The following is a 72,089-nucleotide window of genomic DNA, read 5'->3' as shown; positions in this document are numbered from 1 at the left end:
AAAGAATTAGATTATGTGGGAAGAGACTTACAGCATCTTTAAATGAATTTCCAAACCTCCTCAGAGGAACATTGCTTATTTGTTCCCCACTATATGTGGTCACATCATTAATTCATCTGCCAGCTTGATAAAACTGACTCTCCAAGCTGCTAAGTATATTAGGATTCAGTAACAGAAAAAAACAGGATTAGCATAGCAGCATTTCTGCTCTTACGATTTTATCATGGATCACGTTATATGAAGATTTCCTTCGGAACCTAAAACTTGAAGTCAGGTTATGATAGATGAAGCTCTGGTTTTACTAATACTACTAATGACTGTGAGCAGAACTTGAAAAAAATGTAAGCTTTAATGACCACAATCTTAATTTAAAAATAAATAAATAAATAAATAAATATATTTACACTATTAGGGATGCAGTGCAAGAATTGGAAAACTGGGATTGACAGTAAAGTTAATTCCCATACTAAAGCAAATACTGTACAGTAATACATTTTTGGGAGCACTGTTCATGACTATCTTCCCAGCCACATGAAAACTGCAGTTTTGTCTGCACCTTCTAAATAGGCTAAGTGTGTTAGCTAGAGAGTGCATTCTTAGCAATCCATCTGCTTTGCAGCAGAGTTCAAAGGCAGCAGAGCCCAATCTGTTCAGTGACTTTCTGTCCATGATCAGAAGTCCAGGCAGAATTTTCTGCAGGTCCCTGTGGCACAAAGAACTGCAGATAAGTGTGCAAATTTGCAGGATTGAGCAATGCTGATCTAGTGCTTGATCTAGTGGTTGGCAACCCTGCCTGCTGCAGGGGGGTTGGTAATTGATGATCCTTAAGGTGCCTTCCAACCCAAGCCATTCTCTGATTCTATGAATACAAACAGTACATAAATACAACACTAGTATGGAAAAAAATAATGTGACTGCAGCTGGTCACACCAGGAGAAAATATCTCATTGAAAACATACCCAAAATCAAATGCTTTATTTAAAAATATATATATATCTAGTCACAGCTTTATAAAGGGTAATGTAAAAACTCAGTTCTAGTTAATTATGAACAGTGACTTAAATTCTACAATTAATTACCACAGGAAACTCATTGCTTAGGCTTTTCCAATACAGTCTTTTAAATCAGATACTAATTAATTTCTAATTGATCTTTCCAAGATCTAACTGTTTAGCATGACCATGAAGTTCAATGTCCTGCCTTCAACATTTCTAACTCTTCAAGCAGAAAACAGCAGGACCTTAGCTAATGGCACTGAAGACTGATTTTATTTATTATCAAATTTCTTAAACAAGGAGCTCATCACAACACTCAGCAGTGCTCACTCTCATGAATAAGCTCACCACATTTACTACTCTGTAACTTGGTAACAACACTTGGGTATCTTTGTCAGGCTTGAGTACATTGTTACCAGGGAATTGACTGGCATTCTGACATGGTTCAATTGCGGAGAGTTCTTTGGCTGTCACTCTGGCTACATCCATATACTCAAACTGGATCTGGGCAGTGAAACAATCTGGAACTGAAGATATCTCATCCAACCATACATACCTGGAGGGAAGATGTTATTTTGGACTATCTTTGGTCTGGCCCCTACTACTGAACTTCTATTAGCACCTGGAGCAGGCCAGATGCATTTCCAGAGTGTCTATCACAATTTAGGCACACACAGAAAATGCAGAAGATTGCGAGATTCGTTCTGAAAGCTCAATCCTGATCCCCAGAAAAATATTAAAATAAATGGTGCTTTGTGTTGTAACACTTCAAGTGGAACTCAGCGTTGCCTTTTGAAAATGGTGACTGCCGCTAAAGAGCTGGAAAACTGATTATTTTAAATTAGAGCAAAATACTAAATTAAACAAAGCAGCAAGGCAGAGAGGGGTGCAGCTGACTCTGTTTTACCAAGCCCAGCACTTCCCATCGAGGCAGCAACCTTCAGCTAATGAGATGCATGAAAGAAACACTGACAGCACTGACTGCAGTGAGATTACCGGGCTCCCTGCTGCCTGTTCAGAGCTGATTAATTGAACTGTGTGCTGGGAACTGCCAAGGCATGATGATCCTGTTGTGGGGAGTACTGTCTTGATGGTGCTTTTTAAAGATGAGGCTCTTAGAGATCCTCTCTCTAGAAATTCCCTACATGCACTCCAACATTGCTACAACTTAGCATACATGATAGCAGTATATTCCTAAGGACATTTTGAATTCAAGTCATCTACTAGTATTTTCTTTCATTAACAGTCTCAAAGCCTAAAACTTTTGTCTTAGATGTGATGGAGAAGTCAGAATTTCAAATGAGTATTTCAGTCTTTCTGACAATCATTATGAATTGATAGACTACATTAAAAGGCTGATTCGATGTAGGTGCAACATTAAACAAAAGAATAACATGAATGACACCTAGCGGAAAGACGAGCAATAGCTGAGAGTTACACAGTAAGCATGCAGTTTGGCTCAGTGAAAACAAGGAGAGATTTTTTTTTATGAGAATGGGCAGAGAAAGGAAAGAATTATTTGATAAAATTGGTGGAGTATAATTTAGGAGAAGAATTTCCTAAGTAATCAGAGCTTACCTGCCTGTAGTAAATTGGGCATTTAGTTTGACACTGGCAAAATTAAATTAAGCTAACTGCAGTTTGAAAGAACGCAATAAGTAGAATATGCACTGGATGAAATTTAGAGCAAAAATATAAGCAAACTCCTATTTCCCTTTAAAAAAGAAAAAAAAATCACTTTAATCTGGTCTCTTGCTATCTGAATGCATTGCCACCACAATTGACACCTGTCATCTGAAAATTCTAATCTCTGCTGAAGGTGCTTCAACTTCATAAAGACTGACAAATCAGAAACTGGTTATCCCACATATATCCATCCTTTTATGAAACGACCCCTACGACAGAAGGATTTTCCCATTATCAGCAGTTCACTCATGGGTCCAACTGCTGGACATCTGAGAGGCAGGAGGACTGTTCATTTCTCAGTGGAGGAATTACTTCCCCCATCTTATAGAAAAATAAAATTCAAAACAGGTTTGAAGTAGTTTTGCCTCTTCTCTTCACATCTGTATTAAAATACCTTTTGAAGTACTTTTTAAAAGTACCCTTTAAAGTACCTTTACAGTATCATCTAAAGAAGAGCAGAAATACACAGAAATACATTTTCTTATGGAAGCTCGTAACAAACTTCAGGCTATGGTAACTGATTTGGACTCAAAGAAGACAAGTATTTCAAAATAAACAAGAATTAAACAATAGTAATCACTATCCAAATAATCTTACATGTAAGACATTTTCCTACCTGCAAGAAGAGCATGTTACAAAGAAACAAGAGTTTAGAAGCAGGTCTGTGCAGCACATCTGCAAGACAGGAAACTCACCTGAGTTTCATTCCAAAACACAGAACAAGCTCAAAGCCTTTCTCCAAAACAACACACTATCCAAGGACTGGGCAACTTTTTCACCCCTATGTCAACATAATGCCATTAATGCTTCCCTATCCCCTAACGATCTCATCTGACTAAAACACATTATCTTGGTGTTATGGCGTTTCTTTAATCCTACAAATTTTGCTTTTCAGTGAAATGCTTGCATGTACCAAGGTGAAGCTGAAGCTAGCTTATATACTTGCATACAGATTACTACAGCAAGGCAGAAATTTATCAGATGAGTTATTTTAAATTTGTATGAAATTAAAATGTTCAGGTTTACTGCAAAAAATAGATATATATTGGCAATAAAAGTAACTGAGAAGTATTTCCTCTTGTCTGTAACAGACAAAACATGTCTCAAGCACTATATGCCATGACAGATGTCAACCGTTTGACAAGACAATTTCCACTGAGAGTGGTTTCCTATTTGTGCTCAGAAAAAAGCTCATCAACTTTATCCTGTTTCCTTACTGACTCTTTAAAAAGCCAGTTCTGGTTGCTATATGCACTCCAGCTCTTAGCCAAGCAGAGGAAAGGAAGCAAGAGGTGAAAAATAAAGGTAAGTGTCAGCGTCTGCCTTCTCATCAGCCCTTCCTTTCTGCATTTTTGCCAGTTCTTAATTTTACTGATGTGAAGTATCTCATGCTTAAATACTAAACCTGGAGAGATTCTTATTTTTATAAGATACTACTTTTCAGTTATATCTGAGGACATTAATCTGTCCTTTTAAAATGACTACTTTGAAAAAAAGTCTAATAGAATTTCAAAAAATATTGGATAAGGATGTAGGTTCAGACCAAAAATATCCAGGCCAACTACATGCTAACAGAGGCACATAAGGTCAAGATTAATATTTCAGCTACTCTGTTATTGAAGTTTGTACTTTCATGTAGCATTAATTCCATTTAAAATATAGAAATGTAGCATTTAGAACAGGAATCTAAAGTTGTCTAACTTTGAGAAGCTAACTACATAAACAAAATTAATTTAAAACAAAATCAATCCTTTTCCCCCACATACAATTTTAGCCTTTATTAAATGAAACTTCCTTGACAAACAAAAAATCAGTGACAAGCTATTGTAAACCTGAGAAAAAAAATCATTTTTAGTTCTAAAATTTTCTACACTTTATAACACTGAATTGAAAACTTTTTTTTAAAATCCCATTCTGCATAAGTAAAATGTAAGCTCTGTATCACCTTAGGTAAGTAAAAAACTCTTTCACTCTGTGTTTGTTGCTGTTTATAGGACAGTCACATCTGCCTGATGTTTTTAAGGCTTGATCAGTCTAACTGTAAATCACATCCAGAGTTCTTCTAAGGTGTGCCTGCAAACAAAATGATTCGCCTGTTTTCACCATCTTCATTGAAGAAGGAGGTTTTCTAAGTGTGTAGTGATACGAAAAACATCATTTTTACATCACCTGTTACTCTCCTAGTAGCAACCAAGGCAATGCACAGTCAGATACTTGTATCTCAATACTTACTTATTCCAAGTGAATTGGAAAGAAAAAAAAAGTGCATTCACTAGATCAGGTATTAAATTCAAAGAAATGTGGTTCCAAGATCAAAACTTATCCAAGTAAGGGGGTTTGTATTTACATCAAAATAATAGTAATAATAACAAAGGCAGAATAGCAAACATGTTAGGAGGCTTTAAATTGGGAAAAAAAAAAAAAAAAAAAAAAAGGCACTACGGTGGATGTCTCTTGGGAGCCCCTCTATATAACTCAATCCCTAAAAGATAAGCAGTAATAAATATGCAAAATTTCCATTTATCCAGATCTTATTGTCCTTTGTCAGACATGATGAAATGAAGCTACAGGACAGGGGAAAAAAACAAACTTTTTACCACAAAATCCTCTCTTCTGGTTATAAGTCCCAGAAAGAACATTTTTTAGTTTACAGTTATTCAATCTTTTAAACTTAATTTTGAAATCTGACTTTAACACATAACTTTAACACTATATAAGTACAGAAACTGAATCAAAATCTTTGCTTAAAACTAATCTAGTTTTTACCATCATCTGCTGGCATTCTGTTCCAGAACTTTAAACAATGACAAATTTTGTACACTTATAAAGGAAAAACAGTAAATTAGAGGCAAAAAATGGAACCTCTGTGCTCTCTCTCAGTTGTATTTACTGTACTTAGGAGTTGGACTCGATAGTCCTTGTAGGTCCTTTCCAACTCTGGTTATTCTACCATTCTGAGATACTTAGTGTGAGAAAGAATGGCTCATAGGAAATAAAGAAAGGTAAAGACTGTCCTCCAAAAACCAAAGCCTCACGAGCCATCCTGAGAAAGAAACAATTGTGTTCTAGTTCTGCAATTAGACATAGCTAATTAATTAATCATACTTATTGTTACTCTTGTTATTGTTCTCTGGGTAGCTAAAGCATGAACAAGGCAGAATTCATCACTGCTGCAGGATTTGCCATATCATTGCTGCTGCACGTGATCCAAACTGAAGTCTGTCCTCCTTCCTGCAATTGTAAGCCCCTGGAGGAAATGAAGGGCTTGCAGATAGACTGCAGTTCAAGGAAGCTGAAGGAGGTGCCCTCCTTACCCATTAACACCAAGAGGCTTTATCTGCAGAATAACAGCCTGACCACGGTTTCTGCTGGTGCCTTTGACAGCTTGTTCAGCCTGGAGGAAATAGAAATATTTGACAATCCATGGAACTGTGACTGTCATATTCTGTATTTAAAACTCTGGCTGGAAGATATCTCTGAATCCGCTCTTGCAAACATCAGATGTGCAACGCCTGCCTCTGTGAGGATGAAGCCCTTGAATCAGCTGACTGGGAATGAGCTGGGGGTCTGCAAAAGGCTTCTCCCAATAAAAAGCCTTGAGTTCTTTTGGAGAGACCTCATTTTAATTGCTGCAGCAATCTTTACCCTTATTTTACTAGGATGGGCTCTGAGATCCTCAAAAAAGCTGGTGTGCCAAATAGAACTAAGTCAATACGCTTCTAGGCGTTCGCATTTGTGGAGACATATCTCCAAAAGCTACAAGCTGCAATGAGCTCTTCACTAGCTTGAGCAGAACCATCAAACCATTCGACCACAGAAGACATGCATGCCCAGGCAATGCTAGCTGCAACAGTAAGACGCTACTGAGGGATCCCAGGACACAAAGTCTGGGTCCTCAGATAAGCAAGTTTAATTTCCTTTCAAAAACAAGATTGGTGATACGTTGAATGACAAATTTCAATCTGCCACTACCTACTCATACAGAAAGTAGTTTCTATGTTTTCTAAAAAATCCTTTAATTTTGCATTTTTCCAGTGAATTCTCTGCCCTACCAAAACCTATACTTTTTAATATGTGGATATGAGCACTGATCATGGTATTTTTGCAATTCTTTTCTTATTTTGTGTGAGTTTCTGCTTCTCCTTCAGAGTCCCAGTGGCCTGTAGGATCATACATGTGTGCAGACAAATTCAGTTCTCTTCCTCAGGTTCAGAAGTTTCCTATCAGTAGAACCACTAACATATTATAGATCTGCCACTGAATGTATCCCATAATATGTCTAAGACAGATAATGAGAAAATAATCAGTAAAAATTATTTTAAATATCATTGAATTTCCCAGATTAAAAAAATAAAAATGTATGTGAAATTAAAATAAAGGATGCTTATTGAACATTCATACTCACTTCAGTCTGATCTCTCACAGTTCTACAGATTTCTGACTAAACTGCCAAGAAATTTCCAGAGATTTTCTTCCAGTTTTACTACTGACATTTGATACACAGGATTTTATGCACGTTCCTCTTCTCAATTCTTGTGCTCCTCATGGGCATATTATTTTTCCTTTGCTGTGATTATTCATAAGACTCCACGAACACCATGTCATGCTGTGATCCCATCTAGTCAGTTGAAGCTATGCTGATCAGGTGGGAGATCTCCAAAGGCCTCCTACATTCATACAGCTGTTGGCAGTTCAAACTGAGACACACCCTGCCCCAAGTTACCTTCCCTGCTGGTCCTCTCTTCCTCCTAGCACAGACAGGCCAACAGAGACATCACCACCTGCTAACCTAAACTGACACCTGTCCCTGCCTGGCATACAAGGGAAGGCCAAGTACAGATGAACTGCTGAGAGACACTTTCATGAGGGACGAATAGTTAGATTAAGGGAAAAAGCATGCACTGCAGGCAGAGGGTTCCACAGCTCAGTAACAAAGCGTAGGATGGGGCTTCAGGCTGAGACAAGGAAAGGAAGAGTCTGATGTTTCCTTTGTAAAATCATTACATAGCCGGGAGACAACATGCACTGTGGAATGTTAGTCTGCAGTGACACACAGTGGGGAACGAGGAGGAACAGATAAATGCAAAGAACAGTGGGTTACATGGAGTGCTGACCCAAAGCAAGGTCATGCATCTAGAAATAAAAAAGGGGTTGAGGACAGTTTGGAGAAGTCAAATAATGTGGTACTAATGACGTTTGCACTTGCAGTTTTAGGGTATTTTCTCTTCAGTGAGCTTTTCAAGTCTTCAAAAGGCAACCACCAGTTTGTGATCATGCAGAACGGTACACAAGAAATGCACTCTACAATTGAGAGTTTCCTAAATGATATTTCTTGTTTCTCTGAAATAACTCATTAATACTAAAAGCTCCTTTGTGCCTACAAAGCTAGATAAGCATTTTTTGTCATAAAAACAAGCAATGAAACTAAATGAATTTGAATGAATATAGCCCTGGACCTACACCAAAACAACAATCAATGCAGGTGAATGGATGAAGTTATAACTGAAGTCATAAAGCACTGGAATCCAGTCAACTTGAAAGTTTGCTACTATAGATAAAAGAGTAACATGCCCTACTGTAGAGCTTTACTTGTATAAACATATCGAATGAGCACTTAGCAAACTTCTCTGCTTGTGTCAACACACAGGATACAGAAAAAAATGGCAGTTTGAGGAAATGTTTTTCAGGCCTCATAAGTTGAAAGAAGGGGGAATTTCCTCCTTGACGATTTCACTTTCCACTATAACAGAATTGTGTTTATCACCTGTGAACCACTTGGCTTTTATCTGAAAAAAGTCTGAATAGAGGAAAGCTGGAACCACTAAGTAAAGGCTCACAAGCAACATTCATGTGTTTATCAGCAAGGCCACGGTATCCTGCTTAAGCCATGTACTCCACAAAATGGCTATAAATAATACTTCAGATGCTAACAATATGCAAAGACAAGAGAATACAATGTCAGCTACCTAAAAAAAAAAAAAAAGCAGGAAGTATTCCCAAAGGAGTTTGTAAGGATCACAGAATCTACTGTGAAAGCATTAGTATATTATGCCTGCAAAAATGCAAACCAGTAATAAATGTTGCACATTCTCCTAGAACTTACAGCAAGTGCAGTGCTTTAAAAAGGTGGATGCAATCTTTGGTGGCACAGACGTGACTGTGGGGATTAATTGCACTTAAAAGGTTTTGGGTTTTTTGATGTTTAGCAAGACAAGTGGTCACGTGCAGAATTATGGAGCATGAATAACAAATATTTTTACACAGTTCACTGTAACATGCAGAGTAGATTTGTGCATACTGCAATTCAATTAACAGGGCATATACATGTGGGCTTCATTTATTAAAAAGAATGGCCAACTGGTCATAATTTTCCTTGAAATGCTTAATATTTTCTTAACATTGAAGAACGTTGCTGTTCAACCTGAACAACTTCTGTTTAGTTCAATGCATTATTTCTGTCTACCCTTAGGTTTGTTACAGATGAATTGCTGGAGTTCATGATCAGGAAATTTTGCTGCTGTTTGGATTTTGTTCAACAGTAATAAATGTTCAGCATATTTTGCAAAATAGCTGCTTATTTTTAAGTAAATAAATAGAAAGGGAGGCTTAGAAACTAGATCCTTTTGTTCTGTCCTTACAATTGCATCCTGCACCCAAATTACTGCAAATGTTATTGAAGAGAATGGCAGACTCCCTATTTTATTTATTTTTTTCAACAGCTCATCCCACACATTGTCTTGGGTTGGTTTCTGATGCACTTAATTTGGTTGGATTTTTGTTCTTATTTTTCTGTTCCATAAATTCAGTAACTCAGATGTGCCCTACCTTCATGTTAGAGTTACACATGCATCACACACTGTTATTCACTATTGCACTTAAGGCCTCAGTCTTATTAATGGAAGGCATTTATTTCAACAAATATGCTAACAGCCAGCATTGGAGCTCTATAATGTAAAACAAAAAAGCTCACTCTCTACAAATGACATCTCAGCTCAGGGTATGCTGAAAGACACATGCACTGTGTCAATTACAGCTGCCTCTGTGCATTAATGGAGTCAAATTGTAATATCATTACACAGTTCTTTAGATTTGGCAGCTCTGCTCAGTGTCACTAACGCCTTCTTCTGAATGCAGCCACCCTGGATAGTGTATTCTGAAGTTAGCTACAAATGCTGTTTTCTTCACCAGAGGTAGCCTGGCACTTAAGAATTAAAGCATTTCTGCTAATTTACAAGATTGCAAGCAACAAGGAAAGCAAAACAAAATTTTGACAGAATGTGACCAAAAAAACCCAAAAACCAACAACAGAAGTGCCATTTCCAGTTGGGCAGCAGTAGCCTGGCCAGGTCCTCAGCTCCTCAGGATAAACCGCAGGAAGTGCAGAGAAACCAGGGGAGTAAAAGCACAGCGTGCCCTGTACATGAAGGGGGGAACTAAAAAGGAAAATGAGTGGGGGTGGCAAACAGATAACTGCAGCACCACAGCTACCAGCTGCAGCGTTAGGAAGGGCTGAGCATTTCTGGGCTCTGTATGTAACTACGTGGCTTTAAAACAGAGCAAGCTCATTTCTCTCTGCCTTGGCACAAGTGTCTGCTTTTAAAAAATCATTCCACTTGCTGTGGATTCAGTGTATTTGATCTTTTTACCCTTGTTTTCTAAGGATGCCAGTATTTTGAGAATATAAATTTATTGTTTCAAATACCGCCTTCTGCAAGTGAAAGTCTGATTTCATTTGTCAAATACTGATGCCACAACTGAGTCTACAACTACCCTTATACAGAACTCAACTTCCTTTTTTACATCAACAGGAAAAACTGACTACACTGAAAAAATTAACAATGCCTGTCTAATTATTGCTTTAAGCTTATTGTATTGCTTTCTTCAGAGCACTACACAAAACAGTTTCAAAAGCCCTTAGTCTCTTGCTAAAATCCATGTAAATATTTTGCTATTCCATCAATACCAATTGCATTTAGATTACACTCAGTAACAAGAGCATGACAACAAATTGCTTTAGTTGCATAATAGCCATGTGGCTGCTTTTTGTGCCAAACTCCTTTCCTGGGGCAATCTGCTCCATGGCAGACCTCTCAGCATGCCTTCCCCTGGTTCTGGGTGCATCCAAGCAATGCCCATGGGCAGCAGCACTGATGTCACTTCAGCAGGTACATGGCTGCTCACTGACAAAGCAAGCTCCTTTGAGGCAACAAATCTGAGCTACCTGACAGAAGTTCATTCAGATTTAATTTAGCTTTAGGTGTGAGTTTCCTGTTTGGCCATCAAGTATCCATAGCTGTTAAAGGTCGCTTGCACTGTTCTGTACAGGTACAATCTGCAGGAAAAGTGGATGGACACCTCTTTCCTCTCAAGAATATCTAATGCTAAGGAAATTCAGGGCTCATTCAGAGCTTATCTTAGATCAGAAATAAACAAACAAACAAACAAATAAATAATAAAAATTAAAAAATCACAAGTCCATCCTCTAATGGCCTTGGTATGAAAGAAGTCCTTTGGAGTCAAAAGTTTTTGTTTGTTTGTTTCTTTTGCCTCTGATACTAAGAAGTCATCTAGGATTCCTATTTTGTGTCTGCTGACCACAGAGCAGGAGCACGGAATCTCCTGCTGACAGGTCTGCACAAAATGCCTCTCGCCACCCACTCAGGCCAGCAGCAGTACAAAGCAGCAGAAGATGTCAGCAATTACTCCCCACAGGCTGCCGTCAGCTCACTTAGAAGCAAGCGTGCATTCTATTCTATTTCTATTCTATTGGAGCCCGAACAAAAAGAGCAATTGCTGTTTATGAATCACAAACCGAAGTCCTGAAGTGGTTCTTTTAACTTCCTAACAGCATGCTCAGACTCACGCGGCTCTGAAACTGGATCAACATCGCCACCCAATGGCTCCCTGGAGCTCCCCGCCCTTTCCTATCAGCATCTCAGTAGCGGGTTGATATAGAGTGATTTTCCAAACAAGCCACAAGCTGCTGTTTGCTCTTTCTAAAGCGTTAATATAATTTCTGCAATGAAATTTCAGATGTTACACAAAAAAAAAATCCTTTTCTTGACAGAAACCTAAAGTTTGTATACTTTTGGATGTTGGGCAATACACATAAAAATTTATTTTACACACTTTGGTTAATAACTTTTAGGCCCACTTCAGGCTTTCTGCTACTACAACCCAAAGTCACAGCTCCATCTTTACATTAAAGCTTCCCACGTTTTCTTTCTTCCATCCTCCAAAGTCTTGAAGAGCTTAAATGCAAATCATAGTTTGAATAACCGCTTTACCATTGTAATATCATGCTATCGAAGTACAATAAAATAAAGAGGGAATAAATGTAGATTAAGTAAATAAAGCAAAGAAATTGAAGAAAACAGCAAGTGGTGATTGGTGGAAAAATACCGACAGCACAGCTGCTAAAACAGAGACACAAGACAAGCTGTCAGCCTGGGGCTGCAGCTGTGAGCCAGAAGCATGTTGGATCTGCTCAGGACAGCCTCAGCTCGCCCAGCAATCTGTACCAGGGAAGACAAAAGTTATCATCAAGAACTCCAACTCTTCTGACACGTCACAGACGGGCATACAGATACTGCAAGAAAGCTGCTGTTAGGATGTCTGGTGAATTTACATGCACCACATTAATCTCGCCTAGAAGAATCAAAGTCAATGAACCATGCAGATTTCCAGCTGTTTCTTTCTTGAGCACATCAAGCAACATTTTGGGAATGTGCACACGTGGACCAACTGGTAGTGTCTATACATGTACACACTGCTGTTCCACGGGATTTGGGTTGAAGTTGGAAAAAAAAAGGGGGAATACTAATGGGAACACACACTGTTCAAAGGGATTTCAGTATTCCCCTTGCCCTACAGTCCTGAAGTGGCACCTCCAGTCTGCAGTGATGATGGTAGAGGTCAACAATCAACTCAAGGAACCACACAAAGATGCCAGGAATTAGGCTCTGGTCTGTGGTGACTTGCCAAGTCTGACTGAGAGGTACCAAGGTTTTCAGTTTCATCAGCAACCCTTTGGTGTATGAAACTGTGATTAACAGCTGTGTTTTAAGAAATCTGTTCTGATAACAGGAAAAGTTTCTGAAGCGGAACGTCCTCTCTTACACTCCTGAAAACAGACAAGGAAAATGGATGGGTGAGTAAGACAGATAAAAGCCTTTGGAAACTTAACAGAGGAGAATCTGCACTGCATTCATACAGATGATTAAGCTATGTACACGAATTTGGAATTTTAAATGACAATTAACCCAGTATCCACAATCATGCGGATCCAGTATCACACAGTCATGTGAAAGCTTATGGCTTCTAATACTCAAAACAGTAAGTTCAAAAACCACATGAAGGCTTTTTTTATTTTTTACCAGCTTGCTCTGAAGGTTGGCTGATAAACTCAGCACTTGCTTCGGGTAACAAACACGTCACATAAGACGAAGAGGTACACTCTGCCTAGCAGCTGTATAACAGAAGTTACATCACATATGATGATGATGGAGACACTGAACATTCTGAACATTTTCTCAGAGCAAGATAAGGCTCTGCAAACATACAAGAAGAATGCAAAAATTCTTCATTGGAAGAGTTTCAGCTACCAAATTCTTCCCTGTTTACTAAGTCAGCAACTTCCTTACCACTTGACAGCTTCACTGCCACAATGATAAGAGAATGCCAAGCAAAAACAACAATTCTTTAGAATAGGCCACAAGCACTACATGGCCCATCACTCTTCAGGACTCCAGGAGTCTTCCTAGTGCTTCCTAATGCAGGAACCATGGTGGTTTTGAGGAACAAAAGCACTTAAGACTCTCCAGCACAAAACCATTCTAAAACTTTGGGGCTTCCCAATTAATTGTGATTATTACCATTACATTAAAGAACATCTCCACCTACATGCAGTTCCCTCATTATTTCTCATGCAGTGCAAACATACAGATTTGGAAAAACAGAGGCTGTGTTGTCAACTGATTCTCCTGCTGTACTGGTGAGAGACCTCAAGGTAACTTTATTAATATTTGTCTTGGCCCTCTGCAAATGAATTAAAAGGTCTCCATCCTATCCGCGTACAAAATCTCCTCTCTTCTGTAAATATCAAACACTCAAAAAAATTTCATAATTGCTTTTTTTCTTCTCAAAAAGGCTGTCGAACATTTACAAATTAAATCTAATAGTATTTTAAACTAGCAAACATCAGGAGCTGCTAAACTAGATACAGATTTACTTACATCAGCATATCCTTCAGTTTAGGATGAATTACTAAATAATATAATACTACAAAATTATTCGAGCTAAAACTCAGAACAATTCATTTCTATAATAGAGCATAGTCTGTACTACCAGCAGCAGTGCCTCAGAAGACTGTGTAGTATATTTTAGGATTCCTCTGTGGGTTTTCTTCCACAGCATTTCATATAAAGTCACTGTATACATTTATTAGAAGGGTCAGAACTTAATTAATTTGCTTTGTAACTTCAAATCTCAAGCAGTTGCTCTGAAATATAACCACCAACCAAATTCCATTATCAAATGTGGAAATGTGCAAGCAATCTTGCACCTGTAACAAAGGCTTTGCAACTCAACCTCTTTATTGGACATGAGAAATTGGACTACTTCTTAAACTGAGTTAGCTGAGAGAAAAGGATTATGAGGAAGGCCAGCCGAGGGGATCCTCCCACCATGTTCTGGTGCTTTTTTTCTATCATTCTGCTCTTGTCTGATGAATGACTCTCAAGTACACAGGCAGATACAAATTGAAATTGGCTCAAACCCTTGCTTCTCCTAAGCTTTCCATGCAATAGGTAATCCTCAGTAGAACCTGGGGATCAAAGACAAGTGTTTCAACATTCAAACCACTATTTGCAGCTTTCACAATTTGAGAAGTAACAAAAAATCTTCTACACAAGCATAGCAACAGAAAACATTAAGTCAGAAGACTGTGTTTGGGCAATTTGTTTTAACTGATCCTAAAAGCTAACTAAGACAAGCAACAATGACTGCCAATGTAAATATGTATGATCTATAGCAAAGACAGAGAAATACTTGGTCATGTAATTATCTCAGTGGAGGTAGTATAATTATTTGCACTAAAATGAGATTGTACAATTAATTCTAAATATTAAGAATTAAATCTCTATGAATATATCTTCCTAAATCAAAATAGTTTGAAGTGCCTTGCTTAGACACTGAAAACATAAGAAGTACTAATTAATGTGAGAGTGATGTCTTCTTTCTTTTAACACTTTGTCCTGGCTGATCAACAGACTAGAAGTCAGTGGCCTGTTGAATTCACAGCTGCAGACTACCTGAAACAAAGCCCAACCAAGTACTCATATGTCTGCTCACACTAGAAGGTTACTATGGATTGCCAAACGGGAACTTGAAAAGGAGTAACCATGAAGCTACCCAAAAATCCACTGACTCAGAGTAATCCAAGCTGGCCTATGTTAGCTCAGTCACAAAGCTAGCTGTGGCCAGCTGTCCTGCAGAGCTATCTAAGAAAAATGCACCTCTCATTCAGCAATGCTACCATTAATATACGCCATTTCACAATTCTGTCCATTCAAACTGAGAATTTGGCTTTTTTTTTTTTAAACAAAGAACGGAGTATCAAGAAGCACTCTATCAAAGTATTAGCAAAACTGATTTTTATTAGCATCTTGACTCATTACATAATCTAAAAGGGAGTATCTATTAAACAGCAGCTTGTTTTGCAGATAAGCTAGGTAGCAGCTAAAATACAACACCAGATTGCTGAGACAATTTCTCTTAGTGCACAGCCAATTTATAAGGCGATACACAACTGCACAGACACGTGTCACATGTCAGACGCTTAGCATGATGTTAACAGACTGAAAGATGAGTGGCACAGCACCGTGCAGGGAGAAACCATCGCCCCGAGCCTTGGGCTGGAACTCTGGAAACAAACCACACCCCAGCTCAGGCCGAAAAATGAAAAGCAAGATGAAGTAAATCGGCTGCACTTCCCGGATGACTTAATGGTGCAACTGCACCTGCTTATTTCAGCATATATGTAACTGTAAAACGGGCCAGAAATAACGTATCGGGAAAACGTCACTCCAAACAAATGGGGACACTTGCACGCGTAGCTTCCCCAGCGGCAGCGACCGGCAGCCCACAGCTACCCGTGACAGCTGACGTTTTCGTGCCACTCGTCGGTGGGACCGCTACCCAAGTCCCACCGAGGCCCCAGCAGCGGCTCGGGGGCGGCGACAGGCCGTCGAGCGAAACGAGGCTGCGGCGGAGCCGGGAGCGACGCCGCCCCGCCGGCGGCCCGGCCGGACGTGGCCGGAGGCGGCGAGCGGAGGGAGGCGGGCGTGGGGCGGGACCAGGCTGAGGCCGGGGCCGGGCGGCGCGGCGGGGGGCGGCGGGCGCTGCGCAGAGCCCGGCTCCCCTCGGCGGCGGCGGGCGGAAGGCCGAGGGCGGCGGCGCCATGCCCGGCCCGGCTGCGCCGGGGTCCGGCCCCGACCCCGAGGAGAGCTACGACTTCCTCTTCAAGCTGGTGCTCATCGGGGACGCCAGCGTGGGCAAGACCTGCCTCGTACAGCGCTTCAAAACAGGGGCCTTCGCGGAGCGCCAGGGCAGCACCATCGGCGTGGACTTCACCATGAAGAGCCTGGAGATCCAGGGCAAGCGGGTGAAGGTGAGCGGCGAGGCCGAGGGACGGCCGCTACCCCGTGCTGCGGTGCCGGCCCGGCGGGAAGAACTGCGGGGGGAACTGCGGCCGGCTCGGTTCGGTTCGGCTCGGCACGGCACAGTCCTCGGCTGCCGCAGGGCTGCCCGGCCCGCTGCCGGCTTCCCCAGCCCTCTGCGTACTTATCCATCCCTACGGTGCTGCCGTGCTTGGAGGAAGGGCTGCGCAGCTCCGGTGCCTCCTTCCCAAACGGCCTCGGGCACTAGGCTGAACCGAGCCTATATATTAACTTCTCTAACTGCAGTGGGACCAGCTGTGTAACCACTCGGCTCCCGGCTGGGAGAAGCCCAGCTGCAAACCCGCGCCCCGGGACGCTCTGCTGGGTTGTACTTTAACAGCGGTGCCGCTCTTTCCAGCCGGGCGGCCGGCGGTGGTTTGTTTACAAACCAGAACGAACCTCGGCTGCGGTGTTCTATTTGCAGAACGGGATTTGGAGCTGGCAGCCTCCGAGGAGGCGGGCAACACTTTTTAAATTAGATATATTCAAAAGTTGTCTTAAGGCACTGTTAATGGAGTGTGCTAGAAAGTGCAGCTTCTATAGTTCTCAAATCCAAACAAAAAAACACAACCCTAAATTTGACTTCTGCTCCTCTCGTGCTATAGAAAATTAGCTAATTGTTTGGGTAGACCCGATTTTTACCCAGTGAAGTTATCCTTACTCCGTGGCACAAACTCCGTACAACAGACGTGACCTCTGGGTGCAGGAGTGCTGTCAGGCAGTAGGAAAGAGAGGCTGAAGCACACCGCAACTTGTGGGGGGCTGCGGTACAAAAACCTGTGCTGTTCCCCTCTGGAATGAGGACATACAGCTATCTCTGCTTATTCCCAATGGGACTAAAAAGAACGAATTCAGTCATTGCCCAGAAAATGACCGTAAAACTGTAAAGCTTTTGAAATGAAACATGGAAAGAAATATGATAATTGCAGCTGAATTTTGCTCTGTGTTTAACAAAGTAGGGGTGAAAGTTCTCTGTTGTTTTTTTCTTACAAATTAATTGTGGTGAGCAGAACATTAAGCAGATAAAGTTCTAGAAAATTGAAGAAATGAAGGCTCACCTTTTACAAAAAGATGAGAAGTCCAAGACCTAGCAAAGATATCTCTTTTCTTTGTGATGTTCCACCTTCTCCTATGACATATGAGGTTAGCTGCTGAACAGGAAACACAGATGCTCAGCTTGTGCTCTTCTGCGCTTTCCAGGAAGTGAGCAGCTAGTAGAGAGGTTTCTCCTCTCACACTGAAACTAGGCTGACTTTAGATGCCACACAGATCGACACACGTATCTGTTACTGGTGCCAGGGGTCTCAGCTAGAGACTTCAGGACTAGGAGACAACTAGCCCTGGAAATAAAGCTAACTCCCTAGGTGTGCTCTTCCATGTTGGCAGTACTTAGGCTTGAGTATCCCTGCGTTAGTTGCCAGTCTGTAGCAAAACCTGTGGATTATTTCTCGGTACTTCACAGAAGACAAGAAAATGTAGACCTCTTGAGGCTTCCTTTTGCTTAAGATTGTCCTGTACTTCTGCTTAGAAAAATTCAGGGGTGCACAGGCTGAAGAATGTTATTCTAAGCACAAATTTAGGCAAATTGATCCAATATTGCTGCTGATTTACCTTGTAAGTGTTTTTGTTAGCTGCCGAGCCAGGGCCGCAGCTAGAATATGAAAACATTGCTTGGAGTTTTGTTGGTTTTTTTTTTTGTTTGCTCTGTTAAGGTGTGAATTATATGCAAAGGTTAAATTTCAGTCAGGCTTTTCCAGTTGGATTGAGATTTCAGAGCAGACCATCTAATGTAGAAAGGTTTGCTCTGCATTTCATAGGAAAAAGAAAATAAGGAGGCATTATTTTACACTGTTGTGAGCTCCCTTCTCTAGTAGTTAAATTCAGTGTCAGGTGTGTGTGTCTGACCCGATGTACAGGTGTGGTTGTGCTGGAGGTTTTGCTGATTCTAGGAAGAGTTCTTCAGCTGTCCGAACAGGTCACATCCTAAGGTGTTGGCAAACAAGCCTGCACATGTTCTCCGCAAGAGCAACTTCTCATTGTGCCAGTCGCGTGAGACACACTTGCTTAAAAGTGTTTCACATAAGTTGTTAATTGGGGTTCCTCAAATTAAGAAGCATCCAAGATGTGTTTAAAATAAAGTTTGATTGTTCAGACCCTTACAATGCATGCCAGGCGATGTCCGTGTGCAGCTCCAACTTCATTGTGGATTTATGCTACTCAAGGCAGAATCTTCCTAAGGAATGAGAAGGCTTGTTTTGTGCTCAGCAAACGGTGCACAAATGAGAAAAATCCATTTTTTTAACTGGATCATCTTTAGAAGTCCTTTCAGAGCAACAGCGTGTCCAAAAAAGTCCCAAGGAGCATTTGGACACTACCTCCTCCACATCCCCAGTGGCCTGTGCTTCATTTTTAGTTGGGCTAAGGATAGTATTTCAACACAGCTGAGTGAGTATGAATCAGACACTTATTTTGAGATTCAAACAAACATTTTCAAGTTAATTGTGTTAGTGTTCCTTTCTGTGTCAAACCTGGAATGTTTTCACTACCGTTATATGTGCCTGAAATAGCTGGAGCCCAAGGATTTTAAGTCTGATTTCCTTTAGATGCATTTTTGTTGAATAGGGGAAAAGAAACGTGTTGAGGGAGTAAAGTTGAAGGATCTGCAGATAATGGTTTTTTTTCCCTAACTCAAACAAGACTTTCATCTTAAAGCTGTATTCTTTCAAATGTCTCAAATGACATCTCATACACCAGTGCTTCAGCAGCTACTGAAGCTGACTAAGCATCATACATAAAGAGAGGCTAGTGCCTGAGAAAGAAGCTATTCACAGATGGTCCTGGTAACTGAAACTTTCTCTGTAGTAACAAAACATAAAGAACTGGTAGTGTAAGAATCCCCAGTATGTGGTATCACAGATTTGCAGAGATTTACCACTTCCAGAGAGGAAGAACAAGTACACTCTCTGTGCCAACGAGTCTGTTTCTTTTCTTGTACTTTCTTTAAGATTTCTGTTTGCAGTTTGAGATACTGTCCAGTGGATTAAATGAGCCAGCTATCTTGGGACAGGCTTCTGTGAGCCATGGGCTAAAAAGCAGACCATGTCACACAGAGCCACGTGGGGATGTGGCAGGTTGGGTTCTAATGGAATGTCAAAATCCAAACTGCATGTGATTACCATCTTGATTTCCAAGTTGCACTTGGGTTGAGGCAATCCCAGATATGTATACAGAAGGGGAAAAGAACTCCTTGAGAAGAGCCCTACAAAGAAGACTTGGGGGGGTCCTGATGGACAGAAAGCTGGATGTGAGCCAGCTGTGTGCTCTCACTGTTCAGAGGCCAACAGTACCCACAGAGGGGTATCCACAGAGGGGTGTCAGCAGGGAGAGAGAGATGATCATCCCCCTCTACTCTGCCCTCGTGAGGCTCCATGCTGTGTCCAAGCCTGGGACTCCCTGTACAGGAGGGATGTGGAATTGCTGGAGGGGTGTCTGGAGGAGAGCACTGAAGATGATCAATGGGCTGGAGCACCTCTATCTCCTGTGATGAAATGTTGATGGAGCTCGGCTTGTTTAGATTGGAGAAGATTGTGGGGAGACCTCACTGTGGCCTTCCAGAGGGGAGCTTACGATCAGGAGTGGGACCAACTTCCTACAAAGTCTGATAATGACAGGACAAGGGGGAATGGCTTCAAACTAAAAGGGGAGATTTAGACGTTAGACGTTGAGAAGACATTTTTGCTCAGAGATGCCCTACTGCTGGAGGCATTCAAGGCCAGGTTGGGTGGGATCCTGGGCAGCCTCATCTAGTGGCTGGCAGTCCTACCCATAGCAGGGGGCTTGGAATACATCATCTTTAAGGTCCCCTCCAACTTAAGCCATTCTACTGTTGATTTCGTAAAGCTACCTTCATGAACTAAAATGCTTTATTGTGTGCTGTCTTATAAGCTGCAGTTGTGGTTTATTACATGCTCTCTCCTTAGCAAACTAAACCCTAGATAACAGAGACCATAGTTCCCAAAAGTCATGGTTGTTGGTGTAATGCATAGTAATTAAAATCCTATTGATAAAATAATTCTTTGTTCTTTGACTGATAGAAAGTATGTGGCAAACAGAACAAAAATTTTTAACAGTTATGTCACTGTAAGAAAATATAAAACTGGAACTGAGATTTTGCACAATGAAAATCAAGGATATTCCTAAGTCCAAGTTTGTGACTCGTGGTTAGAAATAACAAAATTCCATTTCTTTTCATGAACCTCCTTGTGGACTGATGAATTAATGGAGTATCTTTAAAGTCTATTTCATGCTGCCATTTTAAAGTATTTTACATACAGCAAATATTTTTTTCCATTATGATATTTTTTTCTCTTACTGTGTCTTCAGAAAAGCAGCAGAAGAGAATTGTTGAAAACAAACATTCATTTTAAAACAAATACTTCTTTATGTACCACTGCACTTTTTAACTTACAGGCTTTTTCAGTCCATATGTTATGAAGGTTCTGGCCTTTTATTCAGACTTTATGGCTGTAAATAGGAGGGCTGCTCTGAAAGTAATGCCTCCTGTTTTATTATGTTGGCCCACAATGTCAGAGGCAGATGGTGGTGGTAGGGAAGTGGAGGCTGAACCTTCCCCACCAGTACTCCATTACCTTTTGTTGCCACATGACAGATGGCAGCAGAGAGGCAGCCTGACAGAATGGTGTCTGACATGGAAGCATGTATGAAGCAAGGGAGTGGATCTGAATTCCTCCATGCAGAAAAAATTGTACAAATTGACATTCATCAACACTTGCTGAACACTTACGGAGACAAACAGTGGGTGTGAGCACAGTGGTGAGGTGGGTGATACATTTTTGGCAGTGGCCACTGTGACTGTGGGTCACCTCCACTTGTGCATTATTTTTATGAGCGTGGCATGCAGGCTCTTGTTCATCACTAATGAAAATGCACAGCTAATGGTGGTGCCTGTGTTGAGAAAGAGCATTTTGTAGCTGAGAATTGACACTATCAAATGGTGGTATTGTGCTCCTTGTATGTGTTGTAGTTTCTGTGGAAATAAATAGGAAGCACTGCTTTCAGAGCAACATATGTATATTCTGTTCATAATGTAATGTGTTATTATCTGGCCAAATAGCAAGTAATATAAAATTACAGCTTGTTAGTTGTCTTGCCTCCTGACTGATGGGAGAGTCGACTCCAAATAAATCCCAAATTTATTGTGCAATGGTATCATATATAGTAGAAAGAATAAAATGGGAAATGCATAATATTTGAGGAAGAAGACAAAAATAATAGATAGGAATGAAAGGAAGATGGAAGAAAGAGTTGTATTTACTAACATTGCTAAAAACACCAAATCAATTGGTTATTACATGGAAGCAGTAATATGATACTCAGAGGAAAGTATAGCTCTCTTTTCAACTACTTTGACACTCCTAACACGAGAGCAAACAGGAATGCAGAATGCTTAGCAAACAGTGATTCTTCATTCTCTGAAAATTTTGTAGTGAAAATAATCAAGAGGATCAGTTTATCATACATGTTGCATGTGTGAATGTTACTTTAAATATATTGCTATACAGAGTTTGTTTTTTGTGCTTCTGTCAAAGTTGCAAGATTGTTTCAGTAAGACTTGTTAGGAGTAGCGTTGTGATTTGTTAGACACAGCCTATTGGTTTAGAATCATTTAGCAGAGATTTTGCATCCACCATTTTAGTGCTGGGAAAATTTAAGGAAGTTGCTATATTTTGAAGAATTCATAACGTAAAATGACATTTCTGTCTTTGTAATAGAAGTTATTGACTGCAGGACTCCTAGTTATTATTAATGCAGCTTCACAAACAAAGGTAAACCTGGACTCCTGCAGTATTTTAGAAGAATTGGGAAAGTACTTAATAAATTATGTAGGAAATAAGTGAAGGGGAATTTATTTAAATTGTCCTGAGGCCAGTTGTTAAGCATTAACCTTTGATAAACAGTATGTTTATCAATGCAAGACAAGTCCAAATTAAATCATTTGATAACACTAATTTACTGTGCTCTTTGGTCAGTCACCATTTTCAACGTGGTAAGTTTCTGTTGTTGAAACTCTGATTTCTTTGAGCCTAATCAGACAATCAAGAATGATTTTCCAGAAAGCCATCATGTATTTTACCACCTTCTGACTTAAAGGCATGTGTGATTTTCTGGAGTTCGTAACTCCATATGGGTTCTCCATCTTCCTTCCTCACATACTCTGAATGTGTGTGCATCTTAGTTAAAGCAGCACACCTCAGATAACCAGGTTGGTAAAGTAACTCCACGAGTCCCATAAAAATGGCTGTTTATTTACAGTTCCATAACACAGTGCAGGTTTGGTTTAGATATATCAGACTTGTGCACATTGATAGATCAAATAAACAGTACAAACACTATAAATCTGAAACATCTGCAGAAAATCTGAAGTGCCTACAAAGCATTTGGCTTATCTTACCATCCAAGGACCATGGGTGCATATAAATACATGGAATGTTTTCCTATATTTTGCCTAATGTTTTCTCAGCAGAACCGTAGGAGTCCTGTGCACATGCTCTCAGATAACAAGAGTTGACTGTGCAACCTTGTGTATTAGGGTTGATCTACTCTTCTAAGTGCAAAGCGGGTCTCTTTGAATTGGCTTTGTTAAACATGATTGCCTGCCATCATTTATTTTCAGGCAGATATATATGCATTTTTAAATCTAAAAGCATAGAATCAAGAGTATTGCAGGTTGAAAGAACTTCATGTCTTTCATCCAGCCTCCTGCTCAAACTAGTCAGCTTTGAGAACATAGCAGGTTGTTCAGGGTCTAAACTGGTCTGGTCTTGAAAATTTCCAGGGATTTTGACTACAAAGTGTTAACTCTTCAAACAAAAGAAAAATCCTTATTTTTTAGGTACATTTGTGAGTGAAACCATATAGTGAGTCAGATTAACAGCTGCTAGCACAAAGAGGGCAAGGTTATGCAGCTGGGAGGGCAAGTCTTTGATGACGGTGTAGCCTTAGTTTAGCTTAAGCAAATCATGTCCTTATTTGCCTGACTTTGTTTGAAATAGAGTGATCACTCACCTAGCTCCTTCTGCAAGAAGCGAGGGGAGCAGCAACAGAAAGGTCTGTCAGGTGGTATGTATGCTTATGGGTTATGTCACAGAGATAGAGTTAACATGTACTGTAGTTTCAGCGTTGGAAAAAAACCCCACAATAAATGAGATCTCATAAAAAGCTGAACAATTTTGTCTTTACATAAAAGAGAAATGACAATTAGAGAAGCACAAGCATCAAAATTCTATGAGAACCTACCTGGAGCACATGGGCTGGGAGGAAGATTGCTGTTTGAGCTCCTCAGAAGATCAAGCCTGTGGTCTGTGCTGTTCCCAGCAGAGATTCGGAGCTTCAGCAACTTTGTACATTTAGTCCTGTGAAGACACAGACATAAACAGTTGAGTAAAAAATGTCTGGGAGTGCTGTAAGAGCTTCCTGATGTCACTGTGATGTTGCTGTACTGCTGTGGAACAACTGTGGAAATCTGTGAGGATCAGAGACACCAGGTCATACTCGAGTTCAGAAAGAGCACGAAATGCTGACAACTACAGGCTGATCAGATTCATTTTGGTCACTGAGAAAATGGTGGAGCAAATCCTCCTCAGAGAATTAAGTTTTGATCTCACTTTGAGCAGGTGGTTGTCTCTGTCAGCTCTTCAAATCTGTCCCAACTTCCACGATTCTGTGATTCTATGGAAGGTACATGTAGAGATGGTTTCGAAATTCAGTATATGGCATAAGGCCCAAGACCAGCTTGCTTAGTCTCTCTGCAGGTAAATCATTTTATACCACAGGAAAAGTTTTTATTAAAAAAATATTTTAAGTCTTCTATATGTGTAATATCTCTCAGTTCCTCCCAAGAGTTGGGTAATCATCATTAGCCTTATTTTGCACATGACCTTAAGAGCTGAAACTTAAACTACATAAAGAACAAAAAGGTCTAGTGGGAGATTTGAGTACAGAGAACATAAAAAGCCTGCCATTAACTTCCTTGTCAAGTAATTGTCTGCTTACTTCTCTAGATCATTAACAGTTCCAATAATAAGTGTGGTTTTGTGGTTTCTTGAGTCCATTACAGTCCCTTTCCCTTCTCTGAGAAAACTTACCAAAACTGAGAAGTACTTCTTCACTGAATCGATTCCTTTTAAGCTGTACATACATTGTTTGAGATCTAAATGCTTACTTAGCGTAGGAACGTTAGCTGATCAATACAGCCTTTTTCAAAATGAAAATTTCTGCTTGAGCATAGAATCATAGAATCACAAGGTTGGAAAGGACCTACAAGATCATCTGGTCCAACTGTCCTCCCAATACCATTGCTAGCACAAGCTACTAAACCCTATCCTGCAGCTCCTCACCCAGGCGCCTCTTGAAGTAAGTCTTATCCTTTCATGCAGCAGAGACAGATGATAGAAACAAAATACTGATTTGTAAAATAAATACATTGAATATGGTTCTGTATTGCTCTGTGTAAAACATCACTGAAGTTACTACCAGCTTTTTAAAAGAAAGAGGTTCAGAGAGGGGAACAAATTAACAAAAGGTCCACAATAAGGAATAAGACTCAAGAGTATTTACTTATGTCCGATCCAATTAAGAGGAGATACAGAATGTAATGAATTGTACAAACACACACATGCACACAAAAAAGCAATGGTGTCTCATTTATCATCGTTTGGGAATGAGGAGGAGGGGAAGTGAAATTTAAAATTATTAAAAAACAAATCTTTGCTTCCATTATTACTATTGCTTGCACCCAAGAGTTGTGAAGGATTCAGAAAGAATTAGAGATTTATATGGAGAATGAGAATCCACAGTTACTTTACATTAAAAGCTCCTATGATACAAGCTGTCATGTTCCAGGACATTAGACAACCTGCAAAACAAGAGGATTTAAAAATAAACTTTCCCTATGAGCAGGATATTATATTTGTGCACTCTCTCTTTATTTGGCTTCTTCCTCTGGAACATCTAGTACTGGGAACTCAAAACTTGACACTAAATCTGTAGTTTTTACACTACTGGGTTTAGGCAAAAGTACATCAGCTGAGCGTTTCTTCTTCCTTCCCATATGAAGTCTGTTCTACCACCTAACAGCAAAGTGTCTGTAAGCTCTTTGTATCTGAAAGGGACAGAGGCGTAGGTCTAAACACTCCAAAGTGATAATTTCATAGTCTGCTGCAGCAGACTGCATCAGAGCTCACCGGCTGGAACCCAAAGCATCTCAGTGCAGATATCAAGTTCAGGCAGCCAAGTATGGAAAAGTTCTCCAGTATACACTGTTATCCTTAAATCATGATCAAAGGACATGAAAAGTATAATGCCACAGTGTGTTACACATAAGGGAGATTTATGACAAGGCAATTGAATCAAGTCCTATCTTTTGACTCAGGAAAACTTAATGTATTTTAAAACCTTTACTAGCCAGTGTGTCATTGCATGCTTTGTTTTATTTAGTTGCAGATCTGGGACACAGCTGGCCAGGAGAGATTCCGAACGATCACACAGAGTTATTACCGCAGCGCCAACGGAGCAATCCTAGCCTATGATATCAGCAAGAGAGGCTCCTTCCTGTCCATTCCTCGCTGGATCGAGGATGTGAGAAAGTATGCTGGTTCCAACATTGTGCAGTTACTGATTGGTGAGTCAAAATCACAGACTGAAAATATTAATACTCAGTACTACAGGATGCTGGGCAATGTGACAGTACCTGTTGATGGTTGAAAGTTTTGGTTTTGCTTGAAATCAAAATGTACATAATAGAGCTGATTGGAAATTTTCTTTTTTTTCATTTTTTTTTTTAATCAGAAAGTGCTGATTCATCAGGCAAATATGCTTAAGAAGCCTGTCTGCTTTGATTAAGTTCTTTTAAGCATTAGGCAGCTTTGTATCAGAAGCCAGCTTTTAAACCCTTGTGTCTCACTTAGTGGTGAAGTACCCAAATACCCAGGTTCTGAAGGAGAGCTGCTATATAGCTATTCTGATGAGTACAACTGTAAAGTTTCTAGGGCAGGAAGTTCCATCATATCAAGCAGTCGTGTTTTGATGGACCAGTGTACCCACATCCTTCAGCAGATCGAGGATTTTGGAAGAACTTCAGTGCAATTAGAATCCATCAGTTCTCTATTTGAAATACTGCCTCCGAGCTCCAGTGTTTCTGACTCAGACACCATTTTTGAGGCTTGTGAATCTGTTAGTACTTCAGTATCCCAGATGTCCTTAGGAACCAGAAGACTGCTGTTGTTTTCACTGGGTCTTTCTTTTCTTTTTTTTCTCACAAAATGATTTTAGCTCTCATTTCTAACCCACTTTTCTTTCTCCAGCCATTGCTCTTCAATCCTGTCACTTTGGTTGTTGACTTTTTCTGTTCTATGTATGAGTCACACTGAAATACAAGTTGGAAGGGTCTTACGGAGATGACCTAGTCCAACCTTTTGCTGAAAGCAAGGTTGATGTCAGGTTGGTCAGGGCCTTTTCAGTTAAATTTTGAAAATCTCCAAGAATGGAAATTCTACAGCTGCTCTTGATGACATGACAACCTTCTACCAAACTCTAGCTCTGGCATAAACAGTCATCATAAATTTCTCTTTCTTATTTCCAGGAAACAAGTCTGACCTAAGTGACCTTCGAGAGGTTCAGCTGGAAGAAGCTCAGAGTCTGGCTGAACACTATGATAATATCATCTGTGCCATAGAGACCTCTGCAAAAGACTCCAGCAATGTGGAGGAGGCTTTTGTGAAGATGGCTACAGAGCTCATGATGAGGCATGGAGGCCCAATGTTCAGTGAGAAGAATACTGACAGCATCAAGCTTGACAGCAAAGACGTTGTAGAAGGCTGGGGGTGTGGTTGCTGATATGAGCTAGGTGAAATCCCTGACTTTACTGGAATTTAGATGGTGCTTTACCCTAATGCTGAGTAGCACAGTAGCCATATTCTCCTCCTCCTGTGAAACCAGCCATTTTGTAGAAGTTAGTTAGACACAATCCTGGTTGCTTTGGTGTCTTTTTTTTTTTTCTTTTTTTAATAAGGGGACTTCTGAGAGGTAGTCCTGAAAGTTAGGCCCTTTGTAAAAACATAATCAGCATTTTTCCCTGCCATTTCCTTTTCTGTAACCATCATGCCAGGAACGACATGGGAAAAGAAACTTTGAACTGGTGATGCAGGGTAGGAGGCAGATGGCTGGAAAAGACTGCCTCACATCCAAAGTACTGAAGCACTTAGCATGGAATTGTTGGCAAAGGTTACTTCTAGAATAGGCACGCTTGACAGCATCTCTTCAAATCCTCAGTGCTCCACCAGTGACCAGAAAGCCTAGAAGTGACAAGGAATGTCTTTGATAAAGGTATTTCAATTTCCAAAATACCCATAATACAGGACCAAATAGCAGTCATCTGTCCAAGGGCATGTGGATTGCTAGCTAGTAATGGAACAGGCCCAGGAAGGGCAGCCTTCTCTCAGGTTGGTTTTTTTTTTCATTTTCTTAGGTTATCATTTTAACAGATAGCAAAATCACCCTGAGCAATATCACGCTGATATCTGACTTGCTGTCAGGCAGGGTTGGACCAGTTCAGTCATTTTAAATATAGTCTTGAGAAGAGGGAAAATGTATTGCATTTGTTACTGTTTGCAGTGATAACACCCTTTTACTAGTGAGTGTCATGGATTTTTTGCCCTCAGGTCTATTAATTTCATTTGAAACTCAAGACCTGCACCACTGGAAACAGGAACTGGAGAAACCTTGAACTGAGTGGTAGCCATCCCTTGCCATGTGCCTCACGGTCATATACAGGGTTAATTCTGGTCATACATTTGACATAATGTTACCAGAGTGTTTATTGTTTAAGTGGTGTAAGTAGGATTCGGTTGATTTTTAACCATCTTTTTTAAATCTAATCTGGGCATGTAATTAGAAAGAAGACTTCCACATCAGCTGAGAACTGCATGCATTGCAGCTTTTTGGTTTTAAGAGTCTAGCATCTTCATGAGGGATTGCCTCCCCCTTTTGTATTCCTCTGCTTCTCTCTCCCTGTCACTAATTGCTGTTTATTTCTTAAAAACAATTAGCAGGGAAAATCTTTTACTGTTGCTCAAAACTCACATTATGAAGTAAAATAGATTTCATAATCACATAGTTGTCTTTCAGATTCAGTTCTGTACTGCACGTTGTAGATACAGTTGAAATGCTGATGGCAGCAGTCCTCCCTGGATTTACACGTGAAGCACCTCACAAACTCAGATTAGAAAAAGGAGCAGAAGCAGGCTTATCTTCAGATCTGCACTTAAAGCAAAGGTGTTCAGAAGTGACAAATGATTTTTCCAATCTAGATAATTTAAAGTAGCTCATTTACAGAAAGCACCCACATGAAGTGAAGTCACTTTGTTCCTTTTGAAAATCTTGGATCTTGACCAGGTGGATTGGTTTGCTACCAAGGCTACACCTGTTTTCAGCCATTCAGCATATCAGGTATCATGAAAGTCTGGAAGACTGAAGAAAGGGCTATTAGATCCTAATTTCAGTGCTATTCATTTTCATACAGAAAATATTAAATCATTCCTTGGTCTTTCTGTTTGTGGGTTTTTGTTGCATTTGTTTTTTGTTGTTGTTGTTTGTTTGTTTGTTGAAGTATGAGGTAGGATTATTGAAGAATTGCTTGGCTTTGTATCCTGTTTGCTTCTAACCTAAGGGCCTAGATCTCAAATTTTATAGTTGTAAGACTGAAAGGGCTTTACCTTTTTCAATTAGCATTGTTTTCACAACTGTTTTATATGGAAGGGCAGATTAAGCCACAGTATTCAGTAGCATTTAGAGGACATACCCAGTAGCACTGCAGGACATATTCAGCTCTCCTACATCCAAAGATAGCAGGCAGTGAATTCCCAGTGGTAGCTAAAAACCAAAAATTAGAATCGTCCAAACTTTGCCTGGAAATCATGCATTCCGCTCCCAGGAAAATCTATGAAGACAGTCCAAGCTAAAATTCAGTCCTCATTGCTGTTTTTCCTCCTGGTTAGATGGTCCTTAAGCTACAGAATACTGGCAAGCATTGGACTTGTCATGACTTCTCATAGTTTACATCTGTAGGTTACAGTCCTGCAGGTCTGCATGCATGCACATGGACACTCAGATAAGATCAGCCTCCAGTATCTGCAGGATTAGTGCCAAATTATTTAATCCATGCAGATAAAATTTCATGTGCATTTAAGGACAGTATTGCTACTACTCAAAATCAGTAGTTTATACAGCAAATCAACTTAAAACTGCATCAAGACACAAAAGTAACATAGATCTTCCAGTGCAGTCAGTGATTTTTTTTTAAATTATTGTTATTTTTTTTTTTTTTTTTACAGTAAATGGAGAAATCCATTTCCTTAGTTTCAAGTCCCATCTAGTAAATGAGTAGCCACAGACCAAGGGGCTGACCTTTCCTTAGTATTAGCTCCCATTTCTCTCTTACTCTACAGTTGAAGGTTGTGACTCTGCCTGCAGGCTGGGTTTGTCTCAATCAGAAAACAGGAGATTTGTCAGTGATTTGTTCACTGCATTTTCCAGTGATGACCCTCACTGGTTCAGTGGTTTGTTTTTTGTAAAAAGACAGGGACTGTGGCTTCAGGTAAGCTTTGTCCTCTAACTCTAAAGGCTACCTGGATGAAGAGAGCGAGTAGCAGTAAATCTGAGATTTACAGGTAAAAAAATGGTTTCAGTTCTCAGGTTACAAATGTGCTGATGTACATCAAGTGAATAATTCAGCAGCACATGATTACAGTTCACAGCGTAAACTTTTGCCAAGAGACCTGTTTACTGGCAGCTGATCATTAACAAGACTATGGTGCACTAACTGCCTTTAAGCGGATCTCCTTGGCTGACCAGGTATTTATCATTTGGTTTTGGCAGTGCCCAAAGTGTGCAAAATATTACATAAACACAGAAGGGAACGTTGATCCCTGCCCTATAACAATTAAGAATGGAATGCAGAGGCAAATACTGAACTGAAATCATCAGCAGAACGTGGTTCCCAGGAGCGTGGGCAGTGTTATTCTCTGTACTGATTTTTGATTTAAGCTAATTTTACCTCTGGTTAGCCATCCAGTCTATCATAATGGATGGGATTTTATAATTACGTAACCATTGTATCAAATAAATGTAAACCTAGAAACATGCTAATATTTGTTTTGCAAAACAAATTATATATATATATATATACATAATTTAAAACATGAGAAGAAAAGTCCTAATGATTTTACTGCTGTCAGTGTAGTGGAGGTGACTTTATGAGGGAGTAACAAAACCAAATGAAGCTCTCTGTACACAGCGTAGATTTCTTAGGGCTTCCTGAAAACCAGGGCTCTTACTGCTGTTTCTTTGACTTCAGAGGAAACCAGATTTATATGAAGAACAGATTGTCACATGTAGTTTAAATGCATTACTGCAGTACACCTGAACATTCTGCATACATCTGAGCAGTGGTACACTCAAATAACACCAAAGCCTTTCCGTAGTGCTTCCCTGGTGTATATTATTCCACTGAGACTTACACCTCCATCACTTAGTCTCATAGCCAGTCAGCATCCAGTTTACCCTTTGAATGCCTTTTGCCATCTCAGGTCAGTCCTGGGAGCTCTTCCCAGATTTCATAGTTCTTTTTCTCCTTGCAGGAAGAGACTTAAAGATCTGGGAAATATGATCTCAGTTCTAATGTTGTAGTATTTTTAGTGCTGACCATCCCACTGAGATTTTGGTCTGAAAACGAGCCTCCTGCACACGTTAGTTTTTCTGGGCAGGTCATGCTGGTTCTCTACTGAACATAGTCATAGAAATATTCAAAGAGCAAAAAATCTCAGATGCAAGCACTGCAATGCAGTCCCCACCACATACTTTAGGAAAAAAAAAAGCTATTCTACAACAAGACATTCTGATTCCTGGCATGTTTAGCCCTCTGTACCCCTTTTTATCATTTCATTTTAGTCTGAAGAACAAAAGAGCTTTTTCTTTTTTTTCTTTTTTTTTAATTTTTATTTCCTTTGTTTTTACTGTCTTTTTTCAACAAGAGTTTCTGTCACGCTAATACTGATAACAGCAGGTACCCCGATTACCTCTATACCTTTAGGTGTGACTGAAGGCAGACTGTATCAACAGTTGCCTTGTTCTGATGTACTGATTTGTATGAGGCCACTGGAAAACAAATTAACAGTAAGTTCCCGAGAATGAGAAAAGTAAAGCCTATGCTTGAGTTAGCCAAGAAGAATTTTCTATTTTATCTCATTAAATCTGGGCAGTTTAGTCAATGATTACTCAGTTTAAAGCAGGTAATTTTCTTCTCAAAGTAATACTCTGCACTAGTAGTTACAGGTTTTCCTGCTTGACTTTTGATGGCTGTCTACCTCCAACAAAAGTGGAATGCTGAACTATAGCTGACATAACAGAGTAGCTTAATGTAAAAGTACATCACCTTTCTCCAGGGACATCCTCTGAGAATAGTGGGGGATCAGATACAACCTCATTGCAATCAATAAAAGAAAAAATTGAGACTCTTTTATCATTAAAAAGTTACTTTGTATTTTTCTTTTGCAAGACATTTTTAGATTTCACTTGAGTTACTTCTAAATTGATTACTGAACTGAACTGCTGATACTGATTTCTATTCTCTCAACCTCAAATATACAAAAAAAAAAAAAAAAGAATCTCCTCACAGATCTCTAAAGGGGCACAGTGGGACTGTAACCCAGAGGTTTTCTGCATGTGTAATTACAGTTCTCCCACTTCTGTGACAGTGACAAGATCTTAACATGCATATAATACTGTACTCTGAAAAAAAAAAAAAAAGTTAAGTTTAGCTTTGCACTCATTCAGCTGATGAGGTGCTGTAAGCAGGGTAAGGCATCTGGTAGGTACAGCAGCTTCACAAAGCTGCTTCTATCTAAGCCATTTCCATCTAAAGCTTGCTTAACCATGCAAACTTGGGTATTCCAGCTGAATTACTACAAGTGAAATGTCCTTTTAAAATCACTCATAAACCAAAATATCACTCTGCATTTATATTTTTGATGTTTACATTCTGGATTAAGATACTAGGAACAACAGTTCCCCTATTAAGTTTATTCTTACTCAAACTAATAGTTGGCTACACCATAGGAGTTTCAGTCTTAAGCCCCCCACACTCACCAAGACATCTTAAAGGACACATTATTCAAATGTAGTAGCTAGCTGAGGGATCCAAGTTTCTAAGTACCTTACACATGACCAACTCTGGGGCAAGCTAGCAGTTGTGATTTCTAATCATTCAATCAACCAAAATATACACATAACATCTTTCTGTAAACAGAAACATGAAAACATTAAATGAAAGACTATTTCCTTAGAAACTGCCCTTTTAGAACATCTGACCATTTTGACTATCTAAACTATTCCATATGAAAACAAAGGTATGAAAGATTGTCTTTTGAACATGGCATGCCAACTTGCCTTGACAATTGGAAGCTACTCATAAGAGTTAAGAGCTGAAATTCAGCAATTACCGCCGCAAAAAAAGCACAAGACTTGTGTGGAACTAGATTCTCAGAAAAAGGAAATGGTTATCAGATAAAAATACATTCATGCAGAAGGCAAAGCATACTCATTCTTTATTTTTCATGTTAATTCCCTATTTCAATGCTGTGCATAGATAAGGATTTTCCCCTTTGTAAGTGGTACAAAAATAGATCATTCTAGGTATGAAAAGTGTTTTGATACTTGACAAAAGAAAACTCTATGTATGTTTTCTTAAGAGAGCGACGTACTGATGAGTAACTGCTAAAACTCAGTGGTGTAATATGAGGGATTCAGTCGGTAGAGTTGAGTGTTGAAATGGTGCTATGTGAACATACCATTTCAAAACCTGGGACCCAATGCAGACGACCAGACACTGCTCCACCTCCAAGGTACAGCATAGATACAGGCTTACTGAGCAGAAGGTGAATTTAGTTATTTGTAACTGTGTTAAGATTTCATGTTGCCTTTGTGGAGAAACGCTAAGAGTTTCAATAGTCAGATGTGCTCAGTGCTCTCAACCAACTTTTCCCTCTTTTGTGCCTCGCTCACTGATACCTGATGGCTGGAACACCCAGTCTCCTGAGATGCACAACTCCAGAGAGTCAATAGCATTCAAGTGAGTCTGGCGCATGCACCTGCTGGGGAGAAAATACAAATCTCTGATTCATATTGAATTCATTCACTGCATTCCGAAATGATGTGAAGGGTTTAGAGGATAACAGTGTTAAAAATATTCTGCATTTTCTAGGACAAATCTGTTGCTGTTTTTTCCAAGGTTTCTTCGAGAGATGCAGGCTGTACGTTTCTAATCATCACTAACTACTTCTCTTATTACAATATTGACTGGGTCATTTGGAATATGAGGAGACAAGGGAGCAAGCTTGCATACTACAGTAACTTTTTATACTTTACCTTCATCTATTTATAAATTTATTATGAAGAATATTTCTAAGCAGATACAAAACCTGCTTTATGTTGTGAATTGTAGTCTAGTAGATACATTGTACTGTGTATCATTAAAAATTTAATTAAACATTTGGCAATTAATATCTTTTGTGGTTATTTTATGCATGTAATTTGCTGTGGCTGTTTATCAAAAACAAAAAAAAATGAAAATTTTAAGAAATTCTGTATCCTTTATACAGCGCTGTATGTTCTTTTAATTTTAGATGAGATAGCTCAGTGTATTCTGTTAAACAAGCAGTACTTGACTCTTACACATACTTACAATTGCCCATCACCTACATAAATGCATGCACATAAAAAGGATTCAAAGTCTTCCACGTTGGAGGTGCAGATAACTTTTCCTCAATGTTTACAATTAAATGTAAACAATGCGGTTAAAACTGCACCTTCCCTAAGGAACATTTATATCCGCGATTTTATTTAGTTATTGTAAATTAAACAAAGCATCCTCATCTATGGCCAGCAACTTAACTATTAAGCTAGTGGAAAGCGTAAACACAGATACACTGTCATAAAGCAAGAGGTGAGACTTGAGTCCCATTGAAAATGCACTTCTAATTTTGAGAAAAACTCTTAGCTACATTACAAGCACTGCTTCTGCTACAGAAGAAGGTAATAGAAAAACCTGCCAGAAGCCTAGCTGGGTGTTAACTGCATGTTTAGCATGATCGTGGATTCTTAGCCTGGCATACAAGATCAACAAAAGCAAAGAAGAATATCTTTTAAGATTAATTAAGCAAGAGATTCAGGCTCAGCTGATTTCAGGTGGGTTTACTTTGTGTTTGCTATTTTGAATACATATTGATCTGTTATTCATAGAACTGACCACACACTCTTTTCAGAAACTTCTGATGTGCAGGCTGTTTGAATGTTGAAAGCAGGATATATCTCATCACCCCAAAATCCATACTTGCATACAAAATACTTGAATACAGTCTGTGTTAGTCAGTGATCAGAACCATTGGCCTGAGCAAGTTCACACACCTTCAGCTGTCTGTGCAATCAGCATAACTGAAAACAACATGTAGCTGCATTAGTTTCAGATGTATTTGCACATCAGTTTACAACACTATATTCAGTCATTACAAAGGCAGAATGATACCTCAGTGTCACCATGTGCTAACACTATGAGCTTGGTAAACTGCACTGAAAATAATTGCTGGCAAACTGAAGTTCTGAAAATCCAGTGCAAGGAAAACACGATGGTTGTATGCTGGTCTCTGCAAATCCACCCACAAAACTAAACCCAGATGCTCCAGGGCCTTTCAGCTCCTATAGCCTTTTCACATTTCACAGGAAAAACAAATAAATTAGTGCCACTTCTTTCCCCTATCTCTTGTTGAAGAAAGCCCAACCAGTTGTTTAGAATTCAGATGTTTTCCCAAATCTAACATGACTGATATATTTGAAGTCACCTACAGCCAAACTGGGGAGCAACGTCTGGCTGCTGCTTTCAGGCGCACCATGCTGAGCTCGTCTCTCAGACTGCTAGGGCAGAACGCGTCCGACACAAACACTGAGTGAGGAGGGACCAAGTGCTTAGCATTCGTTTGAAACCAAGAGTGGATGAGAGGATGTATCCTGGCACCCGCCATTTTTGCAGCATTTTACCAACTTACCACTTAACAACATGGGGTTTGGTCCACGAGGATGAACTTGAAATACCCTGGACCTCGGAGAACGTGTGAGGGCGGTAGCTACTACTTGAACGAATAAAAGCATGGAGAAGAGACTATCAGTCCTCCACCGCACCGCCACCCCACACCCGGCCCCACCGCCCCTCTGAGGTAACCCAACATGGCGGGCAGCCAACATGGCGGACAGCGCCCCCCGCGGCCCGCCTGCAGCGCCAGCACCGGCACGGCTGGGCAGGGCACGGCGCGCGAGGGCAGCGCAGCCCCTCTGCTCAGGCGGCTCTCACAGCTGCACCGGGAAGCGCGATTAACCCACAGCCAGCGGTACCGACAGGCGCACGGCACCCAGCTCAAAAGTGCAGGCGTGCTGCACAGCCGATGGTTCCTTTCTTGACATTTAAGAGTTCCAAGATGTGACATAAGTTTTATTTTAAATCAAGGTTTGGTTTGGTTTTGTTTTTTAAATATATGGATGGAGAAATATCTTAAAATGTGTTTTAAGCATCACACTCCTCAAACTTTAACTCCTTAAATTCCTCAAAAATACTCCCAAAGAAAAAGATACGAAACTGAAGAGCATACATGACAGGAGTTTAAAATACTGCAAATTCACATTAGTAGAAAGCATGGGACTTATTCTTCAGCGGTTGCTTTGGAGGTTGTTTTTTTGTTTTTGTTTTTTGTTTTTTTTTTTACAGAAAATGCTCGAATGTAGAAAATGCCAGCAGTGCGGAAATGAAGGACAAGTTCTAACGAGGGAAACTTCACCACAACCCCCAGCATTTGCTAACAGTGACTTCACTGCGTTACTCCGGAGCATCTCGGGCCACCTGCATTTCCAACAGGACATTTTAGCCTTGAAAGAAGTGCTGTCACACCCAGCAGTGCGGCCAAACACACCAAACACAACACGTGGGACGTGCTGCCGATTTCAGCGAGGTAAGCACTGAAGCTCAAAACACATCAAAAGAATACAAGTGAAAATCCACGCAGGAGGACAATCAAAGAGAGAAAAAGTTAACACAGTTTGAGACTTCTCTCAACAAACCTGATATTCATTCATCTCGCACTTCACTGGTTAGACAGAACATTTTACCATGCTGGTTTTCACTTTACGCATTACCTTTCAAGTAATGGAAATATTTCTTCTACAGAGTTCCACATTTAACTCATTTACCAATGTACCAATTTACCACGTTAAAGCATCATTTCTAACAGACAGTGTTACCCATTGCATTATTGACTCTGATGCAATGTTCTATGACACGCTGAAGGAAAATCTCACCTGCACCACTTCTTGAGTTAACAAGATACAACATTCAAAGGAGAAGTCTGCCAGTGTAGCATCTTCACTTGTACAACATGAAACAAGCCTAGCTAGCTAGCACGCTGTGGCCAGTGCTTTAGTATGCCAACAGTTCTTTCAAGTTTTACAGTAATTCCAATATATAGGTCATCTTTGTTCATCATCCGTGGCACCAACTGCCTATATTTTGTTTTGTGCTGACAGATAAATGACAACTGATGCTGAAATGTTCATGCATATCTGGGGGGGAATAAAAGGAGAAAAATTGAACAGTGCCTTCTTCATCAACTTCCACATTTTTATTCCTTGCTTCACTGAAAGTCTGAAACGGGTTCCAGTAAGAAAGAATTCAGTAATGTGCTTCAATACTGAAACAACACAACTCTGGTTATCCTGATGTCTTACAAAACCTTAACAACATTCTTTACTTAAAAACATTTGGCATGCTTCGTAAGTAGTTGGCATATTACAGAAAAAAGATAAAGAAACAGACACATTCACTTGCTGCAACAGTAGGAAAGGTAAGAATGGACTGCTGTAATAGTTTTCCAGTGAATAAAAACAAAATACAATATTTGGAACAATGTCCTTAAACTTAAAACCCTGCATCTAGCAAGGTATGTTGAAAGCTACTTATGAAACATGAGTGAATTAATCAACAATCCTGACAGCAGTGGAAGTGACTGGAGTGGCATGCAAACAGAAAACACAACAAAAGCCTGACTTAATGGCAGCACTGTTGTTCTCTTCATGACATGAGGAGTACTCAGATTTGGATTTCAGGATAATAAGCAGCATAGAAGTTGGCCAGGACATCATTTCTCCTTACCCCACCAGCTGAGAATGTTTGTAAGGCAGCATTCTGCTTCTGCAAGAACTATGGAAGACTCTCAGATTTGTTGTACCATTTCTTATTTCTGAAACAAAACAGATCCCACACCTCACTAGTCCTAAGGTGATTTTACATGATACTTCCATGTAAGTTGACTTCATTTTTAAGCATTTAATTGACTTATGTTTTCCAAGCAATAAGGGACAGACACACAGCTTATCTCAAGTGTTATCTCAGTGTGTTATAACCAACACAGAAGACATTTTCAAATACATCTTTTGGATTAAAATGGTTAGAAGTATTTTATAAAAATAAGTTTTTTAAAAATGAACAATTATAAAAATCCATGAACCAAACACATAACATTGACACAAGACAAAGCATATTACACTCGAGGGCAGTCAGCTACCACAGTGGTACAAAGCTTCAAGTAAACTAGTAGGCACTTTTTGCCCAAATAGCAGTCACTCATTCAGTGGAGAAGTCCAGGTGAAATGCCCAAAACAATTTCCAGAATTACCCACAGAAGTGCAAATAAAAAGGCAACAACAAAAAGGCCAGGTGTTACACCACATAGGACACTCACTGTTTGCTGCTTTCCCTGTATGACTGTTCAGTTAGCAGGAGTTCCAAAATTTCTGTTAACAACTCAGCCTTCATCAGCTTATACTGGCGTTTCTTTTAAGGGTTTACGTGTCAGAGCATAGCAGCAATGCAGGTCCAGATACATTGGAAAACAGATAAAAAGAAAGGCTGCATGGTTACATCTGAGTGAGTACAGAGACAGAATATTCTCGAATTCAACTCTTATGTGAAGCAACATATTTGAAAGAATGCTCATCTTTTGCAGAATACTTACTGTGCTCTATATCAAACAATTTGTAATTAAGTGATTGACCCAGTCTCACTATCAAAAACCTCCAATAACTAGAAGGTAAATCTTTCAAGAAAGAAAAGAATGAATGGTCACACAGGAATTTAAGGACCGATAAAACATAAGCAATTATGAAAAATAACTATTGGAATACCTAAAATAATGAATAACATCCAAATAAAGAACAGCTAAAGCAATAAATTAGTTTGAAATACTTTTAAAGTATTATTTATACTTATATAATCTTAAAGTATTTTAAACAGATTTTTTTTAATTTATATAGTCTTATACTAAGTATATTAAGCACATTAATCTACTTTCATATTTATATAGTACTATATGTTAAAAAGTAAAAAAAAAAAAAAAAAAAAAAAAAAAAAAAGCAGTTTGTGGCATGATTTTAAAGCACAGTTTTGGGGAAGACAAGACAAGTGTAACATTGAGCAGTCCTGAAGAAATCATGTCATGTCAATTAGGAGCAAAGTTCTCCAACTGGAAGATCAGGTCTACAGCAGCATTAACATCTGGTACCACATGATCTGGTTCCACTAAACCAGGATCAAACCTAAAATCTCTGTGGCCATGGAATATCGTTTCAGTTCTGCTCTCCTTGGTATCCAAGGGTACCTCTGTGTGAGGGTTGTAAACCCCAGTACAAACAAGAACAGACCTGCAGTGGGTAGCAGCAGAGGATGCCAGTTCATTCTCCCAGCTGTTGGCTATTTCATCATCCTGAGAGAGAGCAGCAGGCCCTTTGCCACCAGCAACTTTGGCCTGAATCCATGTTTTTGAGCCTTTTCTGGAATTCTTCTCTTCGAGATAGCGATTGTAAAGGTTAGCACCATAGACATCAGTCATGAGATTATCTCTGGAAATACAAATAGTACTTCAGTCAGCAGCACAATTTTAGTTCTCCAAGCGTATGAAAGGACATCGAGGTTTTAACTATGTATTCTGCATTTTCCATAAGTTCATGTGGAATTATTTACACAGGAGAAAATCCAGTCATATAGTAATTTTATTATGCAGTTTCATTAACCGTGACATTTAATAGGAGTGAAAATTCCCCGTACTGAGACTTCCAGACCTGGGATAGGGTGAAGGGAAAGCAAGGACAGCTATTAGCAGTCCATTAATAAGGTTATATTTCCAAGCATCTTGGAGATTCTGGAACAATCCTTGATAAAACACAGCTTTATCTCATTCTATTAAAATGATTCTACAGTGTCACTCACTGCACACATAGTAGTATATGACCAAGTTCAATTACACCTCAAATCAACTCTAGCTCCAACATTCCTTAAAATGTCATGTACTACTCAAAGCTTGTGGTTGTTATACCACTAAGTTAAAGAAAACAAAACAGAATCACAGAATCACAGAATCACAGAATTGTAGGGGTTGGAAGGGACCTCCAGAGATCATCGAGTCCAACCCCCTGCCAAAGCAGGTTCCCTACAGCAGGTCGCACAGGTCGGCATCCAGGCAGGTCTTGAACATCTCCAGAGAAGGAGACTCCACCACCTCCCTGGGCAGCCTGTTCCAGTGCTCCGTCACCTCACTGTAAAGAAGTTCTTGCACACATTTGTGCGGAACTTCCTATGCTGCAGTTTCCAGCCGTTTCCCCTTGTCCTGTCTCCACTCACCACTGAAAACAGTCTGGCCTCGCCATTCTGCCCCCCACACCTTAGATATTTATAGACCTGGATCAGGTCTCCTTTCAGTCTTCTCTTCTCAAGGCTGAACAGACCCAGTTCACTCAGCCTTTCAACAACCCCTCACAAACTTTTTGTTAAGGGCTCAAAGAGCATTTTAAATAAATTAATAAGAAACATAAATCCTCCCTTTCATACTTGCACAGAAATGGTACATACAACTAAGAATCAAGTGGAAGGCTAGAAACAGCGAGGCATGAAAACACCTAAGTACAACACAGTGCTAACCATTTTCAGTTGTCCCAGCAGTGACATAATGGGCCTAACCATACAAAGAGTTGTGTGTTTTTATTTTTCAGTATTTATCTTGAAAGTAATTTCTTGATGTATTCATTAGACTTATAATTTCTTACCCAACAGCATAAAGAGTTAGAATGGGTTGCTTCCACTGTCTTTCTGCTGCTTGAGCTCTGATAAGGTAATCTGCATACTGATAGGTCAATTCACTAGGCTTGCCCATTAAGGCTTCATATTTCAGATCTTTGCCAGTAATCTTCTTGTAGATGTTTTCCAAACAAACCATGAATGTCCCATGCCCAAACCTAAGAAGATGGAAAGATATGTGACAAACCAAATTACATCAAGCATACAGAAAAAAAAAAAAGACCTTTTTTATTTCATTATCTGTTGCGAGTCAATTCCTGTTATTATGAGATTTCTCTCCATTTGCATGCAGCATTCCCACAGCTTTTTCAGTAATAATTAAGTGCTGATTAGCTAACCTATAAAGATAATAATGAAGAAAACATAATTGGAAATTATTGGTTTCAAAAACATAGCAACAATTTGTAATGGTGTTGCATGCATTTACACAGATCTGATCATTTACAGAAGGGACACCCTTTGAAAAAATGCCTAGGCTGTGATCTGCTCTTTGCAGTGACTGAACAGAAGCAGCTGAAATAACAAAGAGGAGAAATGGAAAAGGAAAGTCAGAAACCAACAGGAGGAAAATTATTCTGTTTTTAAAAACAAGAGTATACCAAAATGCAGTCTATAATGTGAAAACAAAAACTTCGTTGGTTTCTCTCAAGAAGAGATGCAAAAAATGGTGGAACAAATTAACACTGCACCAAGCTGCTGATAACTCAATTTATTTGCTCAAGCAAGGTGCGAGCAGCAAGTGATGCAGCTCATCAACCAAGGCAGTAAAATAGTAAAAGACATAATTTCATAACCAAAAAAGCAGCTTTACATCATTAGTGAAATCAGCATGTGGAATTAGGCATGAACTAATACATATCACTTCATTCACCCTCTCCACCCTGTTTATTGTTTCAAGAAATCTGAATAAATCAGCATAAAGTTATTTCCAGTAAATACTAACAACAGTTTAAAACCACATGCTCAGGGAGTCACTTTCCAACAGACAAAGTAACAAACTCAAAGGAAAAAGCAAACTTTATTTCAGTTTTAATACTGGATCTTTCCTGAGGAACACTACTGGAAATATGCCTCTTAATTCTTTTACACATTATACACACACTCTCATCACCTTACTCTAGCTGAACTAGCATACACACATAGTTTGCTAATGTTAGATGTGGTCTTCATAACCAACTAGGAATATCTGACAAGATCACCTACCTGAGATCAAACCCGTTATCAGGTCACAGTAATAACAATTTCTATTTCAGTGTATGTTCACATTTTACACTGAGGGGGAAGGTAGGGGAAATAAACACGTTAAAGAACTGCCTTCTGTTAAAGTCAAAATAAAACACTCTCAGAGATCATGCCATCCTGTCCTATGTGTTCCATTCATTTTTTCCTATGTTCCTTTACACTATATTGTCTTCAGCTCCAGAACTCACTGCTTTTAGCTAGCGTGACAATTCTTCACCCTGCCAGAAACTGTAAGTTGGAAAATACAAAAACAAACCAAAAAAAAAGAGTATCTAATTAAATGAAACATTAGATTTGAATTTTTTTTCCCTTTGGACAAACTCTAAGCCTTCAAGCTCTCTTTTGTGAGTGGGGAAACAAAAAAGTTGACATCATAAAAGCAGTCTTATCTCCAGCAACTGATTTCCTGGATACAATGACACAGGCAGTAATAAGGCAGTATTTGCTGACAGCACGCTGCTTTTGAAATGTTGTATTTGAATCTGAGATCTACCATAAAGCCATATAAAAATGCTGTATGGAAATACTGACTATTAACTGTACTAAAGAAGTGAGGAAAAACCTAAGATGTCACATGGCATACCTGTATGGTGTTATAGCTGCACTTACCTTGGAGACTGTGCTTCAGCTACCCACATTAGATCCATATTACAAGCAAGTACAGGTATCTGAGGGTAATTTTCATGGTGATATGGATTTCCCGGGTAGCCACTGGTCAGCAAAACATCTATTATAAGCTGAAGGTTGGTTTCCCATCTGACAGGCTCCCCAAACAAAATGACAGCTATGAAACCAAGAAATACATAACAGAGTTAGCAGGGCACCATACCTCTGATACAAGCTTGGTTTAACAAGGCTGAACATTAATTTGACTTAAAGGTGACAAAATGAAATGCCTGCATAATGTTTTAATGTTTCCTGCTCTTTCATAAAAGAATATCAGAAGTAACAAAGCTCCCAATGCAAAATCTAGAAGTTTAAGAAATTCTTTAGTTCTTTGCAATGGCCAGATTGTTCCACAGCACAAAATGTTAACTTATAAATTATACTTCTAAGTCCTCTGTACCTCTGTGAACTCTCTAAGTTCATGCACAGTATTGAAATAATCCATCAGTAATGTTACTTTGTTCATGTTAAAACAGGATTTGGATGCTGTTTCTATACAATTTTCTGGTCTCCAAAAATCAAGGCACTTTTATTTTAATCCTTGGCTAGTTTCTATCTTAATGTTTTCTTCAGACAAGATTCAGACAAGATATGATATGCTGAAACAAGATACTTCTCACTCTACAGCTCTCAGGTCACCCTCCTGAAATCAAGACCAGTTATTTCTCAACTTGTCAACTCATTCTTAATATTTAAAAGGAATTCAGTAACAGCCTGCTAAAGTAAGATAAAAGAGGAAAACAGACCTCTCCTTCCTTTGGAAACTTTAAAAACACATGACTGAAAACTGTACACATAAAACAGTTTTTTCACACCCTATACATTCTGTATCAATAACAGATGTCACCAATGAGGAAGCTTTAGAATTGTCTCAGCCAACTTCCCAATATGACCAGTATGAAAATAAATTCTAACGATAATGAAAAGTATAATAAAGATATTCCATCTATTAAGGGATAGCTACAAATTAAGTAAACATAACTGACCCTCAATCTTGGGAAGCTCCACAGCAGAGGGGTACTGAAATAAGAAAAAAAGTGAAAGTTTTCTGCAAGATTAAACATCTGCTACTGTTTCAAGAGGGTAAAATTCAAGCACAGTTCCCACAGCTGCCTTCCACAACACTGAAAGGAAATGCACTATTTTGGTGCAGCTACTACTCCAGCAACCAAGGCCAGTTTACTATGAAATCCGCATTTCAAGTTCTAAACTGAAATCCAGCAGCAAATGGATACCAGGCAAATTATTGCATTCCACATTCAGAAGCTTCAGACAATTTATTCAACTACCTCTGGCAAGGCTCAGAGCTTCAGCTTTCTGCACAGAAGCATGGATGTTTGTTTTTCTATAGCAGTAACACAGTCCTCCAGCATTAACAAAGGATTTGAAATACCTGTTTTGAAGTACGTGCCTTTAACAGTGCTAAGAAGAAATATATTGTTAATTCATAATATATTTGCTAAAGAAACAGTTTTTACTTCGTGATCTACAGCCCATGGTGACAAAAACATGAAAAGTCTCTTGAATTTCTGAATGTGCCTGGTTGAGGAGCAAGGAAAGAGATAATATAATTAAGTAATGAATTGTACGAACCATAACAAAGACCTTTCTGACTACACACAAGGGAAGAACCCCCTTATTTACTGACCCTGTATATGCACAATATACATGCATGAATTTGTGGCATATGCATTCACTTCTTTCTGAAATTCTGCAAGACTCAGTTTAAAACATGCTGCTTATGTAAACTAGCAGTAGGTACTGTTAATATTTAGATATAATTAAATAACCATACAAACGATAAAAGCAGCCTTTTGGAGAAAAGTTCATTAGCTGTAAATCATTGCAACCAAAGCAACCTCATGGCCTACAGAATCAGTTCCACAACATTCCTCTACCAGAAGAAAAAGCTTACTTCATCTTCCATGCATCTAAGGAAGCCAACAAGCTTTCCAAAACAGATTTTGAATTAGATATCTGTAATAATCACACAACAGCGAGTTACAAAGTGCAAATACTTGTTAAGGAATTACCACTAACAGAAGGAAAACTCTGCATGGTTCTTGAAAAATGTTGCCATAAAACAAATAGAGAAGCAGGAAATAAAAGTAAAGTCACGATGCAACATAAGACAACATCACAGCTCTACAGTTCAAATATTGACCTCCACAGTTGAATGTCATCTAATGACCAAATAAAAATATTTAAACACAGACTCACCAAAACACCCGGTGCTCTGTCGTGGTCAACCACATCCAGCAGCGGGTGCTTCGCCCTTAACATCTCAATGGTGACAGGCTGGCTGAACCCAAGGCTGGGAGAACACCAGTTAAGGATGCAGAACTGCTTATATCAAAATATTTTTTTTTTAAATCTGTAATTCAATGTTGACAATTAATGTTCATACGTGCTGCTTATCATCTGGTAAAACAAACTATTTGGAATTGTAAGCATTTTACCAAAGACTCTTTCTTGCATGAGATAAATGATCATTGCTTCATTTACAAAGTCCTATATGAAGTCTGAAGTCTTGACAGAAATGGAGTAGAGAGCTGGCTCAAAATACAAGATGAAAAGGAAGAAGGCACTCAACACTTGCAGTACTCCCCCAAGATTATCTTTACATAAGCATAAAAAGTCAACAACTCAAGTAATTATTATAGGAAGGAAAGCTCAGTCTGTTGCAAAACAGTGGACTGACCAGTAAGGTTTAACTACGCCTTGCAGGTGGGTAAGGCAAATTTAGAAACATGTTTAAAAAAACAGAAAGGAGCAAAAAGTGAGAAAATTCCCAGATCTGCATAGTGCTACTCTTAAATACAGATATATCCCATTAATTTCAACTCACTTAAGACATAACCAAACTAAATCTGCTCATTTTGTAAAAAGCAGCAGGGATGCTACTACCAATAAGACCTCCTCAATGAGTATGGAAACAACAGGCATTTAAATATATTGATTATACAAGCAGAGCCACCGGATTTTGTTTTAGAATTAACACTACGGGTTTTGTTTGAAAATAAGATTATCCCCTGTAAAAATGCTATCTAACAAATTGGCTGCTTATTTGCTGCATTCAATCTTATCACACTCTTCTCTCTTAACATCCCTAACAAACCTGAGCAGGCTGACCTGAAGAATGATAACAGGAGATGAAAGAACAGAAAGAGTAAATTCAGGCTCTGAAATACCATTTCTAAGATAAGGCTAACTATATGATTTACTACAGAGTACTGAAGGATGCCATGTTCTCATCCTCAAGAGAACACAAACCCTTATGCCAAAGGCTCACTACACGTACATAAGACAAAGAAATAATGGTCATTTTTCCTTCCTAATTAAAGACGCGTAATAGCAATGTGAAAAAGCATAGAATAAATTGAAGCAAAAATCAACAACCAACCATTTTCAAAACTTAAATTTGACATTAAGAACTAAAGTAGCTAATTAGTGAACTCTCAATACTGAATTTGTAGTGCTAAAATATTTGGTCTGAACTTGATTAAGGAAAATACTCCAACGGAAAGTTTATTTTGTCCTTTTAAAGATACTCCTGAGCAATATCAAGCAGTGGTCCTTGTCCAGATACAAGAACGCATTTTGGATGATAACGTTTGAACATCCGCAGCGGGCTGTGCGACATCATCACTTGGTCTTGTGAAATCTGGTTGGAATTTAAAAACAAAGAGAAGCATATTGCTTTTCAGAGAAGTTATTTAAACATAGATTTAATTAACAGATATGCATATTCTACGAATTACAAACCAATCATACATGTCAACATAAAACCCTGTTGTATCATTTCTTCCTAACATTCACAGCTAAAGCACTGATCGTTCCAGAAAAAAAGACATAACTACACTACTAATTCACAACCCTTCCAGCTTCCACAGTTCCTCTATTCAGCACAAACACAAGGTTCTCTAAATTCATTTAGTAAACAGATGGGGACAGAAAACTCAGAACTGCTCTGGCTTTAATTATGGTGCTAAAACAAAAACTCATTGAGCAGCATGTGATGGAAAATCGTGTGTTAGATGCATTCACCAAAAGTAAGAAAATACATAGGATTTAGGCTACTCACTGGAACTCCCAGTACATGGGACAGCTGATCTGCTTTCTTCTGGCGAAGGCAATCCCCTGCATTGGTGACAAATACTACAGGCACCAAGAACTGGCCCTGAGAGTTGACCAGCTTCTGAAAGGCTGTTTTTGCAGCAGGTATTGGAGTCTTTCCTCGTACCAGCACACCGTCAATGTCAAAAAGAAACCCAAAGGATGGCAGCACATTCAGCTGTGAGAAGGAATAGAAAAGCAGGAGTACATTAATTGTCCATACACATTTGATAAAATGTACAATACCTGAAGCTCAGTTAAAACACACACTTCCACAGGGAAGGAATGGATCTTTTATTGTGCACTTATTAATGTGTCTTACAGGCATGTGCTGCAACACTACAGCTTGCTTCTCCTTATCCACAGACCCATGAGTTCTGCCCAGTCTGTGTGGTTTCAGAGACCAGAACAAACTGAGGTAAAGTGGTAAAATGAGGGGCAAGATGCCAGTGAGCCCGTTTCTGATTTCACTTGACCTGGGAGCCAAAAGGCAATTTTAATGCAGAGAATACTGACAGAAACCACTAAAAGCAACAAGAAATGGAAACGTTTCAGGAGCGGGCAGGGCTTTATTGCACACACTGCACAGACTCCTCCCTTACAAGACATCCAGGTGCTGGAACTGTTCCTGCTGCCACTCGTCCTCTTTGCGTTCCCTAGCCCTGCTACAGCTATCTGTTCCTGGCCCTCATACAGTACTTCAGCAATTCCTAGTTCTGTATGTAGCACACTAATTCCTGCTGCTAAAGCTGGCACTTCATTAAAGCTGTTACTGAGAATTTTAACTCTCTGTCTTTGAATAAGTGAAGAACTGGGTTCATCGGCCCACAAGGATCATAACCAGCTGGGTGAGGCAGGGCTGCCCATGGACAGCACTTTTACCACACCAGGTTAGAAGGGACACAACAAAAGGAACCAAGCTTCACTCCTTTGCCAGCCCTGAAACAGAGTCCAGGGCTTCAGGATTAACACGGACTGAGAGAATAAGGGCCACTGCTAAGCGTGACAGCGAGAACAGGGGGGGAATGACTGCAGGCAATGGAGCCGGGACAGCATTTGCTGCTGAAGCTCTCTGAAGGGACAGACTGACAGAACCCAGCCCAAAGGCACCTTGCCTTCCGAAGCAGCGCTTCACTCCCCATCGATTATTCATCTGACGCATTTCCCACAGCCGGGCACAGCGCTGACACGGACAACATGGACACCGCCGTCCGTGGCTGCCGGCCGAGCCTCGACGAGCGCTTCCCTAAAACCGCGACTCAGAGCACGTCTGCATACCCACGAGCTCCCCTATAGAGCCCAACCTAACGAAGTCAGTGCCTTAAAAGCACCGCGGTATCACTGACTTATCCGCGCCGCTTGCCGCTTGGAGTTCCGCACACGAGCTCCCGCGGACAGCCCTGTTTTCTCCCCTCCGCAACCGCAGCCCTTCGCTTTAGGGCATAGCAAACACCCGTCCCACGTGCCGCACAGCGAACGGCGCCCGGCAGAACGCAGAACCCGCCCCGCGGCCGCCGTTCCCCACGTTCCGCACTTCCGCCCGGCGCCGTTTCGGTTTCGTTCCGGCGCGCCCCGCCCCGCCCCGCGCAGCGCCTGGCCGAGCCCTGCCGAGCCCTGCCCTGCCCTCTCCTCTCCTACCTTCCCGCCGTTCCCCGCAGCCGCCGCCGAGCCGCCGCGCCGCCCTCCGAACGCCGACAGCCAGGGAGGCCGCCCCACCGCGCCGCCCCCGAGCGGCCCCGGCAGCCCGCGGAGCGGCAGCACCCAGCGCATGGCGGAACTGCACGAGCGGCCCCGCCGCCGCCGCCCCGGCTTCAAAGCCCGGCCCCGCCCCGCGGAAGGCCCCGCCCCGCCCCGAGCCGCGGGGACGCCGCCCGCACGACGCCGGCAGAACCGCGGCCACCGCCACGGGAAACGGCGGCACGGCGCGGCACCTCCACCGGGAACGGCGCGTCTCTTCTGTAACAACAGCGGCACGCGTTCCGGCGCTTCGGGGTCACCGCCCTTCGAACAAGAAGCACATCGCATCTGTACGGGGCACTGCGGTACCTCGGATGCAGGACCGACATCGCGGCACTTCCCGGCGACTGCACTGAAACGCGAGGAGCCAAACAGCGCTACCAGGGGCTCGGTACCCCGCAGTGCCGTCGGCTAACGCGCGTCAAGCAGATCCGCTCAGTCCCGGCACCGCACCCTGAGCCGTTCTTCCCACCAACCCCTCAGACTGAAGGGACAAACAGAGCCCCGGGGCCCACACGGCTCTTATGCAGCGGGTGGCAGGAATGAAACAAAGCCAGTACGTTTCTGAAACACAACAGCATGAGCAGAGCGCTGTGGTGAACAGAGCAACTCAAGCACTACAGAGATCATTCCTTCACGGTCTGGGCCAAGATCCTGCACAACGCAGAACTCCACAACACAAAAGCACATGATCACACACACACACAGTGATCATCATCACCCAAGCACAGTCAAAGCTGAGCTGCTGCACCAGTGGCAGTTAGAAGCCCACTACATCCACATCTCTAAGTCCAGCTGCACACCCAAAGCAGCAGTTAGCGCAGAGCCCGTGCACCATTCTGTTCTCCAAGCCAAATTGCTAGTTCAGGTTCATGGCTACAGCAACTTGCCAGCAGCCTAACAGCCTGCAAAGCCAGCACTATGCAGGTATTGCTAGAGGTCACTGCTGAGAAATGACTACGGCACTATTTGTTGGCTCAGACATGCTGAAGAACATTCCTCATGCAGTGCTGCAGTGTTTGGCAGCTTGCACTGCACAGCTCCACACTGCGTTTTTATATATATATATATATTCCATTTCTGTGTTGGTCAGTGGAAACAAGCATTTGCTTCAACAACTTCAGTCTCACTACATTGGTCTTGCTCAGAGCTGTCAGCTACTCTTTCGAACATGAATACAATTACTATCTTGTTTTAAACTTTTCCTCATTCTTCCTGAATATTCATTTTTATGCCACTTCTCATCGCTTTGTCCCAAATCTTTGTCTGTCCTTTTTCTTTTATGCTTATGGTGACAGAAGAATCAACTACAGGTGTGCATAAACTCCCAAACCACAGCAGGCCAAAAGATCTAGTGGGTTTATTCCCCGCTAAGTCTAGCTTGGTTATCTGCAGAGCATAACAAGCTTTGCATTTTTCTTACAACTATTCCACCAGAAGAAAAAGTCATTGTACTGAACAACAAAAAAATACAGCCTACTAGAAGCATGGTTGCAAAGGGGCTGTTTACAAGCGAGCTTTAACTCTAACTGCCTTTTTGGCAAGCCCATTAGGCAGTTCCAGTTTGCTTTTTATTTTATATTTCAGAGAATCACAGAACTGTAGGGGTTGGAAGGGACCTCCAGAGATCATCGAGTCCAACCCCCCTGCCAAAGCAGGTTCCCTACACCAGGTAGGGAACCTACAAAGGTTCCCCTTTTTGTCATACTGTGGTTTATTGACCAATGGTAAGGACTTAACAGGCTGCCTGCCAACGTAGTAAGCTCCAGGAACTCAGTGGCTTAGTGCTGGGCAGCTTGCACACACTGAACAATCCCATAGGTAAAGTACACTGCTGTGATCCAGTACTGCCAGTCCATGGGCCTGAGCCAACACAGGAGGAGCCTGTTGTTTCATCTTTGGTGGCCAGACATTTCAGGGAAGAAACTCTGGGAAAAAATGTTGTCTTCCACAGCAGTACGAACAGCCTGCAGATCAAGTGCACTAACTTTATAAAAACGAGACCAGAAACCGTTACTCAAGGGGCAGCAAAAACCAAAGAACAGCATCAGAAAGATGCACAGTGCAACTCAAAGCACACCAAATCAGTCAGAAACTTACTAGCTTGCTGCCTTGTAACAACAGAGCTAAATTAGAAATAGAAATAAAACAGAAATCAAAATTAAAAACAATTAGTAACTCTGTAGCTCCCTGGCACGGTTAGCTGTTAAACACTATATTCCATAGATAGCACTTCTGCTCCTTGGCTGTACAGTTTGAAGTTCCCTTCATTCAGACCCATACAACAGCGTGGGTCACTGTAAGACCCTAAGCAGGTCCTCTACTGTGCTGTCTCTTACCACTACACATAGGCTGTGAGCAGCAGGGGCGCACGACTGCAAATCACTGCATGTCTGACTTCATGATCCCATTCTTTCATGGTGATTAAGGAGAAAATGATCCTTAAGCCAGAATGAAACAAGACATCGGTCTGTACAAAAATTTTACTAAAAATATTTGAACAAGGTATTGTAAAGATGCAAGTATTTACAATGGCTGCTGAAATATCCAGCACTCAGGCAATTCACACAAACATGGCTATAAACCATAAAAATGGCAACAAATTTAGACATGTTTACATAAAGAAGCAAATCACCTTCAAAGCCAATCATAAGATCTGCCATCGAGTCATTCTGAAACAGGTCCTAGGCTATTCTGGTAAACTAACCAGGCACCAAAGAGGAAGTTACTTCTGCACTCAGGTCAGCTAAATTCAACACGAGAAAAACGTGTACACTTTCTGTCAGGATACAGAATGGCAGAACCATCAGTCAGATTTCTCTCACTGCTTATAAGTGACTTGGCTTGCTGCTCTACCTGTAAGAGGCACCACTGCATAGACACACAAAGTGAAAGGACCGAAGACTGTTTACTGAAGATGCAGAGATCAAGTTAAACGAGGCTTGATCTTTCTCAGCACCAAAATCAAGCCATCCTAGCAGATAAAACAAAAAGGGTGTTTTCCCTTTTGTAGAAAACACTAACTTAATCACAGCTTACTCTTTCTATTCACAGGACTTTCAGAGCTTAAACTTGTTGCTGCCAGAATAGAAGAAACTGTTGCTTTAGGACAGATTATGAAACTACAGGACATACTCGTGCAATGTTACAATCCTAGAAGTCTTTTTGCTTCTTCACTCTGTGCCATCAGAGTTTCACTAGCATACTTCTGAAGAAGCTCCATCTTCTTTCTCCGTACAAGAGCTTCCTCAATCTGCAAATATAAAAACATGAAAACATTCAGCTTAACTCAGATGCTGAAACCAAGAATGCCCAGCTATTAAGAGAGAAATGCAAAAGAAGCAGTGACAGAGGCCTGTGCTACTATAAATTAGTGGAACAGAGATGAATCAGCAATTTCATCTTTAATATTCAAATGTTCATGGCAGTCAAAACAAGCAACACAATGGATGTCTTTATGTCAAATCTCTGCCCCTCCCCTTTTGTATGAGGAAGTTAGCTGCAATTGTAGTTCAGAATCCAGAATGCAAAATCCCACAGGCGTAAGGCATGGAATGATTTGACACTTCAAAAAAAGATTGAATTAACTACTGCCTAACTAGAGAGACTGCTATGTAAATCAATGGTTAAGTCAAAACCAGTCTTCAGTCTGTTACGCTCTCTTCATTTAGAGAAGACCATCAGTCAGAAAGCAATGTTTTCAATCAGCGTTTCTCTCTTCACAGTTTTGACAACACATTAAAAATATTTTGCTGAAGGTACAGAATCATGACCTCACAGCAGAATACAGCATTGTGATCTAACAAGATGACAGTAGGTGGTAAAACACCACAAGCCATCTGAGTGACATCAAGGCATACCTACCAACACATATCTAACTCCAGAATGTTCCTGACTGTGCTACATATCAAGCTACCTGTCATGGTTAATGCAATATATATCCTAGAGCTATTTCAGTCCATAACTGCCACTCAAAGTCAAGCCACCCAAATCATTTTCGGTAAGTGAGAGCAAACTGCAATTTAGAACTAATTGCTAAATTGAAAAAAATAGTTAGACCAGTAGCAGAAAAGCACGGTAAAGATTTAGTGGGAAACCAGGGTTATCCTGATCATAACTGATAAATAACTGATCATAAGCAACCATGACTGAGTGCACCTCAGCAAGTTTGCTATCAACACCAAGTGGAGTGGTGCTGGATGAGATGCCATCCAGGTCTGACAGGATTGAGAGGTAGGCCTGTGCAAACCTTGTGAAATTCATAAGGCTAAATGGAAGGTCCTGCACGTGGGTTAGGGCAATCTCCAACACAAACATTGGCTGCATGACACAAGCTGGACAATGAAGGGAGCGAGAGTAGTCCTGTGGAGGACATTAAGTACTGGTGAACAGAAAACTGAACAGCAGCTGGCAACATATTCTTGCGGCCCAGAAAACCAGTCATATCCTGGGTTGCATTGATAGAAATGTGGTTAGAAGGGAAGTTATTCTCCCCCTCTATGCTGCTCTTATGAGACCCGACCTGGAGTCCTACATCCAGATCTAGTTCTCCCAGAATTTTGTGATTCTATGATAAGTGTGAATGTGTTGTAGTGTTATGCAACACTTATGACACTTTTGGCAACTCTCTGATGAAGATGGATATAGCAGTGGTACCTTATTTCTGGTCAATTTCATAGCATTTGCAAGAGCACTAAACAGATACAGAATAAAATTACAGGAGCATATCTCTGCAGTTCAGTTTTCTAATGTCTTACCTCCTGTTGAGACGGCACTGGAACATGTGCAATAAATTTCTGTTGGCCTTCTTCACCTTCTTTTTCTTTGCCACCTTCCTCATCAGACTGAAAAAAAAAAAAAAATAAATAAAAAAGAAGCCACATCAAGTTTGCTTTCTGAAGAAGTCAAACAGTTCTGCAAGAAGGAGCGAGACAGAAAATGGATGCGGATACACAAATGCAGGATGGAGGTGTATAGGACCAAACAACAACAGAACATATCAAGCATCACATTCGGATATCATGCTGTTTTACATTTTCAGGACTGCTGCTTTTGTTCTTCATACAGTTTTTTCTCTTCTGTGGAAGTAACACGAACATAAAGCCACCATCCCCCCCTTTTCCACATGTCTCTGGCTGCCATAGCACATCTATAAACAAAAGAAGAGCTAAGCTATCAAGAAGAAAGTCCATGTCTCAAAAATAACATATCATTTTCCATTTCTGTGTAACTGCACTGTTTCATTCTTACACCTGAGAGCTGGGCTTATGAACCATGAGACAATACAAACAACACAAGACACTGAAGGAATGACCAGGTTTAGCTTACGGGCTACCTTTGTTATTCTAGCAACAAACCAACTTAGGTAGGAAGTGAATGCAGGAACTGGTTCCATATCCCTTTCACAAAACTCAGAGAGCATTAGGAATGCTCTTTACTACCTTGGGTGCAGGGGAAATAAAGAACCAAAACCATGTCACAGCAATGACTGCACCATCAGCAAAACATTGTATCAGAATTCAAGTATGAAAAAACCCTGTGTAGATCATACTTAGAAGCATGACTCAACATTGCACTGTTAAGGTTACAAATACCAGCAGTCCAGGCAATGACAGGTAGTCATAACAAGGCCTAAGCTGTTTGCTATTTTTCATTCTAGCAAAACACCTTTCTTAGCCACCAGCTTTCATCACTCTCTAAACTTAAACCAAACATACTCATCTATTACTAAACAGGACAACTGAACAGGAAGTTAGGCAGAATTCAGCACAGCAGAAAGGTTTTCAGTGAAATAACTCTTCTTTGAAGGAGGCAGCACAGAAGACAGAAAAAAGTAACATCCCCTTAGCCATCACATACCTCATCATCAACAGCGTAGATATTTGCTTCCTCCTCATCCTCCTCCTCCTCCTCATCACCTCTCGCAAGTCTTGCCTCTCTCTCCATCTTCCATTTTTCCACTGCTTCTGCTATAACTGTTTAGCAAAGGAAAATGTGTATCAAGTGTATTTGAGAGTAACTTAAAGCAGTATGCTCCAGCTTTAACCTCAGTTTTCTCCACAGCAGCGCAGCAGCCCTCCAACAACTGCAGCTAGAGCTCCTTTGACTTGTCTCCTATTTCTAAAGCTTTTTCAACACTTAAACTTCTCAGTTAAATCCTCAGCATCAGTAACACACCTTTACTGTAACCCTTGTTAGAGTTGTCTAAGCAAAATGTAAAGAATTATTATGCTGTAACAGTGTTCATTTGGGAGATATGTTAGAGTCCAAGTGTCATGGAGAATCAACTGACCTTCTGAACAGCACAGGGTCACGCGGGTTCTGTAAATGTCAGTGGCTACAGGAATACTGGTTACAGTGTAGTCAATTAAATATGATCACAAGTCATCACCCACATAATTCACTTTCTTCTCATCTCATAATGCATTTCTGTCATTTTGTAGCACGATCCAAATTCTAACCCATTCCTAGCTAGGATCTGTTAGGTGGCTCTATCTTCACTATGGAAAAAAACGAATGCAAGTTTTAATAATACAAGTTTTTACAAAAAACTTCATTGGTCCCATGTAACATTGGTCACATCAGTGCTTTAGAATCCTAGGGAGGTGCAAGATTCATGCAAGTAGGCAGCAGAAATGCCTACAGCTACAGAAGTCAGCAGTCAAGCTCCTTGACACCAAGAGTTAACATTAAAATGCTCTCCCTAAGAAAGCAGAATCTAAATCACAGCACTGTGTTCTGTGTGGTTTTCATAACAAAAAAGCTGTAGAAGTTAAGAAGTTTTTTTCAGCACTTTGTTTAACAACAGCTTAACTCTTCTGATCACACGGTGAAAGTCACAAGAACTTAGGCAGTAAGCAACCCTAAGTGGACAATGTGTATTAATAGCACCATAGAAGAGAGACATTCCTTGCAATGTGTGCAGAAAAATAAATTCAAGGTTACATTAGCCACATTAACTCAAGCCAAGACACTTCAGAAGATTTTTCTCCCTTCTTCCTTCATTTTTATGCATTGGTTCTCCTAGAATCTCTACCCTTATTATTTCAAGTGGCACAATCACAGAATATTTTCTTAAATAGCTACACTCTTAAATAATTCTTAAATAAAGACCTGCATAAATTTTCCTAAATAACTGCATGAATGCAGGTGGGTTACCTCTACTGTCTGCAATTAGCAGGATATGCAAGATGACCACAGGGTGGGACGCCCTGCTGGGAGTGCTGCAACACACAGCTTCCCTTCCTCTGGTACCAACTGTCCACAAGCCAACTACTGTTCATCTGGGTTAAGGTTCCAAGACATGGTGCGAGACACTGATAAGGGGAGCATTTCTTTGGTTCACCTCCTCCCTGTCCTGTAAATGCAAGCAGTAAGGCACAAACTGAAGTACATGATACTACAAAGACCTTGCCACTGAAAAGGGCAGTGTATAACAAGAGGACAACCACACCAAGAGCCACCAGGTATTGACAACAGTTACTCAATGTATAATCCTTTAACAAATTGCTTTCTGCAGTTTTGTTTAAACTTCTCTTCCCTCTAACTGTAGAAGAATTGAGGATTTGCCTACAGTTGAAGCTTCAGTAGAAGGCATTATAAAACAAACAGGAAGGAAGTAGTAACAAATTACCAGGATGGCTGACCGTTCAGCAGAAGAACTAGAAGTTCACTAGAAGAACTATTTACAAAACAGCTAAGCTCTTCATAGAGCTGCACTGTCTTCCTTAAAGCCACACAAATACCAGAAGATGGCAAACAGAGCTAGATTTTAAAGAGGGTTCCAAAAACTCAACTCCTAATCCTGTCTTTACTGGGCAAGTCAGTAGAACAAAGCTGGACAGTATGTTGGCAGGCATATGAATAAATGTCATCTATTGAGTAAGTTTGTGTTTCAAAGGAAAAAGAAAACACCACAAGCATGTTGAAATTCCAAGAGCTGACAACTCTGTGAAGAAATAACATAGGCCATCTAGATTTCAGGGTTTCCAGAGGACTTTAAGAAAGCCTAACAGCTAAAGGAGGAAGAACACAATACAGATAAGTAACTAGCTGAAATGTAAAACACTGTACAGTCAATTTTCACGAGACAGGGAGGTAAACCCTCAACTTCCTAGATGTCTCTCCCGCAATCTAGTCTTTTACACACGTAAGCATGAAAAGGCAGAGATTTAGTTAAATATTGAATTGTTAAAAAAAATAATTAAAAACCCACTAACAGACATAAAGATGAAAGGCCCAGAAATGCCTTATGCAACAGTCACTGATATCTTCGTGACAGATGAGATCAGACAGCCAAGCACAATTACCCAGGGAGAAAAGAAATCTGAACTTCAGAATTCCCCAATTTCCTTCTTGGTCTGATTTAATGTTCAAAAAGACTTTGAATCACACAAAACGTAACACTCAGTATCAGTCAAAACCTGACTAAACGTCACTGAACAAAGATGATCAAAATATATGAAACTGTTTTGGTACAGAGAAAAGAATGTGTACATAAGAATACACCTCTTAAGCCTGCACAGGGAAACGAGGGAGGAGGTGTGAAAAAAATTTTAGCAGCCTGGAGAAGAAATCTTTTCCTCTTTTTAGCAGAAAATCAAGAGAGCATCAGCTATCTTAGCTGCAGATCTAAAGCAAAGGCAGCTGCTTCTGGTCTTCAAAAACCACTTACCTAACAAGCTCCTAGCAGCCATTACATCTTTGAGAAATAACTATATACAGATTCCACAAGAGGAAAAGAAACAAAAATAAGAAAATCAACGAACCAAACTCTATCAGCAATTATATAAAAAAGATTCTATCAGCAATTACATTAAAAAAACCAACTCTGGTTTAAGAACAGCATTAGCCACAACAGGAGGCTAAGAATGAACTCAAATACTACTGCATACAGTTCCCCCATCTCCCCTGGGTATCCAGTCCAGTGTTTACTTTCATACCTACTTATTTCCCCAAAGCCAAATCAGCCAAACCTGAACAGGATTAAAATGTATACAAGAAATCTCCTGCAAATTTCAGGCCCAATTCCTTCATTGCTTTTCATAGGAACTGATATGCTGGGTTAAAATCAGGTTTATCTAGTCCAGTATTGCCTGCAAGTATTTCTGGTAGTCCAAAGCTTATTTCTGCTGTATTCGACTCCTTTTATACCTGCAAAAATTTCCCTCTTCTGGTGAGAAGCCCACCCTCTATTACTTATGGATACTAACAGATGTGCTGGATTTGGGCAAAGCAGAGTATTGCTAAGATTGGAATCACTGTGCCAGCTGCAAGTGGGAGAACTAGAGGAGGCAGAAGGATCAAAGAAGTTACTTGACAAGACCACTGCTTAGTTACAAAATACTACAGTCAGTAGGAAAAAAAATGTACATCTCAGTCAGATGTATTTGGTTGGGACTGATAGCATGGGACATGAAATGTCAAATCTTGTTATTTAACAAGATAGAAAAAAAAGTTAACTGTTTCAGAACTGCGCACCTCTGTGTGGAATTAGGTTTCCCCAGGAAAGAGGGTGCTAGATCCACAATCAGAACTACTAGAGAATGTCACCATGAAGTAACATACAGGACAAGTAAAAAATGCTGTCACTTCAAGAAGAGGTAAGAGTGACTTCTGCCTAGAATAGAGGTACAAGGATACTCGAGTGTCTACACATCTTATTTCAAGTAAAACTCAATGACTATTCACGTTGGATTTTGAATCTCACACACCTTTCTTCTCATGTTCCTGTTCCAGGGGCTCTAGGATACCATCATCTTCATCCCTGTAGCCGTAGTATTCTGCATCAATGGACTTCATCAGTTCTGCTCGAGTTTTCCGGGGTGGTGGGACGGCTGGAAGAACATGACCATCCTTCTAATAAGTCAGTCTTGATAGTTTGCAATACATTTCTGGATCTTACCAACCCTACATCCATTACAGCTACCTCATTAAGCCAACAACCAGTGGATCACTTGAACTAGTGACAGTATCAGAAGCACTGGTATTTTATTCTATCCTGCAAAAAAACCTGTCTGAACAAAGATTGATACTTCTTATCACATACTTTCCAGTCTCTGGCAACCCCGTCTTCTTTTTATTATTATTTTTTTCTTTCCCTATCCTCCATTCCCCACAGTGACCAGTATTAGCATACAAAATAAACTAGAAAACTGTCATAAATTCCTGCAGAAAATTTCGCACCCCCCATAATTTTATTTTATTTTTTCAGACGGCAAATAAGAAAGATGTGATTCAGCAGGCCTGCCAAGCAGTTCTCACTCATTTCTAACAAGATACAGTTACTAGCATTTTCTAAGTACTACAGCAGACACTGTCATCAACAGCTACTGCTACGTAGATTCGTACTCAGAAAGAACTGATTTTTACTTACGCTCCTTCTCAAAAAGCTCTCTAACTCCTGGTAAATCCTTTGCAGCTCCGAAGTATTTGTAACCCCTGTTTCCTGGAACTTCTTTCCCCTCATGATCTAACATCCTCGGTCCGATTCTCTGAAAAATAAACAATTAGTTGCTTTGTTTTATTCCTCTTCCACTTGTATTTCCTGCTTTTTCCTGGGCATCTTAATGAGATAAAGGATTGAGAAAACAGACGTAGGGTGGTTTGAACTGATAGAGAGCAAGCACAGCGCCCTCATAGCTCATCTTTATATACCATCTACTTTACCAGACATCACACAGTTAAAACAACACTGTAAACCACAAAGGGCCCATACCTGATTCACCTTGACAAAACATGTAAAGCTCTTTTATTCTCTGTGCCAGTGTATTTTGCTATCCCACAATAAGCACCAGTGTGTCTGACAATAAACACACCTTCAGTGCTCTGCAAAGTGAGAGTCTCATTATTTTGTTTTTAGCAGCAACGAGGTGACCCAAGTTAAAATCCTTCTACACACTAATGAGGTATAAAGCAGAAAAAACAAGGCCTACTGCTGGGTCAAATCAGAACATTGCTGTGAACTTTTAACAGAAGGGTAACACTGCTTAAAGTAGTGTTTCAAAAGCAAAGTCAAATTTGCTCATCATGGAAACAAGTATGTCAGATCGTGCTAGAAAGAATATTTAGGGACTGAATTAAATTCCTCTCTAGTAAACATTGGACAAATAATAAACATTGAACAGATTCTTCTTATTAGTCACTTGGAAGAACCACACAGTACAAAATAATCTACACTTACAGCATAATCAGGACCTCCCAGCTCCCTTATTCGGACTTCCCAGTGCCCCTTTTCCCTCAGAAGTTTGTTTATTTCATCGTTCAGGTCCCGAATTCTGAATTCACCTAATCCAGCTACCAGAGGGAAAAGAGACAATAAATTAAGCAGTTTACAAGAAGCTCCAGAACACCAGAATTAACCCAACTCTAAGCACATAGCTCACATGGAATACCATTACTTCTACTCTAACAGGTTAGGACTACAAGTTCAAACAAAATTTTATTAGAAAAAAACTTACCATTTTGAATCTGTGCCACTTTCTTGGAAATTTCCCCAATGATCTAGTTAAACAAGAACACAGAAGTGAATTTCTCCATAAAGGAAAAAAAAAATCCACCCCCAACCAACTAGAAAACCTGGTAAGATCCTTCTAGAAGTTGTTTTGATCCAGAAAGTAGATCTGAGCTTAACAATTTCAAATATCAACATTTTATTCAGACAAATGTAGTACCTCAGAGGCTTAATGGAACATGGAACTATTTTACAGCAGCAATCATAACCAAACTCCTAATAAATATTTCCAGCAACTTCACCTTTGACTTTCCAGGCAAAGAAGGGCAGAAAGGACTGAAGGACTGTCTGACAGGCTGGTCAGCCCGACCAAAGGGTTATGGAGCAAATCCTCCCAGAAGGGGCTCCCAAGGAAGTGAAAGACCCAGCTGGTGACAAGGAGCAGCCAATACAGGATTTGCCAGTGGGTAAGAATGTCCATCCAACCTTCATTAAGAAGGTATTCAATCACTTGCACGGGGGCCCAGAACAAGCTGTGAAATCCCAATCCCATAGGATATTAAAAACTGCATTGGATATGGTCCTAGGTAGTTAAACGTGGCTGAACTAGCTCTGGACAAGTGTGGTGAATGATACCATATTCCAGGGTAAAACATTCTGTGATTTAACTGCCTGTATACTCAAGAAGTCTGGAACACTTGGCACTTCAGTTTCAGACAGCCTGCTTACAGAAGTTCAAGCTGTTACAGAAATAAAAAAATCTATGGTTTCTCATTACCTGCCGTCTCCACTTCTCAGCTTTTGGCAATTCATTACACTCTGATGCAAGGAAAGGTCTTCGCTCCTGTTTGATAAAAAGCCACACTCAGCAAAGCTTTAATCTAGCAATACACTCACAGCATTCCATACAAACATTACCTCTCAATCAGTCCCAAACTATGCTACCAGCCTCCTGCTGGTAACTTCTGCTCCCACCAACTTTTTATAAGTAGAAAATATGACTATTTACAGACCTACCAAAACAAACCATCAAGAACATTACAATATACTTAATTTAATGTTATTCAAAGCAAAACTTGTCACCTGCTTCTTCGTATCACCCCACAATACCATTCTACAAAAACAATGCTTCATTTAAGACAGCTGCAATCCACATCATTTTTAGCATACTGCCATCTAAACAAAAAACACTGGTTTCCAAGCAGCAATTAATTTCAGGCCTTTCTTTCTTAACTGCTACAATCTAAATGCTGTAACTTTTCTCCAGCATAACTTCATTTTACCTTCTCCCCACTATTCTTCATCCAAAATAATGATTTTCCTAATCATCACAGTCCATTGACTTGCATGCACAAGGTAATATTTCATCTTATTTGCAGAATGCTGCATGCAAGTATTTTGACCCTTTCCCTACAGTGCTTCCACAAGTTTACCCTTAAACATCAGGCAGTTATGTCAGCTGCAGACATCACATGTCGGTTTAGTAACATGCCAATGTTGGGTCATATGCAAGCCTCGAGTTCAGAATGATTCTGAAGGTCCTGTTTCAAGATTATTGTTATACCAACAAACAGGAAGATCAGAAGGACTTTTCAACCTTTTCTGGGAAAATATCCAAGCAAACCCTATGATTACAATCAGTAAAAATAAGCATATGCACATCAACCTCTGTAAGCAGTTGCAGAAGATAAACCTCAAAAGATCATTTTCTGCCCAGCACACGGCCTGCAGCTAAGTGCCACTACAGCTTTTTACACGACTCGATATTCTTCTTCCTAAAACATTACATAAACATAAACGATGCCCAATCTTTCCCTGCCGTTATCAGCCCAGCCAACTTACCTCTCAAACATACATATACACAACCTTCAAACCAGGTTGTTTAAGAAAATTTTATTAATTTTTTTTCTCTGGTCACACAGTGAAACACAGTTTCTACTTGAACCCTTCCCATATACGAACATCTAACTCCTATACGATGCCTTCGTCCAGCATACGGACCTTCTGAAGCTGTCCCACAGTTATGTACATAGCTTGCATGCCACTCAGAGCTAACAAAGCCATAAGGCTTTTTGACTGTTTATATCACATCATACCTTAACTTTTCCTTCTTCAAGCTGAGCTTGACGAAACCTTGCCAAGGCTGTCCTAAAAATAAAAAAAAAAAAAACAACAAAGGAAGCAAAATTTACTTCTACACAACTGAACTCCAGCAGCAGCAAGCTCTGCTGTGGCTTTTTGTTATGGACTTAATACAGTTTGTAGAAAAGCAAGGCTTACACATCCATTTACTAGCTCTTCTCAGCAGCAACTGTTTCAACTCTAGAAAACCTCAGGCATTAACTTATTTGGTAAACACAAACTCTAGCAAGAAATGAACTGATTTTTCTATTTAGCATATTTCAGCATGTTAAATTTTTAATACCAAAGGGTGTCAATAAGTTATAAGCATCAAGGGTAAACAAAACACAAAAATCAAGAGGAGAAAAGCTGCAGTGAGGAATGCAGCTGTTTGTAGCCGAGTTTATTGGCACGACTACTTTGAGTCTCTCACACCAGAGCAGATTACATAGGCCCCACCTTTTTAATACGCAGTTACATTCGTTTATAAGGTATTCAGTCGTTACGTGAACGAGCACAAAACAACCGAGAGCAATTTACACCCTTCCTTTAAATACATAACCGGACTCGGCATCTGACCGGTTCCACGCGTTCCATCAAGGAGCCGTCAAGGAACAGAGCTGCTGGCAGCACGCGGTACCGCGCCGTTCGGTTCGACGCCGTCAAACCGCGCGACACGCGCAGCAAGGCGCTGACAAACGCTGTCGGAGCGGCAGTGCCTCACAGCGGGTGTCTGGATGCGGGCAGCGCACGGCGACAGGACACCGCCGCGGAGCAGCGAGCACACGGCCTGCCGGCCCCATCCCCAGCCGTACTCACATGGCTTTCTCCGCGTTCCGAGCCTGTAATGGAAAACAAACGCGTTATTTCGGACGGCTCCTGGCCGCTCCTCACTTCCCACCCTCCCGGAGCAGCCCCGAGCGCCACGCAAAGGACAACAACGGCGCCGAGGCCCCGCACTCACCATGGCTGCAGCCGATCTCTCGCCAACCCCTCAGGCGGGACCCGGAAGCGCCGCACCGTAACCCCGGAAGCGGAACTTCGCCTCAGCGCGTTGCACGGCGGCAAAGGCCTCTGCTCGGCGCCTCGCTCTCGCGCGCGTGCGCACCCCGCTCGGCGGCTCGCTCCGTCAGCGCCGCACCGCCTAACTGCGCATGCGCGGCCCGGAGAAGAGAAGCGGGCCGCGCCGGCCGCCGTGCCCACGGCTCCGCGCCATTTGCCACGGATTGAGGACGTCTCCGTTCACCCAACACGACCCACAACTTCAAACGGGAGCGCCCACACAAAAGCACCCACAGCCCGCTGTGCCAGCTCCAAACACCAGCACTCCCACTGCTAGCTGCCTCCTTACGCTACAGGCTGCCACTCGCCGTCAGGGCAGCGCCCAGGCACCTGGAAGCTGGTTTTCCTTCGCATTCCTGAGCTAAAGACAGCAGCACGACCCCAGCGCCCCCTTACAGCCAGCCACTGAGCAGTCAACAACTGCCTGCATTCACATCACGTGGAAAACCCTTCGTGTGCTTACTGCCAGCTCTTCACGTGTAGCTTCAGAAACGAGTTATGTTATAGAACAAAGTATGAAAACAGCACGTACTTGCACTTCTTGGCCTTTTAACTAGTTTGTGTGCTGATAGCTGAAGGCCAAAGTATCACAGCACACGATGGAACTACTCCAGGTCACATCTAGAACATGATGTGTCTTCAACAAAGTCATAATGAAAGAAATGCTTTATCCACACCAGCAAAGCAAGAAGCCCGAGCCCCCACAGAGCAGCTCATCCTCAGGCAGCTCAGCAGCCTGGAACAAGGACTGCATATTTACAGTCTGATGCTACAGGACAGAAACTCGATGTAAGGCAGAACAAAAGAGAAGTCCAAACTAAACTTTTTACACCTCCACATACCCCTTTTTAATATGTTATTTTGCACTGTGTACATGAAAACCAAAAATAAACAAAGAATTTTAGCCAAACTCCCCTTCCTCCTCCAGCTTTATTGATAGTTTAAAATTACATTTTCTATGTTCTAGGACTTCAATTGCTTTTACCATCTTACTTTAAAAACTGATTACAAGCAAATGAAACTCAGTTGTCTAAGTGATATAGTATACAAAAATAACATCTTGATTTCTGTGAAAATGCATTTATTTGCAACTCCTGAATAGCTCCAAATTGTATATGCTATGAGCACTGATGTCTGGGTTTCAGATTTACTTTGAAGTATTTATTCAAAAGCTTCCCATTGCGTTCTGTTTCTCCAACATGGACATTCACTGACTGAATTACTGGTATTTTAAAGTTTATTCCTGATTTCTCTCTCTCTCGTGGCCATCAACAGGCATGTGCATCTTGTTTATTTACTCCCACTCAGCTATATGCTCTATGTAGGGCCTGATACAGATATTACTTGGTGTTAACAGCTACTGAGGTCAGACAATCCAAGGCCATTGTAATAAAATTAAAGTTATGAGGAAGTTCAGACACTTCCAGAATTTCTTTTCTCCTGCATAGGATCACTTCCATGTAACCCAGAGAGGGTTTGCTGGTCTGACTCAACTCTTCCCACTCATCAATCCCTATTCACCAGTGGCACGGAAAGGGGGTTCTTTAACAAAGCATTATACATAACACCTCTACCAAACTAAACATAAACATTTTTGTAGTTAAATGCAGAAAGTTGATTTTTCCACCCCTTTCCTCCTTTTACACGGCAAGTAAAGCTCACTGGCCTGGGAGTAGCCTCTATCTGCCAACCTTTGGCCAGTGAAGAGGATTCAGAGAAAAATAATACAACCATCAATCAGAAAAAGGAGGGGCGACAAAGGAAAATAATTAGGCTGTAGCTTCAATTGTGCATTCCCGTGCAAGGTGCCCTGACTCGCCGCAGCGATAGCAGTTGACTTCACTGGTCTTGCTGCAGTTGATGGCTACATGGCCAGTTTCGCCACACCTGGGGAGGGGGTAAACAAAACAGAAACAAACACTTTTAATGAAACCATTCGTCAGTTGCACAGAAAAGCAAACCCACTCTGTCAAGTGCATTATCTACTGAAGATGCATGCGATGCCAGACCTGCACTCAAGACTTCTGCTTCTTAGACATTCTTAGATATGAGGACTGTTACTGTCTTTAACAATAGCAAAGAATCATTCCCCAACTGATCAATTCAGTCATCACTGCACGCCAGAAGACCTGCAGCTGTGTTCCGTGCTCACAGAACAAACAGGATTTTGAAGCCAGCTTTTCAAACTGATTTAACAACTCTCAGTTTTGAGTATCAGTAGATAGCCATTTTTGAAAGTAAGCTACGCTCAAGGTTTGAAGCTTAACTTCCCCATCAAAGTAAGACAAAGAATACATCTATCACTTTGGGTACAGTTCATGCTTTTACCTGTTCTCTCAGCTCTTACCTATAGCATTTCACTTTGGTGCAGTCTTTTTGAATGTGTCCAAATTCTCCACAAGAGTAGCATTTCTGCTCGTCTGCATGGTCACAGTCACGAGCCAGGTGGCCAGGTTTGCCACAGTTGTAGCAGCACTGCTCTCTCTCCCTCTTCGGCTCCTTGCAGTCCTTCGCAATATGGCCACCTCTACCGCAGTTATAGCAGGCTTCCACAATAAGAAAAACATACCAAACAAGACTATAAAACCTTGGTTAAGTGAAGGGTAGCATGCTCTTAATGAAGGACTTTTGTCTGTTCCAACTAATTATGATGAGCATACAACATCCTTCTCTTCAACCACAGGCCTCTCTCCACGTAACTGAAGAGAAAGAATATTTATTGATACTTACCATCCTCCTGAAGATCACAGTCCTTGGCAAGATGGCCAGACTCACCACAGCGGTAACAGATATCCGGGAGAGATGAAGACATGAACTGGAAGCCTGCTTGATATGAGTAACAAGAGAAAAAATGCTTAAGAATGTTCTTAACTTCATCTCTAAAAGTTAATCAAGGTTTCTGCCACCTGAACTACCGACAAATTAGGTTTAGTCTCAGAAACAGTGAAAAAAAATTATAGAGTTGAGAACCAGGTAACTTCATTAACAAATTTGGTAGTACTTCTTGACAGACCAGAGGCTATTTTACGCACTACTCAAAGCAGCCAGCTAGAGATCTCACTGTACAATGAACAGAAAACCCAGCCAAGTTACCTCTGCCGCGGCTTCTCATCCCACGACCACGGCCAATCCCAGTTGGGCACTCCCGGGCCCAATGGCCAGTGCGTCCGCACTTGAAGCATTCATTGCTGCTCATGGTTGCAGATCAGCTGCCTGAGGAGGAAAAAGAACAAGAACAAATCACATTTTTAGAACATCTTCCCCCAACCAAACATTAAAGTAAGAAACTTAGAGGTTTAGTGTCCTTCTAGCATAGGATTTGGAAACAAAGCAGAACTTATGACTTGAATTTTCTTGTACAGTACCCGTGCAACAATAGTATTAAAGCCATGATAACAGACAGTATCTCATTTCGGCTTGGAGTTGCTAACAGCTCAAACCACAGTGAACTAGACAGCCCTTCCTTTCATCAGTTTTTGTAGCCAGTCTTCACTCTGAATGTTTACAAAATGCTTAAAAAATGGGTAAAAGTGCATTTCTTCACTACTGCTTTAACAGCACTGTCTTTGCTCTCTCTTTTAAGCAACTACCTCTTCCTTATCACTCAGGTAAGCTCAAAAGCCAGATACTTCTATCTATGAATTATTTCTTCCTGGTAGTCGTTACATTTCTTATGGGAATGGGTGGATGGCAGCTACTTAAGAGTTTATTCACTAATCAATTCTACATAGATATACATATATTCTATATAATATATACTAGACACACCCTGTAAGAACAAGCCACAGTGCAGCTGTATGAAAGACAGCAGTGCTTCCACTACTGAAAGAGCAGTTACACCTGACCCGAAGAACCACCATTTCTCAATGTATTTCAATACAGTATCTCACAGTTCGGGTTCATACTTCACTCTTCACTTCCTAGTTTACACAAAAGAAAATGTTTAAGAAATCTGGCTCCTTAAGAGACATCAGACACTGGCCAGATATCTACAAGGCTAACTTGGAAAACATCCTTAGAATGCTAGGGAAACATCAGATAGGCACGCCTGTCCATGACAGTACAAAGCACTTTTGCCCATATTGGGGAATGGAGGAAGGTGGTTCATTGAGCAGGAAAGTCAGTCTGCTACAGACCACAGAACACAGTCAGGATGGGGCAGGTTAAACAGATTGCAATCACTGTACTTTTAGCTCCCCCCCTAAGATGTAACACAAAGCAACACTACTAGAACTAGATGCAAAAGAACAAGTTAGATTAGGCTTCAGTTAAATATTAAGTTTGAAGTACACTGATTTAGAAATTTGCGTATTAAGCTTTGCTTTCGTGAAGTCTCAAACTGCCTGAATGCTCCTTAGGCCTCACCCAATTCCTTACTCTTGCCACTAATAATTCTACTTCCATTAGGCTATCTCATCTCCAGACTGATTTTCCTAGTTTATCCATGTTACGGAAACTATTTTTAAATCAAGTTTAATACCAGAACAACAGGAATATTATCTGTATGTTCCCACAGGGACACTTTTAAGAAAGAAGTGACATCTTAGTATTATGACCAGAAGCACCAGTACTTAAAAAAACAACTGTTCAAGGTCCCAAATCACCAGGAACATGAATACACAGCATCCTGAAGAAGTCCTTATAGAAGCAGCAAGAACACATGATCTCAAGTATGAACCAGAACTAGCACTCCAGCATGGAGATATACCATATCCATTTACGGTTGGACTGGGTGATCCTGTGGGTCTTTTCCAACCTTAGTGATTCTATGATTTAAGATATAAACATCAGTTTTTATTCAGTTATTTTTAAGGTACTTCAGTGTAGAATGGATTACAGTGGCTTAGCCACTCCTTTCTCAGAACACTTCCTTCCTCTTCAATCACCGTCTACCAGTGACCATCTGTCTCTCCCACCGCAGTAAAAGCAGGAGAATTTAAAATACGAGAGAAGTTTCATATGCTACTTCTGTAATCCCACATCTATCTTCCAGCTGCTGTTCAAAAATGAAATTCTGCAGGACACAAATGTTAAGAATAAAGCTGGCTGTATGAGTGCCTAAGATACAATAAACTAAGTCATTTCACACGCTAGCAGGTATTCACTGGTCCATCGCGCTGTTCAAAGCTTCAAACTTATTAGGACACCTAAAGGTGAAGAGCTCTGTGTAATGGTGGCAGCAGCTGGTACTCTGTGCCACTGTTTATGCTTGCTTTCATAGCAACCATGTTGACACAGCAGAAAACACAGGCAAAGCCAGCTGCAGGAGCTGATCTCAGGCCCCTCAATACTTGACGCTGCTTTTCATTTCAAGCGGCACAAGATGGAGCCTCCAATTTGTGTATCAAGACAAACTCCTGGCTCAGTCTGCAACCGTTTGACCTGAACAGGAATACATGTCTATTGACTGAAGCAGTAACTCCCAGGGTCTCATTCAAACCATACATCTGACACTTCAACATGAAGCAATGAGGAAGTATCCCCAACAGTCACCTGCATATCAAACCAGTCAAGCTGATGTGCAGTAAGAGAAATGTTCTATAAGTGAACTAGATCTCCTTCAGAAACACAGTGGAAGTTTCTCAAATAGGATATGCTGTTAGCCCACATCTCCTTTACCAGTAACTGTAAGCACAAGGTGCAAAACAGCACAGTACTCACTGCTCCAGAGCAATGTGAGATGTACTTTTACATCTGAACCTAACTTTTTAAAGACTCGAAGAGAAAAATTCTTCTCTTCCGCTATTTATCAAAAAGGCCAAATAAGATAAGGCAAACTGAGTGAGAAATCCAGAGAAAGACAAACAACAGTGTTTGCACAGCTTGAACAAGACAGATTCACCTCGCAACCTTACTCTTCAAAGGCCTGCTTTTTTCCCTGAACTCTGACATCTCTGAAGGTCACAGCTGCAATCAACACAATTACGAAGCGTACTACTGCATCCTCGGATACTTTGAACACATGAAAGCACCAAGCAGTTTGCCTGGACTTCCTCTCCTCACCAGCATTTAATGCTCAATGTTTGTGCTGTTCTTGAAGACCTGAAACTGAATGCAAGTTCATTTGCGAGAGGTGGATTTAACTGATACTAGTTTTAATTCACCCCGTATTCTAAGAAACAGGGCAAAGTTCATCAACTACATAAACATTTTAAGAAGAGTTAAGAATTTAGCTTTCCAATTAAGCCAGACACTTTTTATGAACAGTATCCAGAAAAGGCCAGTTCAGAAGACAAGTCCTTAAATGGATACCCTCCAAGCAGTTTGGACACAGCTTCATGATTCAGTTACTTACAAGACAAAAAGTTAGAAAACCACACAAGTGCTCCTCTATTAGTCACTACTTCTTCATGGAGTCATCACAGATTACTTCTCAGCAGTTCCTTCTATCTACCAAGGCCATTTTCCATGAGCCTTCTGCACCACGGCAGTTAGCTCATGTTGTTTTCACTCAGTCTCATCTACCAATGATTTCTTTAACTCTTGTTACACAAGTCAACTCTCCCCCATTTGCTTACATTCCAGAACAATTTTACCCCCCTTTCACCTCACCAGAGTCTACACGGGAAAAATGAAGTGAAGAACTACAGGCTCATCTTGCTTATCCAAACCTGGTCAAATTCTGCAAGACAGATCTGATGAGACAGTGGCTCAGTTAAAATTCCAGAACTTCAAAGGCAACAAATGAAGTCGCCTCAAATAACATCTCCCTACAAAGGAGAGAAGGCAGACGTTTACCAGAGCTCACTGTACAGACACCCTCAGCTGTAGTCTGAAGCTGAAGTTATCACCTTGTTCACTATTCAGTGAATCCCATTTACATTAGACTTGGTTCTGGATGACCACCCTACTACTGAAGTTAAAGAGCTGAGCAGCTCACAGATTTAAAGCTGCATTATCACAATGGTTTCCTAAGTCAGATTTGACTCTTCTGACTGCAGCCTTAGCACCAAACTTTGACACGATGAACTCACGATGCTTCTGTTGAAATGCAGTATGGACATTCTTCTGTGGTTTTTCAGTTACAACACTTACTATCCAGTCTTCACACACATACTCAAATTTCCCAGTTTGAGTCAGTAGCCCAACTACACCAGAAAATGGAAAGAACTACCACTGAGCTCCTCTGTGATGTTCCTTATTCTATGGCTTCTACTTTCTCAGGCAGCACCTAGAGTCTGCTGTAACAGATCAAAGTAAAACTAACTTGAGCTCCTCTGGTAATGAGGAAGCTAAATTTCCCACTAACCTAACCCTGTTCCAATTAGGGAAGCAAAGCATTTCTGGCAATACTCCAGTACTGAACACTTATTCCAGTTATCTGAAAGACATTTGACTGCAACCTCCAAAATCAGTTGACAAGCTGAAGCTAGAATTTGTTCAGAACAACCCCGAGCAACGCAACAGGTAGCAGAAGTTCCACCTTTTGATACTACCTTTTGCCACACAGAAAAAAACAGTGCAGGTTTTGTTTAAGAGAGGCAGCAATAATGTATTTTTCTTTACCAAACCCTGCTCTGTTCCACATAATGGCAAGAGAGCTGTAATGTGTGAAAATACTGAAGAGAAAAGATCAGGCCCACAGACCTATAGCCTCCCACTCTAAATACATGTTCCCCTTTGCCTACTTTAGGGAGCCTTCATGAAAACAATTTAACATGTACTTATTTAAGCATTGCCTGTTAATATCTCCTCTGTACTTCACATGCACTTCACATCACATTTCATAATATGAAAAGCCATGAACACTGAACAGCAACTCCTGTCCAGTACTGTAATGTCCCTTAGAAATGAATGACAGTCCTTTCTGTACAAGCACTGGTTTACAGAAGGGATGGACTAAAACAGGAAGGAACATACTGAGAGCAACATAACTGCTTTGGAGCAGCAGACAACTGTTGCAATTACAGGTGACATGTATTACTCAAGATTCCTCTAAATGCTAGCAGTTCCTCAGAATTCAACAGCTTGCTAACAGTTCAAGCTGAATGTACCAGAGGCAATTATAGCCATTTTACTTACCGAATGCTCCCTCTGATCTACAAGCATCACATCTGATATTTATAGGACTGCACTCCTTCAACGGACAGACTAGAGAGAAAGCATTAACCCCCATATACTTGAAACCTTTTTGGCAAACACTGTTAGAAACCACCCATTTCCATGCAGGCTGCTGGTGACCCGTGCACCATGCCATACTCAAATGGGAATACGTCAGCCAGAGCCCACTTGAAATGTTAAAAACCCTGTGCAACAGCAGCAGACCTCTGCTTTTTCAGAAGATAATAAATATAAAGCAATACTAACAAAGTACTAGCATTCAGTTCCAGTGGAGTAGTTAAAATATTACTCATTTAAAATAGTAACTACCCACAGACAGTTTTATTTCCTTAAGAAAAATGTTTGGGAATTCCAGAATTCAAGAGACAGTACTGCCATGGAAACCCCTCAGTGTATGTTTAGTTGAACTTCCCCACCTGTAACCTGAAAACATGATAGAGCATTTAGCAGTGCCTCAGCCTCCAGGTTTTATTGTTACTAGGAAAAGATACGAAACTAAGTATTCTGGGCACCAAATAACAATATCTCATTTCCAAAGGAAGCAGCTTGAAAGTTCAAGCAAACCTGCAGAAGCTGAAAGCGGAGTTTTCTAGCTTTTACTACTAGCCAGTTGTATGGCTATGACACGCAATTTGCCAAATATGTATCTCTCTTCTTTCCCTTTTAATTGTTATTGCTATTTGGACCAATTTTCAAACTTAGGAAAAGTGAGCGATGTCAGTAATGTGCAAATATCATATTAATGAAATGAGTTAATGGGAAAAAACCCAAGTGAGGTGAGGCATGGCACTAACACAGCTGTTATGCAGCCCTGGCAAACTCATGGAACCACTTGGAGGACGGGCACAGGATGGCTCTCTACACCATTCTGCACTGAGGAAGAAATCACGGAGCAGGCAACTCCAATGCTGTGCAGTGATCTAATTAAGTGCTGA

General features: G+C 40.7%; 5 protein-coding genes across 9 annotated transcripts; 2 read left to right on the top strand and 3 right to left on the bottom strand.

Annotated features, from left to right (window-relative positions):
• Positions 1–5,826: 5,826 nt before the first annotated feature.
• On the top strand, positions 5,827–6,453 carry GP9 (glycoprotein IX platelet; the record flags this gene model as incomplete). The annotated part of the gene is made up of 1 exon (XM_079540475.1): positions 5,827–6,453. One exon carries the CDS (start codon positions 5,827–5,829, stop codon positions 6,451–6,453), a length of 627 nt encoding a protein of 208 aa, XP_079396601.1.
• Positions 6,454–16,140: 9,687 nt separating this feature from the next.
• On the top strand, positions 16,141–27,313 carry RAB43 (RAB43, member RAS oncogene family; the record flags this gene model as incomplete). Its single annotated transcript, XM_079540319.1, has 3 exons — positions 16,141–16,350; positions 25,916–26,099; positions 27,060–27,313. The coding sequence occupies 3 exons, from the start codon at positions 16,141–16,143 to the stop codon at positions 27,311–27,313; spliced, it is 648 nt and encodes a 215-aa protein (XP_079396445.1).
• An 11,753-nt stretch (positions 27,314–39,066) lies between these two features.
• Positions 39,067–48,491, bottom strand: LOC306950377 (haloacid dehalogenase-like hydrolase domain-containing 5; the record flags this gene model as incomplete). Its single annotated transcript, XM_079540609.1, has 8 exons — positions 39,067–39,466; positions 40,667–40,855; positions 42,549–42,723; positions 43,592–43,625; positions 44,826–44,919; positions 46,157–46,269; positions 46,690–46,899; positions 48,360–48,491. 8 exons carry the CDS (start codon positions 48,489–48,491, stop codon positions 39,067–39,069), a joined length of 1,347 nt encoding a protein of 448 aa, XP_079396735.1.
• Positions 48,492–51,603: 3,112 nt separating this feature from the next.
• Positions 51,604–63,447, bottom strand: ISY1 (ISY1 splicing factor homolog; the record flags this gene model as incomplete). Its single annotated transcript, XM_079540591.1, has 11 exons — positions 51,604–51,711; positions 53,216–53,302; positions 54,318–54,433; positions 58,172–58,294; positions 58,834–58,951; positions 59,641–59,753; positions 59,918–59,960; positions 60,689–60,754; positions 62,007–62,058; positions 62,851–62,873; positions 63,388–63,447. The coding sequence occupies 11 exons, from the start codon at positions 63,445–63,447 to the stop codon at positions 51,604–51,606; spliced, it is 909 nt and encodes a 302-aa protein (XP_079396717.1).
• Positions 63,448–64,862: 1,415 nt separating this feature from the next.
• On the bottom strand, positions 64,863–66,289 carry CNBP (CCHC-type zinc finger nucleic acid binding protein; the record flags this gene model as incomplete). Of its 5 annotated transcripts, none has more annotated exons than XM_079540459.1 (4): positions 64,863–64,980; positions 65,441–65,671; positions 65,820–65,919; positions 66,160–66,289. In XM_079540459.1, 4 exons carry the CDS (start codon positions 66,287–66,289, stop codon positions 64,863–64,865), a joined length of 579 nt encoding a protein of 192 aa, XP_079396585.1. The 5 variants fall into 5 exon arrangements, with proteins under 5 accessions (XP_079396585.1, XP_079396587.1, XP_079396588.1 ...); XM_079540461.1 differs by having other exon boundaries at positions 65,441–65,639; positions 65,824–65,919; XM_079540462.1 differs by having other exon boundaries at positions 65,441–65,639; positions 65,824–65,919; positions 66,187–66,289.
• Between the last annotated feature and the right edge of the window lie 5,800 nt (positions 66,290–72,089).

Source organism: Tetrao urogallus (genome assembly GCF_951394365.1).
Source record: "Tetrao urogallus genome assembly, chromosome: 10".
Classification (NCBI taxonomy): Eukaryota; Metazoa; Chordata; class Aves; order Galliformes; family Phasianidae; genus Tetrao; species Tetrao urogallus.
Note: the sequence above shows the minus strand (reverse complement) of the source record. Positions and strands in the feature narration are given on the sequence as shown.